The 60,948-nt window shown below is 37.6% G+C and overlaps 2 protein-coding genes across 2 annotated transcripts; one reads left to right on the top strand and one right to left on the bottom strand.

The window, feature by feature from the left end:
• Nucleotides 1–5,178: 5,178 nt before the first annotated feature.
• On the bottom strand, nt 5,179–13,672 carry LOC141403026 (uncharacterized). Its single transcript, XM_073985158.1, has 5 exons — nt 13,541–13,672; nt 13,012–13,297; nt 5,536–5,641; nt 5,351–5,465; nt 5,179–5,295 (listed from the first exon to the last, which is right to left on the bottom strand). The coding sequence occupies exons 1-5, from the start codon at nt 13,670–13,672 to the stop codon at nt 5,179–5,181; spliced, it is 756 nt and encodes a 251-aa protein (XP_073841259.1).
• Nucleotides 13,673–18,325: 4,653 nt separating this feature from the next.
• On the top strand, nt 18,326–38,891 carry LOC141403024 (uncharacterized). The gene is made up of 6 exons (XM_073985157.1): nt 18,326–18,369; nt 33,303–33,807; nt 34,657–36,032; nt 37,999–38,283; nt 38,357–38,637; nt 38,701–38,891. The coding sequence occupies exons 1-6, from the start codon at nt 18,326–18,328 to the stop codon at nt 38,889–38,891; spliced, it is 2,682 nt and encodes an 893-aa protein (XP_073841258.1).
• Nucleotides 38,892–60,948: the final 22,057 nt, after the last annotated feature.

Here is a 60,948-nt window from a genome sequence, read left to right as displayed (position 1 = left end):
CGTCCTTAAAAATCTGAATTTTGACCGCGATTTATTTGAAATCCCTCCGGCGATTTTTTGTTTTTTTTTCATCTTTGAACATTGTAGTTTCAGAATCCGCAAAAACTTCCCAGGTGTAAGCACCATTCATTTAAAGTTAGTTAAGGCGCACCGTGACGCTTGAAAATTCTTTGTGGAGAAGTTTTGTGACCACTGGCCTGTTTCATTAAGACGATTCGAATACAAATTCGTTCGTTTTTAATATTTGATTCGTTGTGTTTTCAATTAAACAATCATTTTTTTCTATAACAAAAGGATTTTGGTAGTAATTCGAACGAAATTGAATTAAAATCGTCTTAGCGAAACAGGCCATTACATTACAAGTAGATCGATTAAAAATTTAGTTAAATTTTTCAAAATACTTTAAATCGGGCGATACTGTACTGAAAGCTATACCAAAGCATCAAACTATGTTGTTGTTGAATTTTTAGCGTAAAAGTGTTGTGACCGTTAGGAACCGCAAATAGCAATTTATAGTTTGTTCGATTGAAAATTGTAACTAAAATCCTCAAAATTCCTCAAATCGGAATGTACCTTACTAGGCGTTTACACACAGACAGTATTGGCAAGACAATAGCAAAGTTACAAACCATTTTCACCAATACATTCATACTTTTCTCTATACGTATTTAAAAATTTACAAATGTACTAGCGGACCCGGCGAACTTCGTCTCGCTATTAAGGAATAAAATTTCATACAAAAACTCAATTTTCGATTTTTCCAATTTTCCGACTTTTCCAGAGAGATTTTCCAACATTTTCTTCCGTAAAGACCTTCTCCTCGAAAATACGAATAACTGACAAAAAATTTTACAGAAATCGGCCTAGCCCTTCTCATTTTATGAATTACTATACATTTTTTACACCATTTTTATATATATAGAAGATTTGTGAAAAAGTTTGTATTTTCCCAGTTGTTCAAGAAATAGCAATTGTCTACTTTGACATAGTTATGTAACTAGTTACTCATTGATCCTAGTTACTTTACACCAAAACATATCACACAAAATAGCCTATAGCCTGCTTTTGTCACTGGAAATGGGCTTCCCTGCCTACCCTGTCAATTCACTAGTTACTGGTAATGCGGAGTGTAATTTATTGACTATTTTATAGACTACAGATGGATAGTGTAATCAACAATGTTTCTCTCTTGTAATCTCCTTTCAAAATTATTATATCTCTTTTTGAAAACAAAATAGATAAAATGTCAATTTAATTTTTTTTCTGAATTTATAAACAACGTATTTCGAATGGTTGATGTGCAAAAAGTTGTTGTTAAATGAAGATACAACAAACGTGTTCTCCAGAATATTTAGTAAGTATCGATATTTTTGGGACAATAGATTTTTTTATTATCTCATTATTTTGTACATTTTATTTCAGGTACTTCTGAATTATCTGAAGGGCACTTAAAATGAACATTCCCAGGACCAAATATACAGTTCTAGTTCATGGATTCACCCACAAGTTTCAATAACAAGAATCAAAAGATTAACATTAAACTGTCCTTTGTGATATATGTATGTATATACACGTCATGTAATTAAATAAAGCGTGGTTAGCGCATATACAGATAAACTCTTATAATTATATTTTTTAAACCGATATAATATCCGTTACACGTTAAGCATTTACCCATTTAACTGATCAAAACATACTAGTGATTTTGGCTATCATTTCTAACTATCGATTTAACTGGTTACTGGTAATGCAATGAAGCGACAATTGATTTTCCAAGACTATCGAATTGCCTGGTTACTGGTAATGCAGTGAGGGGGCAATAGACCCCTTCCTATGACATCCCCATGTTAAATTCCCCAGTCTATAACATTGCGAGTAGATTGGGCGGTAACTAGGGGTGTTTACCAGTAGCCAGCAAAATTGCTAGTTATTCCCTACTTACCCGAACAACTGGGTTTGCTATTGTCTTGCTAATACTGGCATTTGTAAACGCAGGGTTAGACCCATGTTAACAATTTTTGATGGAGAAGTTCTGGGAACCTCAAATGTCGAATTGCAGATACGAGTACTTGGGTCAAAAATTGTACCTAAAATATATAGAACAGCAAATCGGTAGGTATCGTTATATGGGGCTCTATCAAATTGACAATTTATATAGGGGGAGAGGGGGGGTGAGTTATATAAAAACATGGACCTATATTGGCAGTTTTTTGTGGAGATGTTTTGTGATCACTATAAATCTCAAATGTCGAATTACAGGCAGTTCGGTGAAAATTTTTAGCCAAAATCCTAAAAATACCAAAAATCGGGAGGTATCGCTATATGGGGGCTATACCAAAACATGGACCTATGTTGACAGTTTTTGGTGGAGAGGTTTCGTGATTACTGGGAGCCTCAACTCTCAAAATACCGAAAATCGGGAGGTACCGTTATAATGGGGTCTATACCAAAACATGGACCTATGTTGACGGTTTTTAGTGTAGAGATTTCGTGACCACTGGGAACCCCAAACATAAAATTGCAGGTAGTTCAGTCCCCAAAATTCCGAAAATCGGGAGGTACCGTTATATGGGGGCTATACCAAAAAGTGTTCCGATATAGCCCATCTTCGAACTTAACCTGCCTATGGAACAAGTAAAAAAGTATCAGTCGGCTTTACCCACAGAGATATACCCTCAGCCTATGTGAATTGGAACTTTCATCTACGGACAGATCGAATGTATTTAGGGTCTTTTCAGAATTTTGTGGCACTTTTTGGACATTTGAACTTGCCGACAAAAATGTGGTTTACGATTAAAGTTCAAAAGTTTTGCGGAAGAGGGAATGGACCGACATAGTGCATTACGGAAGTGGATCTTATTTTGAGAGTCATATCTTTTCGATAGATAACGCGCCCACTAGTAATTTCAGTCGGTTATCGTACACCTTTTGGACCAGTATGCCAGGAAGCAAAGGATCTCCAAACAGACCCTAAACTGCGCTTGGACACAAATGTTGAACTTTTGTGGGGGAGGTATCCTAAGGAGAGGACCGATATGGGCCATTTTAGAAGTTAAACCAAGTTTGGACAAAATACGACGAAGGCCAAATTTTGGATTAAATCGGTTTCACAGTTCGAGAGTTATTGTGCTCTTCAGCTACTACATATGGTGCCATAGGGGTTTTTTTACAACTTTCGGGATGATTTCCCAAGAAGTATGGACTTGCCACTGAAAAAACTTTTACCGTCGTAACTGAGACAGCGATTGCAAGTTGCTTCAACAGAAATCAAAGTTAGTCAAGAGCAGGTCTTAAAGTGAACTTATCCGAAATTGTGTGTGGGAGGTACCCGAAGGAATGGACAAATATAGTACATATTCAAACCTGATCTATATCTGGTAGACATATCACGATGCGTAAAGTATGGACCAAATCGGTTACTCCTTCAAGAGTTATCGTTCACTCCGGAAGGAGTGAACCGATATGGCTTATCTTCGAACTTAAACTAAGTTTGGACAAAATATTATGAAGGCCAAATTTTGGATCGAATCGGCAGAACCGTTCGAGAGTTATCTTGCGCAGGTTATTTTCTCAGGAAGTATGGTTTTGCCCCTGATGAAACTTGTACCGCCGCGTGGGGGCCGTGAATACAAGTTGCTACAACAAAAATCAAAACGATTCGAGAGCAGGTCTTAAAGTGAACTTTTCTGAAATTTTGTGTGGGAGGCGTGGACCGATTGAGTCTATATTGGAACCTTATCTAAGTTTGGTAGAAATTTCACGATGTGCAAATCGGTTACTCCCTTCAAGAGAAGGGGAGGAACATAAACGAAGTTTGGACAAAATATTGCGATAGTCAAATTTTGGACCAAATCGGTTCATCCGCTCGAGAGTTATCGTGCGCACCAGCCAGTCAGACAGACGGACGGACATTGCTAAATCGACTCCAAATTGTCTGAAACACATTTCGTCCAAACATACTTGGGGTCTAAATCCATTATTTCGATGAGGCACATTTTGCCCGTATGAAAGTGTATATACCCTCGTTAGCATAAATGCTGAGGGTACAAAAAAGACACGCGGGTGCAAAAATATAGCTCTTTAGCTCAATTATTGCGAACGCTAGAGTGATTACTACAAACGGACATTGCTATATCGTGTTAGAATTTTAACCTGATCAACAATATATATACTTTATACGGTCGCAAATGATTAGTTCGATCGGTTACAAACAGAAAAACAAACTTAATATACCCTCTATACTATGGTAGGGGATATAAAAATAGAAAAAAATGTCCAACATTTTTTCTTAAAAAAATTTCCAAAATGTTTTTCTTAAAAAAAAATTACAATATTTTCTTCTTAAAAAAATTTTCATTTAAAAAAAATTTACTGAGGGTGTGCTTTAGTTTTGGCCGATACTGTAGATGACTGAAATAACTGAATTAATTTAAAGCAAAATATAATACAAATTTTCCTAAAACCAACAGCATGGTTAACTTCGCCTTAATATCTATTAACATCCCTTTGTTGTTAATTCATTTTCTTTGGTATTCTTATTCGAGGTTAAATTTCATCTCTTAACAATGTTTTGTTGCTTTCTTCAGTATTACTGCGGTTGTCAAAAACATTTGTTCTGAAATGTCAGTATCAGACGGAAATTATTAAGACCAACAAAAAAATATACAAATCTGAATAAAAATTTACGAGAAGTATTTTCAGTATGACAAAAACAATTCTAAGAAACAACATTAACGTCTGTTGTTAATACGTTTGACCTTATTTGTTTTCTTCAAATGATTGAGAATCGAGACAATAACACATTCTTTGTTATATGAATACTATGTATAATGCATTCAAGGATAAAGGCTGATTCGATTTTTAAACTTTTCTATGAGTAAAGAAATGTAAAAGTAGCAAATTTTTTCAGACAATGTGGAAAAGGAAAATTAGTAGAAAAAATCAATATTCTAGTAAAAAAGTTTAAATAATGCTATCAGTCAATTTGATGTCAGCAACGTGTTGTTAGGTTTTCCCTTGGCCAAATTTGTGAAGAAGGAAAAAAGGAGATAAATATAATTTTTGTCTTAACTGTCTTATTTTGTACAAATATGTTCAATATTGAATTGCATATTAAATGGGGGAAAATCAGTTTTTTTTTAAATCATATATTTTTTAAATATTTTTAAATAATATACATTAATAACTGACTAAATAAAATACAACAAATATAAATATGAAGCTGAAATCTTTTTTTGTGTCACCTGACATTGCTTCGTCGACTTGTGGTAATGATTTTGAAACTTTACATTTGTACTAAAAAACAACAATGACAGAACAAATAAAAAAATTAACATAAAAATACACTTACGGTAACAATTTCTTGCATGATTTTCATGGAAAATGTTCTTAACAGCAGAGCTGGCTTTAGACCACACAACATCGCTGCCTTGATGTACTGACAATTAACAATGTCATTATAATATCTTAAATATTTTTAGAAAAGGTAAAAAACTGGAAGAGACTTTAAAAATTTTTATTTTACTTAAAACCTACTGGCAAACGACCGCTTCGTTCTTCTTTTCAAACCAATCTGGAGGACCTTCACATTGAATTAAATCTTCATGTAAATCTTGAATACAATCCTCATAATCCGTTAGATCTAAAATATGATAAGAAAATCTTTTCTAATGAATTTGTATTGTTGTATTAAAAAAAAAAAATTAAATCCTGCATTTTTTAGTCTTATGCCAGACTATGAAAATTTTCATTAGAAAATTCTTTGTTATTCTCTTTTAAATTTTCATTAACGTCCACACACATGTGTATATGAAATCATATGAAAATTTTGATATTTTCATTGCTTTGCATTGGTTTGAGAATTACGAATTTAAACACAAAGAATAATTTCAGATTACAGAATCTTGTGCACAGAGTTGTACCCCCTTCACACCTCTTACATATGAATTCATTTTCATGTTCATGAAAATGTTCATGCCATATTTAAAATATATTGATTTTGTATCACGAGTTTGCTTTAAAATTAGTAGGTACCGTAATGTGGGGCTATACCAAATCATTGACATATACCAAACATTTTTGGCAACCAAACTTCCTCATAAAGGACTCAAAATATTAAATTACGTTAAAATTAGTTTGCAAGAAATTCTTGAAAACGTTTTAGAGATATCTTGCACAATATCCGGCAGGGTTTTGGAGCTTTTGGGCCATTATCTTAGGAAGTATTGACTTACTCCGGAACAAAATGTACCATTGTAAATGAGGCAGCTCCAACAACCTACTGAAAAAGAGTCAAAACGATGCGAGAAGAGCTCTTAAACTTCACTTTATCCGAATTTTGTGTGGGAGGTACCCGAAGGAGTGGACCGATATAGTCTATATTTCAATCCCATACATGACTGGATGAAATAATACGATGTGCAAAGCCTGCATCAATCAGAAACTCCCTGCGAGAATTACATATGTATATTGCGGATTTGCCATTTTGGTTGGCGCTTCGTGCAAAATCGTACGCACGGCCAAAAATTTGTTCCGGCACGACACGCACAAACACGGCGATTTTCGAGAAGGCACGAACACGCACTACTCACGGCACGACACGCGCCCACCTCTAGTTGCTAGACAATTTTCGCCATTTGGAGCTCCTATTTATACATCAAAGATTGAAACTTTGCATGTGTGAATTTCAAGTTGAAGGTTTTTATTTCCAAAGACGACTCATTTGTCCCCCTTCTATTCTAGAAATCAATTTTTCAATATTACATCATATTACAGTTGATAGCTTTTTTTCCATCATACTGTAGTATGTTTTCACATCGAAAGATTTTAAGTGGATTGTGGTTCAGAACGCTAAGATGTCACCAACATTGTCTGCTAGTTGGCGACGACCCAGGTTCGAATCCAGGAATCGAGCTATATGACCTAGGGAGATTACATTGAAATATGTACATGAAAACGCAATAAATATATCCCTCCAAGCATTTGGGAGTGAGTTTCTCACTTCCTCTACCAAAAGTAATCGCATTCTGAACTTCTTTTCTATAAATGTACCTATGTGTCTGTTGTTGCTTATTTCTATGTGTTTCAATAAACAACCACCATTATTTATAAATGTGTGTATATGTTACAGATATCCAGTAAGCGCTTATTGAGAGCAAGTGAGCATATATTTCAATGTGTTTTACATTGAAATTTACGCTCCCTTTGCTCTCAGTAAGCTCCCACTGGTGCATGTGTTTGTTTTTTTGTGGCTTTTGGGTATGTATTTCTTTGCACCCAAACATATAATTTGTTTGCATCCAAACATATAATTTGTTTGCCAACAGTGTTGGCAACTTTTATTGACACTTTTCATTTATAATTTTGCGTTTTCATTTTACCTATTTTTTTGGTAACTCAAAAAATTAGTTACAGAGTTCCACTACTGATAGAGGTATTTCTTGACCTCGTAGTCGTGGTAAATTGGGGATTGCATATTTGCTCTTTGTAGTGAATAGCACCATCTCAGTTTTCCCTGGGTTCACTCCCAGGCCACAGCTTGTGGCCCAAGTATCTAGTGACCTCAGGGCTCCGTTCATGATGTCACTTATCACGGACGAAAACAAAACAGAGACGAGTATTACCACACCGTGCGCATAAGCAACCACATTAATCCCCATATGATGAAGTTTGATAAGGATCTCATTAATGACAAGGAGCCAAAGCAGTGGCGAGATAACTCCTCACTGTGGAGTTCCTATATTTAAGTGTTTTAAGAGATATTTTATTTTTCCTCAGGTACTAAATTTTAGTGAAATTCCAAATTTGGTAGACTAGAACTTTTAGGGAACAGCTTGGAACAATGCTCAGTTTTCACAGAATGATGCCCTTTTGTAAGCGCCAAACCCGTCCGTATAACACCTTTTTAAATTTTTTGAAATTACATGGGTAAAAATGTGTGTTTTTTCCCATACCGTTTCCCATATAATTAGGTAAGGTTAGGTTGAAAAGAGGGCTGATGCAGGATCACTACATGTCCGTGTGGACATACACTTAAGCCATAAAGTAGGCCTGTTGTGCGATCAGGATGAGGTTGTATATTTAGTGTGTGAATTAGTTAAAATTCCTGATTATTCTATTGACGTAAGTCTAAGATTTCTGTCATATTGACATAGTCTCTTAATGTTTTGAGCTTGATTGTCCTGATATGGCCGAGTCCTTGCATTGTGTCGCTCCCTAGTAGCTGTTTTCTCAGTTTTGTGAAGGCCTGGCAATGACAGAGGTAGTGTTCCAACGTTTCGTCGTCCTCTCTGCATGTCCTGCATTCACTGCTTCCTGCACAACCTATTTTGTGCAGGTGCGCTTGTAGACCCAGCTGTCCTCAATCCACCGGCAGCGGGTTCTTACGTACCGGATTGACCCGAAACCAAAAGTGTTTCGGCCAGCGGCTGCCAACCCAGCATTATATGCTGCTACAACAACAACAACCCAGTTGTCCTGTAAGGATATCCGTCAGTCTGCTAATGTCTTTTTTACTTAGTAAAATCAGTCCCTTTGTTTTGTCCTGGCAGTCCCTTTGTTTTGTCGTCTGGGTTCCCCCATACGATTTTTGTGTTTTTTCCCTTGTCTTCTCTATTCCAGAGGGATATATGTGCATCTTTTGCCCATGCCTTTAGCTCTATGCGCGTCGCCTTTAAGGGCTTGGCATTATCTAGGCTGACTGTAGGTTGCTCCCTGGCCTGTTTTGCTAAGGAGTTTGTTATGTCATTACCCCTAATCCCAATATGCCCTGGTACCCATATAATGTTTACCGTACCATGTTGGGACTGTATGTTAATAGACTGTATGCATTCCAAAACAGTTCTATATTTCATTTGGCCGTTATAGCCGTGATGGCTGCTTTGCTGTCCGTAAGGATTTTCGCAGTAGTAGGCTTTGTGTGAGTGTCAAACCAGTTCAGACACTCTGTAATCGCTCGGACTTCCGCCTGAAGAATCGTATTATGATCCGGCAGTCGGAGGGAGATTTTCGTTTTCGGTTCCATTATGTATAGACCTAGTCCGTGCTGTGCTAGAGTTCCATCGATCCACATGTCTATGTCTAGTATTGAAACTTCTCACAAAGCTACTTCACTAGTTTCAGGTATGCGGTCTGATACTATATGGTTTATAGATTCACCCGATGTGACCTTCAGTATGTTTTGGTGGTCTCTACTGATCCACTCGCTCATCGACTTTAGCCTTGTAGCTGCGAAGGCTGCCTCATACCTTACCTGAATTTCTATTGGGTGTATAAACATAATTGTTTCTAGAGCCCTAGTCGGTGTGGTCCTCATTGCCCCGCTAATGCTTAGGCAACATGTTCTTTGGACTTTTTGCAATATCTTCACATTGTATTTTTTGTCCATAGCTGTCCACCATACAACAGACGCGTATGTTAAGATTGGTCTAATTACACCTCTGTATAGCCAGTGTGTCATCCTAGGATTCAAACCCCATTTTGAGCCTATTGCCCTTCTACATGTTGACCAACATCTTTGGACCTTGTCGGCCCTTTCTTGAATATGATCTTTCCAATTTAGTTTCTTATCCAGAATTACTCTTAGGTATTTAACTGTGCGGGAAATATTTATTGTCTTATTTAAGAAAACTGGTTCCTCGAAGTTACCCACTTTCGTTTTCCTAGTAAATAGACATATTTCCGTTTTTCCGGGCTAACGTTCAGACGTCTCGGTCTGGCCCAGTTGTATGCAATTTTGAGTCGTCTGCGTAGCAGACTGGGTCAAATCCTTCTTCGGTTAAGGTCCTTAAGAGACTGTTTATGGTAGTAACCCACAAAAGAGGTGATAGTGTCCCTCCCTGTGGCGTTCCTTGTCCGACTTTGTCTCTTATTTTGATGTCATATAGCCCGCAGCTTATCCATCTGTTCTTTAGCATATGGTTGATCCAGTTCCTTAAGGCCCTGTCAACCTGAAACTCGTCTAAAGAGTGGATCAGCGTTTCGGCGCTGACGTTGGTGCAGCGTTTCGATATCAATGCATACAGCAAATGTATACATCTTCATTTCAAAGGTTCTCTCTATATGGTGTACTACCTCGTGCAAAGAGGTTTCCGCTGATCTGCCTTTAACGTATGCGTTTTGTTTGAATTTGAGCATATCGTTAGGGATTCTACTCTTTATCATGGTGTCGACGGTCCGTTCCATTGTCTTGAGTAAGAATGAAGTTAAACTTAACGGGCGATAAGAATTTGGAATTGCGTAGCTTACCTTGCCAGGTTTAGGGATAAAAACTACCCTTGCCTATTGCCAGGCTAGCGGAGTGTAAGCAAATTTTAGACAAGCGTTCAAGATCCCGACCAGTTTGGACGCAATAAGGTCCACTTCCTGCTGTAATAGTGCCGGGAAGATCTGGTCTGGTCCCGCTGCTTTGTATGGTGAAAAGCTCGAGAGGGCTTGTTTTACCATCAAGCTGTCAATTTTTGGTGCATCTCCTTATGAGTAACCCGACTCATTCGATGCCTCGGTGCTGGCCGTGGTATTCGACGGAAAGTGCGTTTTCATCAGAAGGCCTAGAGTTTCTTCTGTTGTTTCCGTCCTTTTCCCATTTCCATCGACCATTTGCCCGGTCTGATCTCGGTCCCATATAATTAAAAAAAATTTGCTCCAAAAACACTCATATTATGATGCAAAATATGAAAAAACTCAAATTTTTAAATTTGACCTTGAATTCCTCTGCAACTACTACACCGAAATCGAGTGTCTAAAAAAAAAGAATTATTAAAATGTCTCTCTCCGTTCAAAAGTTACAGAGTTTTGACCATGAAAAAACGATTCTGAACCACTGTGCGCCGCTTGTTTTATTGCTGCGGTACTAACGTTGCTGAAGACTCCTTCTATATCCAGAAAAGCAGCCGAGGTATATTGTTTATGTTCTAAGGGTCCAAGTTTTATATAGCCCCCTATAGCGGTACCTCCCGATTTTCAGTATTTTAAAGCTGTTAGCCTCATTATCACAACGAAATTTCTAAAAATTTGTATCCAGTCTCCATTGTTGGTATGGATTTTACTGCATAGAATTTTCAGTTCTAAATTTTTATATAGCCCCCCATATAACTGTACCGCCCCTTTTTGGCGGTATTTTGAAGATTTTAGCCGCATTATTCAACCCAAATGCTAGGGGGATAAACTATTTCCAGAGATAATTGTCGGTATGTATATCATAGAACGGTATCGGCCAATTTTCAGTAGTTTAAAGGTTTTGCAGCTGAAATTCAGAAGGGGTATAAAACATTTGGTCTTTAGACAATGGCCGGTACAGTTTCTTGTTTTGATTTTCAATATTTTAAATTTATTATACTCCAGCTTAAGCAATCAAATTTTAAAGTATTTTATATTATCGAAACAAAATGGCTTGGCTAGGGGTACCTTCCCACCGGTAATTTTCGGTATAAGACCACGATTTAACATAGCCCCAATATAAGAAATCTCGATTTGCAGAATTTGTGCTATTTTAAAGATCCTTACAACAATTTTAAGCTTATTTTTCATACAAAAAATGATAGTAATTCGAATTTAAAGTTCCAAGAGGTTAAAAATTTATGTAAGAATAATTGGCGTCACATGTCCCCATTTTCGTATTACCGGCTACACTACTTTAGCTACATTTTCCGTCCAAAATAACGTTAGTATATCCCCATATAACGGTTCCTCCGCAGGTTGAAAGATAAACGATACGGTTCCTCCGGGCTCTCAGATTGAAAGATAAACGATACCGCCCGATGTAAAGACTTTTAAAGTACTTTTGTTCTGAAGTGACTGTAACTTGGTATTTCGGATATTGAATTGGTAGAACTCATCGATGTCTCATTTGAATGTACCCTTTTTTTTAAAGAAAGTGCTATTCTGCAGTTAGCATATTCTCCTTGGAAATAGTCTTGACGTGACTGAAGAGCTCGGTACTTTCGTCAACGATAGGAAACTGACTTTTAGTTCAATGCAACTCATGGTGGAGGGTATACAAAACTTTGGCCGGACCGAACTTAACGCATTTATAGTTCTTACTTGTTGATAATAAAGGTAAGATGGACGTTGAATTTATGATTTCTAGTAAGGTATCGAATCCACGTTAATCATTGGAATCTTCTCCAATTCAGTCATTTAATTTGAAAGTTTGCCAGTTAGTGCAACTTATTAGAGTTGAGGTTATTGACCGAAGATTTTTTCTTTGTGAAAAAGGAAAGCCGCCAGAGATATCGGCTGTGTAGTGGCTTCTCTATCATCGAATTTTCTTCCTTCAAATGCAACATGTTTTTACTGAGACGAATATCTGTTCGTTGAATCTGCATGACAAACGCTTTTTAGGAGTCATTTAACAACAGTTGTTTGTTATCCGCAAACGAGCATCGTTGTTACACGAAAAATACATACATACATATTTATATACATATATAAAGTAGAAAAATGTTTGCATGTTCGTTTGAAATTTATGGAATCAAAAACCTCTGAACCGATCTTGCTGAAATTTTCAGGGTATATTACTACATCGCCTGAAAGTAACATAGGCTATAAAAAAATGTAAACTTTGTATGCAAATATCTAGAGAACGGTTACAGGTACAGTCTCCAAATTTGGAATGTGTGACGGAATTTAGCCCACAAGTAAATGTGCCAAAATATATAAAAATCGGTTCAGATTTGGATATAGCTACAATATACATATATTTTTGTCCGATTTCAAGTATTTGGTTGATGTACCAAACACGCTATATATCTCTGATTTCAATGAAATTTGGAGTGTGTGACGGAATTTGGCCTATAACTAAATGTACCAAAATATATCGAAATCGGTTCAGATTTGAATATAGCTCCCATATATATTTTCGTCCGATTTCATGTATTTGATGCACCAAACACGTTATATATGCCCGATTTCAATAAAATTTGGAATGTGTGACGGAAGTAGTAAATGTGCTGCGGAGCACACCGGGTTCAGCTAGTGTATTTATAAATAAAACTTGTTTCAGTTTATACTTACGATCCCCTTTAATAGAAAATCCCCGCTGGCAAATGGAATCGTTGAAGTGGCGTAAAGCATTATATAGCTTCACATAAAGATTATTTGTGGGCAATGGCCTAGATTCTATTAAAATTGCATTAATTTTTGCCAATATATCCGATACTTTATTACAGGTGTTGAACAATGGCTTCTCCGTTAAAAGTAATACAATACGCTCAGGGCTTATAATATAAAGGCGGGCGAATTGTTGCAATAACTTATTTTCATCGCATTGTTTAATAAATTGTGTGTCTTTGATGGATTTCTGTTGGGGAAAGTCAATAAGTTACAATCATGATACAATGAATAGGTAGCAGCAACTGCCGTTTTTGGTAACATAAGATGTCAAAATTTGACATAAATTCAATTCAATTGACATGTTACCATCAGCTGGGCTTCAGCTGGGCTGATAATGCTACCTATTCATTGTATCATGGTTACAATATAATGTTTTGTCATGAAGAGGAATAGGGAGAGAGGGAAATGCGTCTCATCGCCTTGGTCTCACCTTTACAATGCAATCGTCAGATTTCATTAATTTTGTTTTAATCCAATTGCGTAAATAATTAAAATTACAACCGACAAGAAGCAGCATTAGAACGATTATCAGCAGGCAAAGAAGTGTTGTTATCAAACGCATTTTGACATGTGAAATATTTAATTGTTTATTTATTTTTTTTTTAATTTATTAGGACAATTCACAATTATTGAATTATTTTTTGTAGATGTACAATCAAGGCCTACATAAGGTCGGCCAATAATCCCAGTTGATTATTATGTTTGATGTCAAAAACATTAAACATAGTAATTAGGTAAGCTTATTGGCCAACCTTGTATAGGCCTTGCGAACAATGGTATCATGGCACAATTACCAAGGTAGTGGTATCACACCAGCTGTTCGAAAATGAGATGTCAAATCCCTCTTATAAAAAATTATGTTTGTTGTAATTTCCCAACATAAAGAAAATGTTGACATAACATATTCAAAATTTTACGATACCACTACCTTGGTAATTGTGCCATGAATGGTATGTACCAGGGCAAATTTATTTAAGGTATTTGCATGAATTACAACAACTAACAAATCTACAAAAACAACATTGTTGTTTTTGAAAATCAATTGTCAAAGAAAATATTGAATAATAGGGTCGTTCCAAAAATTTTCTCAGGAAAAACATAAATACATTTTGAAAATCCTCTTAAATAGAACAAATTTGAATCAAAATGTAAATATTAAGCATTCAGAACTGTAGTAGGTCATTTTTTACACGTTTAGGATGAAAAGCAATATTTTATGGTAGCAAATTTCGAAGTTTGAAATTTCATGAGTAGACCCTATTACATTTTGAAAACTAAATTTACAAAAAAGTAAGAATACAGCTGATTGTCACTTCTACCTTATATAAATATGCCTTGGTATGTACGAAATATACATACCCACCATACCAGTTGCTGATATTTTTCGAATGTTTGCCAGAAGTTTCGAAAACGATATAATTTTCGAACATGTGGTCAATGTTTTTTTTTTTCACAAGAAAAATTGTTTCGAGAAACATTTTTTTCTCTGAAAATGTTTTTATTTCAAAAAATAATTTGATGTTGTTTGTATAAAATTTCCATTTACATTTTTCAAATAATTTCGATATAAATGCTACGTATAACATAAACAACAAGTCATGGTTCAATTACAATGTACAAGACAAAAAATAATTACCAGATAATTCGGCCAGATTATGAAAGAGGACCGAAAAAAAGAAGACACGTGTATGGGCGCTTTTAAAGTTTACGTCGGGAAGTAACCTAAATAGGCGTGGCAAGTTCCGCCCATTTCTACAGGTTTTGAAATGTTCAACATCCGATTCCTTGGAATTCTTGCATTTTAGGTATAAAGTGTCTTTGACAATATTACTGACAACAATGCTTGGTATCTTTTTACGAAAAATAGTAACCCGCATGCGAGTCACTAAACGGGTCTTATTGGTCCCTTTTTTCAAGACGTTTAAAAACTCCTTTAAAATTTTACCAAATCAGATCAAAATATTCTACAATTATTTGTAGTTTTAATTTTACTATAGGTCCCCGAATACACCCAAACTCTAAATCTTACCTAAACGCCAGGAATCTGCCAAAAGTAAAATCACGTTTTAGGGTTAAAGTTGTACTTTATCTGAGTTTATTAGGTTTTGTCCCACAAGACTTTATTCTAGATAGAAGACGTCAAAGACAAAAATATTTTCCGTCAAATTTCAATATAAGTCGCCGAATAAATGAAACATGTATTTGCAATATATATCAAGAAAATATATACATCAAGTTTGCCAACAAAACACCCAAATATTTTTTGAATAAATTTTGTTTTGTTCTTTTTTCGAGTTGATGTATGAAAGTGACATGAAGTTTAGTTTTAGACGAAAGGTGATAAAAGTAGAAATGTTCTACACAAAATTTCACTGTAAGTCCCAGAACAAACTAGATATGTAAGTAAAATACTTTGTTAAGAAAATGACGTTACAAAATTAGATATTATAGGTAGAATTTATTTGTTAAACTTTTAGACTCTTAATTAAAATGTATTCCATACTGACTCAAAATCTCCTAAAATACTTCACTTTTTGGGGAATGTGCCAAACGAAGAAATGTTCCAAATCAAATTTCATTATTAGTCTCCGAACAAAAGAAATTTGTAGCTACTTGACATCTCCATAAGCTTTCGCTTTTTATATATGATTTAGGACCATATTCTACCTTTTTATTCACATTTTCGTTATCTGCGGTCCCAAAATATATTTTATTGATGTTTTTTGATAATAAATTCTTTCAGAAGATTATGTGTGCTCGATTCAAACTGTTTTTGAAATATCTATGGTGAATATATATAGGGAAAATATTCATAACCCATATCGGACTTTGAAAAATTACGTATTTTAGTACTATAAACTAAAATAAGGTCATCATAGGTTCCTGATATTGTATGTGAAACAGCGGGGATAGTCTTCGGCTATTGTCCAGTGAATATATATCTGACATACGAGTCCTACCATCCATGATTTTGGCATGGTCCTAAATACTATAATGATGGCAGCTACTCCTGCTCTGATAAAATTGTCTGAATTAATTAAGAGTCTAAAAGTTTAACAAATAATTTCTACCTATAATATCTAATTTTGTAACGTCATTTTCTTAACAAAGTATTTTACTTGGACATCTAGTTTGTTCTAGAACTTCAAGTGAAATTTTGTGTAGAATATGTCGTCTTTTAACACCTTTCATCTAAAACTAAATTTCATGTTACTTTCATGCATCAAGTCGAAAAAAGAACAAAACAAATTTATTAAAAAAATATTTGGGTGTTTTGTTGGCAAACTTGATGTAAATGTTTTCTTGATATATATTGTAAATACATATTTCATTTATTCGGCGACTTATATTGAAATTTGATGGAGAATATTTTTGTCTTTGACGACTTCTATCTAGAAAGAATTTTTGTAGTACAAAACTTAATAAACTCAGATAATGTACAACATTAACCCTAAAACGTGATTTTACTTTTGGCAGATTCCTGGCGATTACGTAGAATTTAGAGTTTTGGAATATTCGGGGACCTATAGTAAAATTTTATGACGAATAATTTTGCAGAATATTTCGATCTGATACAATCACATTTTAAAGGAGTTTTTGAACGTTTTTAAAAAAAAGCGACCTAAAGACCCGTTTAGTGACTCGCATGAGGATTAATTTTTTCATAAAAAGATAACCCGCATTGTTGTCAGTAATATTGCCAAAGACACTTTGTTCCTAAAATGCAAGGATTCCAAGGTATCTGATGTCGAATATTTCAAAACCTGTAGAAATGGGCGGAACTTGCCACGCCTATTTAGGTTACTTCCCGACGTAAACTTTCAAAACGCCGATACACGTGTCTTCTTTTTTTCAGTCCTCCTTCATAATCTGTGCTGGGTTTCTTGTCATTTAAAAAAAGTTCAATTTTGTTGTACTGTGTTATTATTTAATGATTGTACACCATAAGTCCATGTTTTGGTGTAGACCCCATATAACGGTACATCCCGATTTTCGTTATTTTGAGAATTTTATCTAAAATTTTAACGAACTACCGGTAATTTGGGATTCCCTGTGGTCACAAAACTTCTTCAATAAAATTTGTCAACATAAGGTCATGTTTTGGTACAGCCCCCATATAACTATACCGCCCGATTTTCGGTACTTTGAGCATTATAGCAACAATTTTTGACCGAACTATCTGCAATTTGACATTTGAGGTTCTAAGTGGTCAAAAACATTTCCAGCAAAAATTGTCAGTGTAGGTCCAGGATTTGGTATAGACATCTGATAAGAGGATAAAGCAAACAGGTAACGAAGAACTAGTAGGTTGCTATGCTAAGTCACACCATATTTCGTAGGTTAGTACTAACACTGACAAAAGTAATTACCGAAATTATAAGCATCGCACAGACTACAGACTTTTTTAGTTTATTTGAATACTAACCATCCTTGCCATCCTTGATTAACAGAATTTGGGAGGACTAAAGCAAGCATGGTCACATTTGGCACGGCGGTGCCGATGATTTTCGGAAATTTACACGCACACGACCCGAATGCACAAAAAGAGAACAAATATTTTGATTTGTTATTATTTTATAGCTTGAGTGAATACAAACTTACAAACACACTGTTATAAGTTGCCAATATTTTAAATACATTCACATTTTCTCCGTTCTCTTTTTGGTCATGCCTGGACTAAAGGCCTCGACACATAAGAAGCATGGCATTCTTGCTTAAGACATTTCTGATAAAAGACTAAAGACCAAGTTCGACCTAATAAAAAGATTTCAGAATCACATTTGAATTAGGTCGAACTTGGTCTTTAGTCATTTACCAGATATGACTTAAGCAAGAGTGTCATGCTTCTTATGTGCCGAGGCCTTAAAGGCCTGGGTACATAAGCTGCCTCGCATGCTTGCCTTATTTGCCCCTGATAAAAGAATAAGTCCACATTTACATTAGGCAATTTTCCTTGCGGCAATTGTCAGTTTGATGAAGAGAGGGGTGAGGAATATGGTAACCCTTTACCTCTCAACACCCTCTCTCAGACAATTGTCGCAAGGAAAATTGCCTAATGTAAATGTGGACTAAAGAATGTCGAGCCAATTACAAACTATTTTGCCATTTTATTATTTATTCTTTTATTTTTATTATGTCAAAAATAAATCAGGAAAGCAAGGCAAGCAGGCGAGGCAGCTTATGTACCCAGGCCTTAAGTTCGGAAATGAAAAAAATGACAACAAAAGATGCAGCAAAAATCGATAACTTGATGGTCAAGTAAGTCATACTGAGTCTCTCAACACATAAATCAGTGGCGAAAAGCTTTAACACTACAGTTACAAATTGGCATCAGAATCTAAAACTCTTTCGAGGATTTGCTCTTCTGGTATATTATCATTAACTCCATTTGGAATTTTTCGCCACCCAGACAATATCGGTTGGGAACGTGGACTTAGCAGGTATCGTTACGTGGTGACTTTATTATACAATAAAGGTTTGTTTTCAGTACTCAAAAGCGATTTTACTCTTCTGACCTAATACTATCACCTCCATTCGCAAGTTTACACCACCCAGACAATATCGGAAACGTTGACTTGGGTGGTACCTTTATATGTGGGGATTTTATCATAAAATAACAAAATGGAGTTTCGCCCTTGTGGCCAAAAATCATCACCTCCATTTGGAAGTTTATACCACCCAGATACCCATAATATATACCTTTACTGAAAATTTTCGGTAGGAAGAAGTTCTTCTACTCCCAAAGAAACCAAAATACACAATGTCAGCCAAATCGTTTGGCCGAGACCCTTAAAATAGGAAAATCACGAGGTATTTTTATGTGGGCGCAATTGCAAAACATGGCAATACGTTAAAAATGTTCTGCAAAAAGGTGTTCGGAAAGACGAAGATGTAAATTATAGCATAATTAATTGGAAAATGTGCCTCGGACCCTCGAAATAGTTAAAATCTGGGGATACATATGAGAACTATACCAAAACTTAGACTCATAGTGGTTATGTTTTGCATAGAGGGTTTCTATTTACTATGTCCCAATTTACATTAGGCGAGTTTACTTGCGGCAAGTCTCAGTTTGTAGGAGAGATACGTTAGGGGAATGGAAATGGAAAAAATTGCCCGTACCTGCAATTTTCAGGCAATTCCTTTTATATTTTTCGTTTTTGACATTATTTCCAATGTCTTGAAAACAAAACTTGCCGAAACTCGCCTAATGTAAATCGGGACTAAGTACTCAGAATATCAACATTTGGGAAATTAGTTAGACCATATTTACATTAGGCGATTTTCCTTGCGGCAATTGTCAGTTTGTAGGTCGGAGAGGGTGTTGAGAGGCAAAGGCTTACCAAATACCACATCCCTCTCTCCATCAAACTGACAATTGTCGCAAGGAAAATCGCCTAATGTAAATATGGACTTAGAAAATATGGGAAAACGTAAAAAATACTCAAAATCGGGGTACACCCTTATATGGAGGCTATACCAACAAGTGGACCGAAATTATCCATTTTTTGGTATCAATGACTCTATTGTAAAACAAAGGTCTTTATGAAATTTCAAAGCGTTTCTGATACCTGGGAATGTACAGAGCAAAAAAGTCCACTAGACAATATGTGTACGCTGAAACTCGAGTCTCCCGATTTTGTCTTGAAGTTTTTTATCCACAAGGTTAAAACTGACTGAAAGAGCGTCCCAATGCTTTTGCAATGTACTAAAAAGAGTTCTTAATTATTGTCTTGGCTACAATTTTTGTCTTAGTCTTGGATCGAAAATGTCAATTGTTAGGTTAGGATAAAAAACTTCGAGATCGGGAGGCTCGATTTTCAACGTAGACAAACAGTCTGGTGGACTTTTTCTGCTCAATACAATCCCAGCAATCAGGTGACCAAAAAGGTGATAAAATCGCCCCGCCCTATTATACATATATAAAAGGGGCTCTACAAAGTTTGACCTGAATACCCAAAACCCCCACACCCAAGACCATGAACCGATCATTGTTGTTGCACAGTGTAATTAACGGAATAAATTGGCAATTTAGCGACCAAAATAATGTTGTCGCTAAGTCCTACCAATAGCAACACTGTTGTAAATTTTTATTTGCATTTTCATTCATAGTTTTAGTTTTACCGATTTTTTTGGAAACCAAAAAATAATTTTCAGAATTCCACTACATGGCACATGAGTATAAAAACTAAAGGGATTTTGACAAGGGCACAGAATTTCTAAACTGATGAGATTAAGATAACGATAGAGGTCTAACCTCTTCTCGTCTATGTCCACATTAACCTATGCTTAACAGTTAGAAGACTGCTTGACATATTTTCAAATGTGTTTTCCAAACGTGTATTCGAGGATAAAATTACTTAATGCCATTTTTACTTGTTATTACATAATAGGTCACACTTGCTTCTGGCAATTTCCATCATAATCAAACACACGCATTTTCAGACTGCACGAAATGAAAGGCCATTCACCACTCTACAATACGTTTATACATGAAAAAGTACTACAATTTTGTGAATGTAGAGTCCTTGGCACAAGAACATCAAATGGAAGGCCAAAGAAAAAAAAGTATTGCGAATTCAGTGAAAATAATACAACAACATTTGTGTTGGATTCTGGAATGCTTATTCTTTTTATTCACAGAATATGTGATTTTTTACAGTTCAAGTGGGTAATGTAGTTAACAAGTGGTGTTTTCGTTCTTCCAGTTTAAGATGTACAGAGTCATTCATTACCACTTACACATTGATGTATATGTGTACGTATGTATGTATATGAATGCAAAAAAAGAACACACATGCTTTTCAATATGTATTTTCATATGAAAGAAAAGGGACTGAATGATGACCTAATACTGTATTTGATTCTGGATGGGTTCCACAAAAAAAAAAAAAATAAAAATAAAAAAATAAATATATTTGCCTAATTGTACGGGTCTATGCGGGGGAGGTTGTTATAACATGTGGACATAACATTGGGAAAAATGGTAGCTTCTTAAGACTGAGATATTATAAGCGAAGTTCCATTTTCCACCAATTTATATGATTACCCTCAATTCGTGGTTCCATTTTCAGCGATTATTTGCCCTTCTATGATCCCCATTTCAGTATTGTATTTCAATTCTTTGGATATTTCCACAACATTCACTTGTACTACCCCATTATAAAAATATGAAATCAACAATTGTAATAAGTTCATTGTACTAACAGCATCAATCATAATTTTCACATTCGGTTCCATTATTCGTTGAATGTACATTCGATATTTCTTTTTGTTTTATATTTTTTTCGTCCTTTCAAATTAATTTCCATATCATTGTGTCAGCCATGCAAGCCATGCACCCACCACCACCACCACCAGAATTAAGAATGGAACAAAGAGAACTGTTATTAAAATGCATTTTCCATGTAGGCAAAATGCACAACGCGAAGACGAAATTAACACATTATGGTGAGCGTATGTAGAAAGTCAGTAAGAACGAATTTGTATTTTGCTACAGATTACTAGGTGGCCGAACATTTGTGTATGACACTGTGTGTAATTTTTGAGTCATGATTTATTAACTATATTCTGACACCGCATCGTGATAGAAGACCAAAAATACGTGTCCCGGCGTTTTTCCCTATCACTTCAACTTTCGCGGTTATGGGCCCCCAAAGACCTGAGGCCTTGATGTCAAAAGGCATCATTTTGTCAGGTACATATCTTCTGAACCGCTAATTATTTGGGTTTACTCGTAGATGGAAAGTTGTAGCTCTCGCCTTAAAGAAGAATAATTGTGAACACATAAAATCCATTCAACCTCACCTTCAAGGTCAAAGTCAAATTTCACTTTAAATTTTTTCTCGGATTTTGGTCTACAAATATCAACCCGATCAAAATTGAAGCAAACAACAAACTAGAAAAATGTACCTTAGATCTTGGTAAACAACTTTCTAGAACATACGAACTCTGTAGAAATGGTTCTTAATGGTCAAAATAGCAAATCTAATGCGATTTTTATTCTCTTTTCTCAGTTCGTGCTCCATAGATACTAAATCGGGGGAAACGTTAAAAATAATTTAATTTTTTGTGAATTTCACTTGAAGAACCGTTTCTAGAATATTTTTATGTTCTAGAAAGTTGTTTATTGAAATCTTAGGTGCATTTTTGTAGTTGAGTGTATCCTTAATTTTTGGGCGGTTCGGTATCTGTGGACCGGAATCGGAGAAAAATGTATAAAAATCGAATATTTTCAAAAGTTTTTGGCTATTTTCACATTTAAGAACCGGTCCTTGACATTTCTTATGTTCCAGAAAGTTGCTTGCTGACATCTGTGCTACATTATTGTGGTCCATTGTTTTCTTGAATTTTGAACGGTTTAGTATCTATGGAGCATTTGGTTTGCTATTTTGAACATTAAGAACCGTTTCTACAGAGTTCGTACACGCAGAAAAATATATGTTAGAAATATGTTAGGATCCAAAAAGATATTTGTTTGGGACTGATTGCAAGCAAATATATGTTTGGATCCAAACACAATTTGTTTGTGTCCAAACATATATATGTTTGCAACATTTTATAACATATCTCAATTTAATACATATTTTTTATGTTAGAACATATTTTTTATGGGTGGAGATGGTTTTTGTCAAAGAGAGTAACAACAGGACTCTCGCAGCTGCGGAATGCTGGTTTATAATAAAAAGCTGTGTGCATGGTGTAATAGGAGACACAGAAGTTTTGTGATGTGTATGCGTAAAACACGTGTGTTTCCTGCTTTGTTGTTGTTAACCAACGTAGCAAGCGAAGAGGAAAAGAAAAGAAATGGTATTAAGTATGTTGGTATTTTTTTTTATCAGTGTTCTAGAGAACATCGTTGAGTAAAGACGGTAAAGTGAGTGAATGAATCAGTGTTTTGTATTTTCTTAAAGAAATTGGGCTTTTTAGTAAATTAAATGTCCAATACATTTTCTAATTGAATCAAAAAGGTAAATTGAAATATTTTATTGGACAAGGAAGAAATCGCATTTAATATTGGTAATTACATCAATACATTTTTCATACACAGAAAAAAAGCCAACCCAGAAATTTTGATTAAAAGCTTTATCACCATATTTCTGTCGAATGACGATAAAATATTACGAATATAATGGGAAATGTTTATCCAACATGAAAATGTTACTAGAAAGCGATCAATAAACGATTTCAAACAAATAATTTATTGAAATTTGTTTATGGTTATTAATAAATTTCTGTAGTTAAAATGGTCTTCAACGTTTGCCGCATGTACTCGCTCTCAAGAGCGAGAGAAACAATTTTTTTATTCGTTCATAGATCGAATTCCATACATAAGTAATTTTATAAAATTGCTGCAGTGGGAACTCGATGTAAGAACGGCTAATTTCATGAAATTATTTCATTGAAATCATTCTAGTATGGACCGGGACTTAGTTGCCCTCTATAGAACATTTGCCTTGAAAAAATTGTAACCTGATTAATATCACTGTGTGTCATTTTTTGAGTCATGGTTTATTAACCATATTCTGACACCGCAGCGGGATAGAAGACCACAAATAAGAAGACACGTGTCCCGGCGTTTTCCTATCACTTCAACTTTTGCGGTTATGGGCCCCCAAAGACCTGAGGCCTTGATGTCAAAAGGGCTCATTTTGTCAGGCCCATACATATCTTCTAAACTGCTAAGAATTTGGGTTTCTTCTAGGTCAAAATCCCTAAGGTCAAATTTGTCATTTAATTTTTTCTCCTAAAAACCTAAAAATGTAAACTGAGCTTCTTTATCTCAAAAAATGGTACAGCCTGAGAACAAATAATAAACGTCAATCCTGTAGAGAATTTTCACAGCTACAACATTTTTTTTAGCTCCATTTTGATTGGACTTGCGGTTCCAAAGCAAAATCGTCAAAACCTAAAAAACACCTCAAAATGTGAATTTTGCCCGCGATTTTTTTTGGATTTTTCTCATCTATGAACATTGGTGTTTCAGAATTCACAAAAAACTTCCCCTGTGTAAGCGATTTTCATTAAAAGTTAGTTAAGGCGTACCCTTCATGACATTGTTTTATAAGGGGGCTATACCGTCAGTGCATTGCCCCAATTTGAACTTCAATATCTCAAAAATGGTAAAGCCTTAGAAAATACTGTAAAGGTCAATCTTGTAGAGAATTTTCCTAGCTACAACATTTTCTTCAGTCTCATTTTGATAGGACATGGGATTTCTAAGCAAATCGTAAAAACCTAAACAACCCCCACAAATGTCGACTTGAATCGCGATTTATTTAAAAAGCGCTCCGGCGATTTTTTTGTTTTTTGATTTTTCTCATCTATGAACATTGTAGTTTCGGAATCGCAAAAACTTCCGAGGTGTAAGCACCTTCCATTTAAATTTGATTCAAAAGCACCGTGATCGGTATGGAAATTAATTTGCGAGACAATTGTGGTTATGTCTCCGACCTTACCTACTTACATATTTTGGACCCAAAGACTTGACCACGCCCACATTTTACAATATGATACATCTAAAAAACTACAGAACCGATTTTTCTGAAATTGTCAGGGAATATACAGGTGTGGCCCCAGAAAACAGGATACATATTTTATTGAATTCCAGATTACGAATCCGACAAAGTCCATAAGAGAAATGAAAGTTTACTAAAGTATAGTACACATTGACAAGCAAAACTGACAGTCATCGAGGTCTATTTCGTGAATATCAAAGCCTAACTGAAAAATTTCTTTTGTAATCTCTAAATAATACCATATATATTGTATTTCAAAAGTTTTTAGCTAAATAAAAGTTGTTATTTGCCGGAAAATTGTCCTAAAAGTACGCTGACTGTCAGTTTTGAATGATAATGTGTACTCCCCTTTACAGACAAAATCTGTTGATAAAAAGAAGTGAAGTAGAAAATACCTACTTTTGAATTGTCAAGCATAAAGTCCATAAAAAGTTGTCAATAAAACTAATTACGACGGGCCAGCAACGCGGACCGTGTTTTGCTAATTTATAATAAAATTACAGGTCTCATTTATTATCCTATCCTAGCTAAAATCGAGGATGGTTATCCAAAGCACGAACGCTATTACATTTGGTGAAAATCGATTCATATTCGGATATAGCTCTCATATATATTTTCCGCCGATTCCATTTTAATGAAAGTTGTATGTTTCGGTCTAGAAATAAATTTGCCAAATTATATTGAAATCGGTCGACATACAGTATCGGCCAAAACTTTTTTTCTTTTTCCACCATACAAATTTGTAATTCTGTTTGTAACACATGGAAGTATTTATCGGAGACCCTAATAAGTACATATATTGTTGATCAGGATAAAATTCGAAGTCGATATTACCATGTCCGTCCGCACGTCTGTTGAAATGAAGACACAGCTCGCAATTTTTTAGATGGAGCTTTGTAATTTGGTATAGAAGTTCCTATTACTCCTAGATTATTTGGTATTGCAAATGGGCTATATCGGTCTACGGTTTAATATAACCACCATGGAACGCTACCACCCCAATTTTGGTATTTTGAAGATTTTAGTCTCATTATTACTGCGAAATGGCTAAAATTTGTTACTTAGTCTCACAGATCGAACGGATCTACCGATTCGGCCCAAAATTGATCTTCTTCATATTTTGTCCAAATTTAGTTTAAGTTCGAATATAAGCCATAATTCTTCAGGTACCTTCCCAAAAAATGTTCGGAAAAATTGGGAAAGTCATCTCCCGTGAACTTTTGTATTGGAAAATAATCTCCGGTGAACTTTTGTATAGGAAAAGTCATCTCCGGTACACTTTTGCATTGAAAAGTCATCTCCGGTGAACTTTTGTATAGGAAAAGCCATCTCCGGTGAACTTTTGTATAGGAAAAGTCATCTCCGGTGAACTTTTGTATAGGAAAAGTCATCTCCGGTGAGCTTTTGCATAGGAAAAGTCATTTCCGGTGAATTTTGTATAGGAAAAGTCATCTCCGGTGAACTTTTGTGTGGGAAAGCCATCTCCGGTGAACCTTTGTATAGGAAAAGTAATCTGCGGTGAACTTTCGTATAGGAAAAGTCATCTCCGGTGAACTTTTGTATTGGAAAAGTCATCTCCGGTGAACTATGGTATAGGAAAAGTCATCTCCGGTGAACCTTTGTATTGGAAAACTCATCTCCGGTGAACTTTTGCATAGGAAAAGTCATCTCCGGTGAACTTTTGTATGGAAAAGTCATCTCCGGTGAACTTTTGTATTAGAAAAGTCATCTCCGGTGAACTTTTGTATAGGAAAAGTCATCTCCGATGAACTTTTATATAGGAAAAGTCACCTCCGGTGAATTTTTGTATTGGAAATGTCATCTCCGGTGAACTTTTGTATTGGAAAAGTCATCTCCGGTGAACTTTTGTATTGGAAAAGTCATCTCCGGTGAACCTTTGTATTGGAAAACTCATCTCCGGTGAACTTTTGCCTAGGAAAAGTCATCTCCGGTGAACTTTTGCATGGAAAAGTCATCTCCGGTGAACTTTTATATTAGAAAAGTCATCTCCGGTGAACTTTTGTATAGGAAAAGTCATCTCCGATGAACTTTTATATAGGAAAAGTCATCTCCGGTGAATTTTTGTATTGGAAATGTCATCTCCGGTGAACTTTTGTATAGGAAAAGTCATCTCCGGTGAACTTTTGTATAGGAAAAGTCATCTCCGGTGAACTTTTGTATAGGAAAAGTCATCTCCGGTGAACTTTCGTATTGGAAAAGTCATCTCCAGTGAACTTTTGTATTGGAAAAGTCATTTCCGGTGAACTTTGGTATAGGAAAAGTCATCTCCGGTGAATTTTTGCATAGCTCCACTGAACTTTTGTATAGGAAAAGTCATCTCCGGTGAACTTTTGTATTGGAAAAGTCATCTCCGGTGAACTTTTGTATTGGAAAAGTCATCTCCGGTGAACTTTTGTATTGGAAAAGTCATCTCCGGTAAACTTTTGTATAGGAAAAGTCATCTCGGGTGAACTTTTGTATAGGAAAAGTCATCTCCGGTGAACTTTTGTACAGGAAAAGTCATCTCCGGTGAACTTTTGTATAGGAAAACTCATCTCCGGTGAACCTCTGTATAGAAAAAATCATCTCCGGTGAACTTTTGTATAGGAAAAGTCATCTCCGGTGAACTTTTGTATAGGAAAAGTCATCTCCGCTGAACTTTTGTATAGGAAAAGTCATCTCCGCTGAACTTTTGTATAGGAAAAGTCATCTCCGGTGAACTTTTGTATAGGAAGAGTCATCTCCGGTGAACTTTTGTATAGGAAGAGTCATCTCCGGTGAACTTTTGTATAGGAAGAGTCATCTCCGGTGAACTTTTGTACAGGAAAAGTCATCTCCGATGAACTTTTGTATAGGAAAAGTCATCTTCGGTGAACTTTTGTACAGGAAAAGTCATCTCCGGTGAAATTTGTATAGGAAAAGTCATCTCCGGAGAACTTTTGTATAGGAAAAGTCATCTCCGGTGAACTTTTGTATAGGAAAAGTCATCTCCGGTGAACTTTTGTACAGGAAAAGTCATCTCCGGTGAACTTTTGTACAGGAAAAGTCATCTCCGGTGAACTTTTGTATAGGAAAAGTCATCTCCGGTGAACTTTTGTATAGGAAAAGTTATCTCCGGTGAACTTTTGTATAGGAAAAGTCATCTCCGCTGAACTTTTGTATAGGAAAAGTCATCTCCGCTGAACTTTTATATAGGAAAAGTCATCTCCGCTGAACTTTTGTATAGGAAAAGTCATCTCCGGTGAACTTTTGTATAGGAAGAGTCATCTCCGGTGAACTTATGTATAGGAAGAGTCATCTCTGGTGAACTTTTGTACAGAAAAAGTCATCTCCGGTGAACTTTTGTATAGGAAAAGTCATCTCCGGTGAACTTTTGTACAGGAAAAGTCATCTCCGGTGAAATTTTTATAGGAAAAGTCATCTCCGGAGAACTTTTGTATAGGAAAAGTCATCTCCGGTGAACTTTTGTATAGGAAAAGTTATCTCCGGAGAACTTTTGTATTGGAAAAGTCATCTCCGGTGGTCTTTTGTATTGGAAAAGTCATCTCCTGTGAACATTTGCATTGGAAAAGTCATTTCCGGTGAACTTTTGTATAGGAAAAGTCATCTCCGGTGAACTTTTGTATTGGAAAAGTCATCTCCGGTAAACTTTTGTATAGGAAAAGTCATCTCGGGTGAACTTTTGTATAGGAAAAGTCATCTCCGGTGAACTTTTGTACAGGAAAAGTCATCTCCGGTGAACTTTTGTATAGGAAAACTCATTTCCGGTGAACCTCTGTATAGAAAAAATCATCTCCGGTGAACTTTTGTATAGGAAAAGTCATCTCCGGTGAACTTATGTATTGGAAAAGTCATCTCCGGTGAACTTTTGTATAGGAAAATACATCTCCGGTGAACTTTTGTATAGGAAAAGTCATCTCCGCTGAACTTTTGTATAGGAAAAGTCATCTCCGCTGAACTTTTGTATAGGAAAAGTCATCTCCGCTGAACTTTTGTATAGGAAAAGTCATTTCCGGTGAACTTTTGTATAGGAAGAGTCATCTCCGGTGAACTTTTGTATAGGAAGAGTCATCTCCGGTGAACTTTTGTATAGGAAGAGTCATCTCCGGTGAACTTTTGTACAGGAAAAGTCATCTCCGGTAAACTGTTGTATAGGAAAAGTCATCTCCGGTGAACTTTTGTACAGGAAAAGTCATCTCCGGTGAAATTTGTATAGGAAAAGTCATCTCCGGAGAACTTTTGTATAGGAAAAGTCATCTCCGGTGAAGTTTTGTATAGGAAAAGTCATCTCCGTTGAACTTTTGTACAGGAAAAGTCATCTCCGGTGAACTTTTGTACAGGAAAAGTCATCTCCGGTGACCTTTTGTATAGGAAAAGTCATCTCCGGTGAACTTTTGTATAGGAAAAGTCATCTCCGGTGAACTTTTGTATAGGAAAAGTCATCTCCGCTGAACTTTTGTATAGGAAAAGTCATCTCCGCTGAACTTTTGTATAGGAAAAGTCATCTCCGCTGAACTTTTGTATAGGAAAAGTCATCTCCGGTGAACTTTTGTATAGGAAGAGTCATCTCCGGTGAACTTTTGTATAGGAAGAGTCATCTCCGGTGAACTTTTGTACAGAAAAAGTCATCTCCGGTGAACTTTTGTATAGGAAAAGTCATCTCCGGTGAACTTTTGTACAGGAAAAGTCATCTCCGGTGAAATTTTTATAGGAAAAGTCATCTCCCGAGAACTTTTGTATAGGAAAAGTCATCTCCGGTGAACTTTTGTATAGGAAAAGTCATCTCCGGAGAACTTTTGTATTGGAAAAGTCATCTCCGGTGGTCTTTTGTATTGGAAAAGTCATCTCCGGTGGTCTTTTGTATTGGAAAAGTCATCTCCGGTGGTCTTTTGTATTGGAAAAGTCATCTCCGGTGAACTTTTGTATTGGAAAAGTCATTTCCGGTGAACTTTGGTATAGGAAAAGTCATCTCCGGAGATCTTTTGTATTGGAAAAGTCATCTCCGGTGGTCTTTTGTATTGGAAAAGTCATCTCCGGTGGTCTTTTGTATTGGAAAAGTCATCTCCGGTGAACATTTGTATTGGAAAAGTCATTTCCGGTGAACTTTTGTATAGGAAAAGTCATCTCCGGTGGTCTTTTGTATTGGAAAAGTCATCTCCGGTGGTCTTTTGTATTGGAAAAGTCATCTCCGGTGAACTTTTGTATTGGAAAAGTCATTTCCGGTGAACTTTGGTATAGGAAAAGTCATATCCGGTGAACTTTTGTATTGGAAAAGTCATCTCCGGTGAACTTCTGCCTAGGGAAAGTCATCTCTAGTGAACTTTTGTATTGGAAAGGTCATCTCCGGTGAACATTTGTATAGGAAAAGTCTTCTCCGGTGAACTTTTGTATAGGAAAAGTCATCTCCGGTGAACTTTTGTATAGGAAGAGTCATCTCCGGTGAACTTTTGTACAGGAAAAGTCATCTCCGGTGAACTTTTGTATAGGAAAAGTCATCTCCGGTAAACTTTTGTACAGGAATAGTCATCTCCGGTGAACTTTTGTATAGGAAAAGTCATTTCCGGAGAACTTTTGTATAGGAAAAATCATATCCGGTGAACTTTTATATAGGAAAAGTCATCTTCGGTGAACTTTTATATAGGAAAAGTCATCTTCGGTGAACTTTTGTATTGGAAAAGTCATCTCCGGAGAACTTTTGTATAGGAATAATCATCTCTGCTGAACTTTTGTATAGGAAAAGTCATCTCCGCTGAACTTTTGTATAGGAAAAGTCATATCCGGTGAACTTTTATATAGGAAAAGTCATCTTCGGTGAACTTTTGTATTGGAAAAGTCATCTGCAGTGAACTGTTGCATAGGAAAAGTCATCTCCGGTGAACTTTTGTGCAGGAAAAGTCATCTCCGGTGAACCTTTGTATAGGAAAAGTTATCTTCGGTGAACTTTCGTATAGGAAAAGTCATCTCCGGTGAACTTTTGCACAGGAAAATTCATCTCCGGTGAACTTTTGCATAGGAAAAGCCATCTCCGGTGAACTTTTGTATAGGAAAAGTCATCTCCGGTGAACTTTTGTACAGGAATAGTCATCTCCGGTGAACTTTTGTATAGGAAAAGTCATTTCCGTAGAACTTTCGTATAGGAAAAATCATATCCGATGAACTTTTATATAGGAAAAGTCATCTTCGGTGAACTTTTATATAGGAAAAGTCATCTTCGGTGAACTTTTGTATTGGAAAAGTCATTTCCGGTGAACTTTGGTATAGGAAAAGTCATCTCCGATGAACTTTTGTATAGGAAAATTCATCTCCGGTGAACTTTTGCATAGGAAAAGTCATCTCCGCTGAACTTTTGTATAGGAAAAGTCATCTCCGGAGAACTTTTGTATAGGAATAATCATCTCTGCTGAACTTTTGTATAGGAAAAGTCATCTCCGCTGAACTTTTGTATAGGAAAAGTCATATCCGGTGAACTTTTATATAGGAAAAGTCATCTTCCGTGAACTTTTGTATTGGAAAAGTCATCTCCGGTGAACTTTTGTGCAGGAAAAGTCATCTCCGGTGAACCTTTGTATAGGAAAAGTCATCCTCCGGTGACGTTTACTGTAGTTGGTCTCGTGTTGGCATTAAGCCAGTTCAGACACTCCGTAATCTCTCGGATCTTCGCTTGATGGACCGTATTGTTATCCGCCAAACGAAGAGATATTTCGGTCTCTGGTTCTTCAATAAAAAGAGCCAGTCCCGTTCTCCCAACTAGCATGGAGCCGTATGTATAACAACAGTTTCCAGTCGCCATTTGTGCTGGATTTCCGCTGATCCACGAGTCTCTGTCTGGAATTAATGCTTCGCATGAGGCAGTTACAATTGTTTCAGGTATACGGTCCGATACAAATTTATCCATTGACTGTCCCGTTGATACCCGTAGAATGTTTTGATGTTTTGACGCTTTAAGTCAGCTGCGACAGTCGCTTCATACCTTAACTTGATTTCTATTGGGTGCTTATTAGTTTCTAATGCCTTCGTTGGTGTTGTCCTCATTGCGCCGCTTACATTTAAACAGCACATTTGTTGGTCTTTCTATAGTATTTTAATATTACACTTTTTATCCATAGCTGTACATCAGACTGCTGAAGCGTATGTTAGAATAGGTCTAACTACGCGTTTGTATAGCCAGTGTGTCTTCCTAGGATTCAGACCCCACTTGGAGCCTATAGCCCTTCTACAGGTTGACCAACATCTATAAGCTTTGTAAGCTCTCTCTTGATTATGGTTTTTCTATTTAAGTTACCCATCCAGCCAGAATTATTCCCAGATATTTAACTTTGTTAGAGATATTTATTGTCTTGTTTAGGAAAACTGGTTCTTCAAAGTGTCCCAGTTTTGTTTTCCTAGTGAAGAGATATATTTCCGTTTTTTTTTTCGGGTTTACTTTAAGACCTCTTGGTATAGCCCAATTGTACGCTAGTTTTAGGGCTGATTCAGCTCTTATGCCGTTTCAACGCGATCCATCAAGAACCGTGGATGTAGCATCGCATTCAATTTTTAGAAAAAATCTATTATATCTCTGGATTTACGAGAGTTTTTTAAATATCTGTTTTCACGCAGTTTAAAAACGCATAATTTTTGCAAATTTTCGAAATTTGAGGGGTATCGTCGTGGCTTGTTAGATTCAGAACGTAAAAAAACTAAATTTACGCAGGTTTCCAGGGAAATCGAATGACATTTGTAAATTTTAAACAAAAAAAAAATAGGTTTTTGAGAAAAAATTACCCACAAAAATTTCGTGTTTGTGCGCAGATTACTGTGATCCTGTGAGGGCTACACCCTCATGTTATACATTAAAAAATGCGAAATCGCGAGTACTACCATCAAATAATAAGCTTTTAGTGAAAACCAGCTGCGCATCCCGATTAGAGCAAAATTTCAAAAAACCCCATTTTTATACCCTAAGCCTTTAGGCTAAAGAGGGTATACATACTTTAATACGACCAAATTTTGAGTCGATCTTACAATGTCCGTCCGTCTGTCTGGCTGACTGGTGCGCAAGATAAGTCTCCAATTTGGTTCAAATTTTGGGTATCGAAATATTTTGTCCAGATTTGGTTTAAGTTCGAAGATGGGCCATATCGTCCACTCCTTCAGGTACCTCCCTCACAAAAGTTCAAAAATGTTCGGAAAAATTGTCCGCACGATAACTTTTGAAGGGAGTATCCGAATTAGTCCATACTGTGTCCATACTTTTACTTACTTAGATGAGGTTCCAATATGGACCCTACTGGTCCACTCCTTCGGGTACCTCCCACACAAAATTTTGCTTAAGTGCAGTTTAAGGCCTTCTCTCGAATCGCTTTGATTTTTGTTGCGGCCACTTGGGGACTTTCTTAGATGTGTACTTCAGTACGGAAAACCTCTGACCGTCATTCACTTGGGAGTGACCAGAGGCGACTCATTTGTTGAATTTTCCAAGCAGCTCACTACTTCCGATTTTTTAATCAAGTATTCCCTGGAAATATCGCACAGGCAGCCGTCAGTCGATAGCTAAAGTGAGAAGGCGACCCGGCCTATAGGGTTCGTTGGCAGCCCCAACACTAGGATCGGATGCTGTGGCCCAATCAGCCGCACATCTTAAAAAAAAAACTTGATTACAGAAACGTTAACAAATTCAAATTCAAACAACAGCCCTATGATGACGACCCTTGCTTTCAAGAAACGGATTATGATTGGTACATGGAACGTGAGAACACTCTCTGAACCATCTAGATTGGAACAAGCATGTCGTGAAATGGATACTTACAAGCTATCTGTTCTTGGCTTAAGTGAAGTAAGATGGCCTAAAAGTGGGCCCCCCTATGAGACATCCTCTGGCTTCAAACTCCTATTCTCTGGAAATGATAGTAACCGTATCAATGGAGTTGGAATACTTTTAACGCCTAAAACTAGCAATTGTCTCATCGACTACAAACCCATTTCAGACCGTATTATAGTAGCTAGGCTGAACTCACGATTTCGGAAGATTGCTATAATACAATGTTATGCCCCTACGGAACCAGATGATGAATCTGTGAAAGATGATTTCTATTCCCAGCTTGACGCTACCATAAGCTCACTCCCAGGCGGCGACATTAAAATTCTCATGGGTGATTTTAATCCCAAAGTTGGTAATGCTAATGCCGGCATAGAAGCAGTAATGGGAACAAATGGTTTATGCAGTCAAAAAAACGATAATGGAGACAGGCTCATAGACTTTTGTGCACGGCATAATTTCTACATTGGTGGTACCAAGTTCATCCACAAATATATATGGCAATCTCCAGACGGAAGGACAAGAAATCAGATTGACCATATTATAATAAGTAAGCTGTTGTGGGTTCTTTAATGGATGTGAGGACAAGGCGCGGTGCGGACATCGATAGCGACCATCAGCTCTTGGTAGGAGTCTTTCGCCTTCGGCCAGCTGCAATTCAAAAGACAAAAAAGGGTCGCAAATATAACATTAACCGTTTGCAAAATCAGAGTACTGTCGAAGCATACAACACCGCACTGAGTACAGAACTAAACAACGGAGGACGACGTGATGGCTCATGGCAGACGATAGTCGATGCATGTAACAGAAGTGCACAGACAGTACTTTGCCGCGCTGTTAATAGAAGAAAGCCGTGGATAACTGATACAACATGCGCCGAAATTCAAAAACGGAAAAATCAAAAAAATCGTATTGAAGCAGCGCAGACTAACGAGGAAAGGACCGTAGCAAAGTTTGAATATAGAATAACAGCAAACAATGTTAAAAAACTTGCGCGCTTAGACCGTGAAGTTTACTTTAACAAAATCGCAGATGAAGCTGAACAAGCATCAAATGTTGGGAGCATGCGCCAAGTATATGCAACAATAAAAAAAACTAAGTGGAAACAACATAAGAAGTACTGCATCGATCAGAGACAAAAACGGAGCCGAACTCACAACACCAGACGAACAACTTAATCGATGGTGTGAATTCTTCTCCGAAAATTCCACAACATCCCAAAACTACCAGCCACTCCCAACACCCTCAAGACGAAACCAAAGACGGGACATCGCAACCCACCCACCAACTCGGGATGAAATCAAATCAGCTCTTGAGTCTCTGAGAAATGGTAAATCCAGTGGCCCTGATAACATACCAGCTGAACTGCTAAAATATGGCGCTCCATCACTAGTAGATGCCCTTTTTCCTATTATACGCACTGCATGGACAACATCGAAAATTCAAGACGCATGGAAAGAAGGAGTCATAATTACAATTCCCAAACAAGGTGATTTGAAGGAATGTAAGAATTGGCGAGGCATCACTTTACTCAACTCTATTGCAAAACTCATGGCATCGCAACTGCTAAACCGGATACGCCCAGCTGTGGAATCAATACTGCGATGCGAACAGGCAGGGTTTCGCACCGGCAGATCTTGCGCCGACCATATCAATACACTTCGAATTATCATCGAGGAATCAAAGGAGTACAACGCACATCTCTACTTACTTTTCGTCGACTTTGAAAGAGCATTCGACACCATACGTGATGCACTGTGGGAAATCCTTTCCCTAAATGGTATTCCGGACAAAATAATACTCCTCATTCGTGAACTCTACAGGAATTCGACATGCCGTGTGCGTTTTAATACAGCAGAAAGTTCACCCTTTATGACTACAGCCGGAGTTAAACAGGGATGCATTTTGTCACCAACCTTATTCCTGTTAATGCTGGACTTTGTTATGAACAAAACAAACAACGAGGCCCCATGTGGCATACAGTGGAACCTCAACAATCGCCTAAACGATATTGACTATGCCGATGATATTTGTCTCATGGCCCACCGTTTTGAAGACATCCAAAAAATACTAAATAGGCTTATTATCAATGCATCTAGTATAGGCCTCAAAATTAACATCAAAAAGACAAAACTTATGCGAATCGGGATCAGTGTTACAACACCACTAACCGTTAATGGCATTAACATCGAAGACGTCAATACATTTTGCTACCTCGGAAGCGTCATATCTGCACATGGTGGCTCTGAAGACGACATTGTGGCCCGTATAAACAAAGCCAGAGCAGCTTTCCAAGCCCTACATAAAACATGGCGATCTAATAACATTAGTCGCAAAACAAAATTACGCATTTTCGACAGCAGCGTGAAATCAGTGTTGCTATATGGCTCATCAACGTGGGGTACCACCCAGTCGAATATGAAAAAGCTCCAAACGTTCATAAATGGCTGCCTTAAACGTATCCTCCACATATTCTGGCCTAATGTAATATCAACTAATGAGCTGCTCACTATTACAAATAATATCCCAGTCGAGGAGGAAATCAAGAAACGAAAATGGACTTGGATTGGACACATTTTAAGGCGTCCCGATAATGACATCACGAAGTCAGCTTTGCAGTGGAATCCTCAGGGACACCGAAGACCATGTCGACCCCGAATGACGTGGATCAGATGCGTTAAGAGAGAATACGAAGCCCTCAACAAGACATGGAATCAACTCAAAAGTATCGCTAACGATAGAAGAAGATGGAGAGAATTTGTTACCGCCCTATGTTCTACATGAACTTTATTTGTTATGATATGTTCATATTATTTTGTATCACATTTCTTTAACAAATAAAAGAGGACATATATATTTATACTTGTATTCACTACCCCCATTACGACGATATAAGTTTTTACAGGAGCAAGTCCATACATCCTCAGAAATCAACACGAAAACTGCAAACAACCCATATAATACCAGGTGTCGTAGTTGCAGCGCACTATAACTCTCGAACGGATCAACATGTTTTGTTCAAATTTTGGGTCTTTCAATATTTTGTCCAAACTTAGTTTAAGTTCGAAGATAGACAATATCGGTCCACTCCTTCCGGTACCTCCCTCACAAAGGTTCAACATTTTTCACCATGATTGTGAGCATGATAGCTCTAGGAGGGAGTAACCGAATTGAGCCAAACTTTGCTATTGGTAATATTACTTTCAGGCATAGATCGGATTCTAATATGGACTATATCGGTCTATTCATTTGGGTACCTCCCACACAAAATTTGGAAAAAGTATAGTTGAACAACTCCTCTCTGATCTTATTAATTTGTGATTCAACAGATTGCACTTGCGGCCCCTGTTACGACGTTGTATTTTTTCGTGCGCAAGTCCATACTTCCTGAGATAATGACCCAAATAGGTCCAGAAAATCCTACCGGCACCACCTAAACTGGCTAATGTGTAAAATAACCCTTTAAGAGAGGAATCGATTTAGCTCAAACTTTGTAAATCGTATTATTTCCTACAGATTTGTATTAGGTCCGAATATGTACTACATCGGATCACTCCTACGGGTGCATCCTACCCAAAGTTTGGAAAAAATTCAGTTTAAGGACTCGTCTTGGACCATTCTGAATTTTGTTGCAACATGTAGTTTTTTGCGGCCATTTCCATCCTGGAAAATTTTCCCAACAGCTAAAAAACCTACAGAAGTATTGTGTTAACTTTTTTCTTCGGGTACGTGGCTGAGGGTATATCTCTGTCGGCTCAGCTGACTGATACTTTCTTACTTGTTCAGTCTTCAAAATGTCAGCATCCGTTTGTTTCTCATCCATACATACATTTTCACTCTATTTTAAAAAAGTTTTAAACAATGTTAAATTTATATCTTTAAATTTATATCGTTCAGTCTTAATTGAAAATAATGAGCACATCCAAGCGTGGGTACTTTCATTGAAATCTTGCAAACAACTGATTTTCACACTCATTTCATTTCAGAGACAAACTCTGTTGATTGAGCATGGCCTGTTATCGATCACTGTCCCAAAAACTTCCAGCTATAAAACCATTCTAGTTTATGGCCATTACCAAATTAATGGCAACTTTTTTGTTTTGTTTGATGTTAAATGTATGAAATGAACACTGATAGTTATCTTAAACCGTATTATACATATCTATTTATATACGAATGTAAATGTCGTTTTATGATTTACATACATATTTGTTTTTGTTTGTTTTAAAATTCCCTCCAACAAGATGCGTGTGCGTGAAGCTAGTAATTATGAATTCTTCCTCTGTAAAAACGTAATATCAGTGTTGAATTGAAATTAAACAAAATTAGACCACAAACGACAAAGCCTAATAAATTTTGCTATTTATATAGTGGTTAAGAAATGTTGTTGAACGTGAAAAGACGAAAAGCCTCACTTTAGATTAAGTTTGTAGCCTCCTACGGTTTACTGTGGATCACAGTTAAGTTCGTAAACTTTTGCAAAATGGATAATCCCGAATTATATTTCAATTCAAATGAACTACAAAGAAAGGACGCCATTGAATTTTACAAAAGATTTTTAACAAAACTCAGTTGGCGTAATGATGGTACGGATACATTGATTGATATTGGTTCTGGTCCGGGGGATGTTGTTAGCGATTGTATTTATCCTCGAATGCCTTGCGAATATCAACGCCTTGTCTTCTCGGACATAAAGAGCAGCATGGTGGAATTTGCACGCCAACACTATCAACATTTGCCCAATAGTGAGTTTAGGCTTTTGAATATTGAATCACATGATGGATTACCGCATGACTTGAAGGGCAAATTTGATCATGTCACTTCAAATTATTGTTTACATCTTGCCGCCGATCAAAGGTGAATGAGTTATGGCTGATGTCTAAAGATTTACCATTTCATTGTGTTATGTCCATCTTCTCCCTTTTTGCAGGCAAGCTTACGCCAACATCTACAATTTATTACGTCCGGAGGGTGGTGATATTTTATTAAATACTGCTCCATATGCATCATTTTTTGATGCTCTTACCGGCATAAGCTATAATGAAAAATGGCTCCCCTATATAAAGGATTCAGAGTTATTTACATCAGCTCTACAGAATGTAGAAGATCCAAAGAGATACATGTTAGATTTATTGCATTCCCTTGGTTTTCGCCAATGTCAAGTGGAAATCCGAGATCGCGTTTATATCTTTAGATTGGAGGCATTTAAAGGTGAGTAAATGGTAAATGGAATCTAAGTAACAAAAATGTATAACTGTTTCTTCAATTCCTCAGATCTCACAGAAGCTATAACACCCTACATACCTCGAATACCCAATCATTTGCTCGACGATTATTTGAACGATTTTGTTGAAGTCATGAGCAATTTGGACCCGCAATGCCCCCTGTATAATAAGAATAATAATACAGTTCGACTGCCTTACAGACAAATGAAGATTTATGCCAGAAAACCTTCTATTATGTGATCAGTTTTATACTGAGGACTTTCTTCGCATATATCAGTTAATGAGATCAGCAATAAATTAGAATTTTTAAATGAAATTTAGTCAGTAATTAATTGTTAAGGAAATTAAAATCGAATAAAAATAGTGCATTAAGCAGTGAAAAAGGAGTTGTGTTCGCCTTAGCCAACATAAACACCCACCATGGAAACTGCGAAATTTACCACATGAACTTTTTCTGTTAGTGTTTCACTACTCAAACGTAGTCAGGAGAAACCAGAAGTTCAAATCTAAAGTTACAGATACATATCGCTCATTTACTCTAAAAGTGTTACATCTCAAAAAAATCTAGAAAAATCTAAAAAGAAAGGTTGCCTATCTAGACCTTTTATAAAAGAAAGGTTGATCCTATAGATCCTTTCTAAAAGAAAGGGTGTTTCTCCATTCCCTTTCTCAAAGAAATTGTGTTTCTCTATACCCTTTTTGAAAGAAAGGGTGCTTCTCCAGACCCCTCCTGAAGGAAAGGGTGTTTCTATAAACACTTTGTGAAAGGAAAGATGCTCCTATAGACCCATTCTGAAAGAAAGGATGCTTCTATAGACCCTTTCTGAAAGTGGGGGTGTTTCTATAGACCCTTTTTGAAAGAAGTGCTGCCTATCTAGACCATTTATAAAAGAAAGGGTGTTTCTATAGACCCTTTCTAAAAGAAAGGGTGTTTCTTTATTCCTTTTGTGAAGAAAATGGTGCTTCTCTAGACCCCTTCTGAAAGAAAGGTTGCTTCTATAGACATTTTTTGAAAGAAAAGATATTTCTTTAGACCCTTTCTGAAAGAAACGTTGATTCTATAGAACCTTTCTGAAAGAAAGTGTGCTTCTATAGACCTTTTCTGAAAGAAAGAGTGCTTCTGTAGACCATTTGTGAAAGAAAGGGTGCTTCTAGAGACCCTTTTTGAAAGAGAGGATGCTTCTAAATGAAAGGGTGCTTCTATAAACTTTTTCTGAAAGAAAGTGTGCTTCTATAGACCATTTGAAAGAAAGGGTGCTTCTAGAGATCCCTTCTTAAAGAGAGGGTGCTTCGAGTTACCTCTTCTGAAATAAAGGATGCTTCAATAGACACTTTCTGAAAGAAGGGATGTTTCTTTAGACATTTTTTGAAAGAAAGGCTTCTTATCTAGACCATTTATAAAAGAAATGGTGTTTCTATAGATCCTTTCTAAAAGAAAGGGTGCTTCTATAGACATCTTCCGAAAGGAAGGATACTTCTTTAGTCCCTTTCTGAAAGAAACTATTTTCTATAGAACCTTTCTGAAAGAAGGGGTGATTCTATAGACCCTTTCGGAAAGAAAGGGTGCTTCTACAGACTCTTTCGGAAAGAAAGGGTGCTTCTATGGACTCTTTTGGAAAGAAAGGGTGCTTCTATATACTCTTTCGGAAAGAAAGGGTGCTTCTATATACTCTTTCGGAAAGAAAGGGTGCTTCTATATACTCTTTCGGAAAGAAAGGGTGCTTCTATATACTCTTTCGGAAAGAAAGGGTGCTTCTATAGACTCTTTCGGAAAGAAAGGGACTCTTTCGGAAAGAAAGGGTGTTTCTATAGACTCTTTCGGAAAGAAATGGTGCTTCTATAGACTCTTTCGGAAAGAAAGGGTGCTTCTATAGACTCTTTCGGAAAGAAAGGGTGCTTCTATAGTCACTTTCGGAAAGAAAGGGTGCTTCTATAGACTCTTTCGGAAAGAAAGGGTGCTCCTATAGACTCTTTCGGAAAGAAAGGGACTCTTTCGGAAAGAAAGGGTGCTTCTATAGACTCTTTCGGAAAGAAAGGGACTCTTTCGGAAAGAAAGGGTGTTTCTATAGACTCTTTCGGAAAGAAATGGTGCTTCTATAGACTCTTTCGGAAAGAAAGGGTGCTTCTATAGACTCTTTCGGAAAGAAAGGGTGCTTCTATAAACTTTTTCTGAAAGAAAGTGTGCTTCTATAGACCATTTGAAAGAAAGGGTGCTTCTAGAGATCCCTTCTTAAAGAGAGGGTGCTTCGAGATACCTCTTCTGAAATAAAGGATGCTTCAATAGACACTTTCTGAAAGAAGGGATGTTTCTTTAGACATTTTTTGAAAGAAAGGCTTCTTATCTAGACCATTTATAAAAGAAATGGTGTTTCTATAGATCCTTTCTAAAAGAAAGGGTGCTTCTATAGACATCTTCCGAAAGGAAGGATACTTCTTTAGTCCCTTTCTGAAAGAAACGATTTTCTATAGAACCTTTCTGAAAGAAGGGGTGATTCTATAGACCCTTTCGGAAAGAAAGGGTACTTCTACAGACTCTTTCGGAAAGAAAGGGTGCTTCTATAGACTCTGTCGGAAAGAAAGGGTGCTTCTATAGACTCTTTCGGAAAGAAAGGGACTCTTTCGGAAAGAAAGGGTGCTTCTATATACTCTTTCGGAAAGAAAGGGTGCTTCTATAGACTCTTTCGGAAAGAAAGGGTGCTTCTATAGACTCTTTCGGAAAAAAAGGGACTCTTTCGGAAAGAAAGGGTGCTTCTATAGACTCTTTCGGAAAGAAAGGGTGCTTCTATAGACTCTTTCGGAAAGAAAGGGTGCTTCTATAGACTCTTTCGGAAAGAAAGGGTGCTTCTATAGACTCTTTCGGAAAGAAAGGGTGCTTCTATAGACTCTTTCGGAAAGAAAGGGTGCTTCTATAGACTCTTTCGGAAAGAAAGGGTGCTTCTATAGACTCTTTCGGAAAGAAAGGGTGCTTCTATAGACTCTTTCGGAAAGAAAGGGTGCTTCTATAGACTCTTTCGGAAAGAAAGGGTGCTTCTATAGACTCTTTCGGAAAGAAAGGGTGCTTCTATAGACTCTTTCGGAAAGAAAGGGTGCTTCTATAGACTCTTTCGGAAAGAAAGGGTGCTTCTATAGACTCTTTCGGAAAGAAAGGGTGCTTCTATAGACTCTTTCGGAAAGAAAGGGTGCTTCTATAGACTCTTTCGGAAAGAAAGGGTGCTTCTATAGACTCTTTCGGAAAGAAAGGGTGCTTCTATAGACTCTTTCGGAAAGAAAGGGTGCTTCTATAGACTCTTTCGGAAAGAAAGGGTGCTTCTATAGACTCTTTCGGAAAGAAAGGGTGCTTCTATAGACTCTTTCGGAAAGAAAGGGTGCTTCTATAGACTCTTTCGGAAAGAAAGGGTGCTTCTATAGACTCTTTCGGAAAGAAAGGGTGCTTCTATAGACTCTTTCGGAAAGAAAGGGTGCTTCTATAGACTCTTTCGGAAAGAAAGGGTGCTTCTATAGACTCTTTCGGAAAGAAAGGGTGCTTCTATAGACTCTTTCGGAAAGAAAGGGTGCTTCTATAGACTCTTTCGGAAAGAAAGGGTGCTTCTATAGACTCTTTCGGAAAGAAAGGGTGCTTCTATAGACTCTTTCGGAAAGAAAGGGTGCTTCTATAGACTCTTTCGGAAAGAAAGGGTGCTTCTATAGACTCTTTCGGAAAGAAAGGGTGCTTCTATAGACTCTTTCGGAAAGAAAGGGTGCTTCTATAGACTCTTTCGGAAAGAAAGGGTGCTTCTATAGACTCTTTCGGAAAGAAAGGGTGCTTCTATAGACTCTTTCGGAAAGAAAGGGTGCTTCTATAGACTCTTTCGGAAAGAAAGGGTGCTTCTATAGACTCTTTCGGAAAGAAAGGGTGCTTCCATAGACTCTTTCGGAAAGAAAGGGTGCTTCTATAGACTCTTTCGGAAAGAAAGGGTGCTTCTATAGACTCTTTCGGAAAGAAAGGGTGCTTCTATAGACTCTTTCGGAAAGAAAGGGTGCTTCTATAGACTCTTTCGGAAAGAAAGGGTGCTTCTATAGACTCTTTCGGAAAGAAAGGGTGCTTCTATAGACTCTTTCGGAAAGAAAGGGTGCTTCTATAGACTCTTTCGGAAAGAAAGGGTGCTTCTATAGATTCTTTCGGAAAGAAAGGGTGCTTCTATAGACTCTTTCGGAAAGAAAGGGTGCTTCTATAGACTCTTTCGGAAAGAAAGGTTGCTTCTATAGACTCTTTCGGAAAGAAAGGGTCCTTCTATAGACTCTTTCGGAAAGAAAGGGTCCTTCCATAGACTCTTTTGGAAAGAAAGGGTGCTTCTATAGGATCTTTCGGAAAGAAACGGTGCTTTATAGACTCTTTCGGAAAGAAAGGGTCCTTCCATAGACTCTTTTGGAAAGAAAGGGTGCTTCTATAGACTCTTTCGGAAAGAAAGGGTGCTTCTATAGACTCTTTCGGAAAGAAAGGTTGCTTCTATAGACTCTTTCGGAAAGAAAGGGTGCTTCTATAGACTCTTTCGGAAAGAAAGGGTCCTTCTATAGACTCTTTCGGAAAGAAAGGGTGCTTCTATAGACTCTTTCGGAAAGAAAGGGTGCTTCTGTAGACTCTTTCGGAAAGAAGGGGTGCTTCTATAGACTCTTTCGGAAAGAAAGGGTGCTTCTATAGACTCTTTTGGAAAGAAAGGTTGCTTCTATAGACTCTTTCAGAAAGAAAGGGTGCTTCTATAGACTCTTTCGGAAAGAAAGGGTGCTTCTATAGACTCTTTCGGAAAGAAAGGGTCCTTCTATAGACTCTTTTGGAAAGAAAGGGTGCTTCTATAGACTCTTTCGGAAAGAAACGGTGCTTCTATAGACTCTTTCGGAAAGAAAGGGTGCTTCTATAGACTCTTTCGGAAAGAAAGGGTCCTTCTATAGACTCTTTCGGAAAGAAAGGGTGCTTCTATAGACTCTTTCGGAAAGAAAGGGTGCTTCTATAGACTCTTTCGGAAAGAAAGGGTGCTTCTATAGACTCTTTCGGAAAGAAAGGGTGCTTCTATAGACTCTTTCGGAAAGAAAGGGTGCTTCCATAGACTCTTTCGGAAAGGAAGGGTGCTTCTATAGACTCTTTCGGAAAGAAAGGGTGCTTCTATAGACTCTTTCGGAAAGAAAGGGTGCTTCTATAGACTCTTTCGGAAAGAAAGGGTGCTTCTATAGACTCTTTCGGAAAGAAAGGGTGCTTCTATAGACTCTTTCGGAAAGAAAGGGTGCTTCTATAGACTCTTTCGGAAAGAAAGGGTGCTTCTATAGACTCTTTCGGAAAGAAAGGGTGCTTCTATAGACTCTTTCGGAAAGAAAGGGTGCTTCTATAGACTCTTTCGGAAAGAAAGGGTGCTTCTATAGACTCTTTCGGAAAGAAAGGGTGCTTCTATAGACTCTTTCGGAACGAAAGGGTGCTTCTATAGACTCTTTCGGAAAGAAAGGGTGCTTCTATAGACTCTTTTCGAAAGAAAGGGTGCTTCTATAGACTCTTTCGGAAAGAAAGGGTGCTTCTGTAGACTCTTTCGGAAAGAAAGGGTGCTTCTATAGACTCTTTCGGAAAGAAAGGGTCCTTCCATAGACTCTTTTGGAAAGAAAGGGTCCTTCCATAGACTCTTTTGGAAAGAAAGGGTGCCTCTATAGGATCTTTCGGAAAGAAACGGTGCTTTATAGACTCTTTCGGAAAGAAACGGTGCTTCTATAGACTCTTTCGGAAAGAAAGGGTGCTTCTATAGACTCTTTCGGAAAGAAAGGGTCCTTCTATAGACTCTTTCGGAAAGAAAGGGTGCTTCTATATACTCTTTCGGAAAGAAAGGGTGCTTCTATAGACTCTTTCGGAAAGAAAGGGTGCTTCTATAGACTCTTTCGGAAAGAAAGGGTGCTTCTATAGACTCTTTCGGAAAGAAAGGGTGCTTCTATAGACTCTTTCGGAAAGAAAGGGTGCTTCTATAGACTCTTTCGGAAAGAAAGGGTGCTTCTATAGACTCTTTCGGAAAGAAAGGGTGCTTCTATAGACTCTTTCGGAAAGAAAGGGTGCTTCTATAGACTCTTTCGGAAAGAAAGGGTGCTTCTATAGACTCTTTCGGAAAGAAAGGGTGCTTCTATAGACTCTTTCGGAAAGAAAGGGTGCTTCTATAGACTCTTTCGGAAAGAAAGGGTGCTTCTATAGACTCTTTCGGAAAGAAAGGGTGCTTCTATAGACTCTTTCGGAAAGAAAGGGTGCTTCTATAGACTCTTTCGGAAAGAAAGGGTGCTTCTATAGACTCTTTCGGAAAGAAAGGGTGCTTCTATAGACTCTTTCGGAAAGAAAGGGTGCTTCTATAGACTCTTTCGGAAAGAAAGGGTGCTTCTATAGACTCTTTCGGAAAGAAAGGGTGCTTCTATAGACTCTTTCGGAAAGAAAGGGTGCTTCTATAGACTCTTTCGGAAAGAAAGGGTGCTTCTATAGACTCTTTCGGAAAGAAAGGGTGCTTCTATAGACTCTTTCGGAAAGAAAGGGTGCTTCTATAGACTCTTTCGGAAAGAAAGGGTGCTTCTATAGACTCTTTCGGAAAGAAAGGGTGCTTCTATAGACTCTTTCGGAAAGAAAGGGTGCTTCTATAGACTCTTTCGGAAAGAAAGGGTGCTTCTATAGACTCTTTCGGAAAGAAAGGGTGCTTCTATAGACTCTTTCGGAAAGAAAGGGTGCTTCTATAGACTCTTTCGGAAAGAAAGGGTGCTTCTATAGACTCTTTCGGAAAGAAAGGGTGCTTCTATAGACTCTTTCGGAAAGAAAGGGTGCTTCTATAGACTCTTTCGGAAAGAAAGGGTGCTTCTATAGACTCTTTCGGAAAGAAAGGGTGCTTCTATAGACTCTTTCGGAAAGAAAGGGTGCTTCTATAGACTCTTTCGGAAAGAAAGGGTGCTTCTATAGACTCTTTCGGAAAGAAAGGGTGCTTCTATAGACTCTTTCGGAAAGAAAGGGTGCTTCTATAGACTCTTTCGGAAAGAAAGGGTGCTTCTATAGACTCTTTCGGAAAGAAAGGGTGCTTCTATAGACTCTTTCGGAAAGAAAGGGTGCTTCTATAGACTCTTTCGGAAAGAAAGGGTGCTTCTATAGACTCTTTCGGAAAGAAAGGGTGCTTCTATAGACTCTTTCGGAAAGAAAGGGTGCTTCTATAGACTCTTTCGGAAAGAAAGGGTGCTTCTATAGACTCTTTCGGAAAGAAAGGGTGCTTCTATAGACTCTTTCGGAAAGAAAGGGTGCTTCTATAGACTCTTTCGGAAAGAAAGGGTGCTTCTATAGACTCTTTCGGAAAGAAAGGGTGCTTCTATAGACTCTTTCGGAAAGAAAGGGTGCTTCTATAGACTCTTTCGGAAAGAAAGGGTGCTTCTATAGACTCTTTCGGAAAGAAAGGGTGCTTCTATAGACTCTTTCGGAAAGAAAGGGTGCTTCTATAGACTCTTTCGGAAAGAAAGGGTGCTTCTATAGACTCTTTCGGAAAGAAAGGGTGCTTCTATAGACTCTTTCGGAAAGAAAGGGTGCTTCTATAGACTCTTTCGGAAAGAAAGGGTGCTTCTATAGACTCTTTCGGAAAGAAAGGGTGCTTCTATAGACTCTTTCGGAAAGAAAGGGTGCATCTATAGACTCTTTCGGAAAGAAAGGGTGCTTCTATAGACTCTTTCGGAAAGAAAGGGTGCTTCTATAGACTCTTACGGAAAGAAAGGGTGCTTCTATAGACTCTTTCGGAAAGAAAGGGTGCTTCTATAGACTCTTTCGGAAAGAAAGGGTGCTTCTATAGACTCTTTCGGAAAGAAAGGGTGCTTCTATAGACTCTTTCGGAAAGAAAGGGTGCTTCTATAGACTCTTTCGGAAAGAAAGGGTGCTTCTATAGACTCTTTCGGAAAGAAAGGGTGCTTCTATAGACTCTTTCGGAACGAAAGGGTGCTTCTATAGACTCTTTCGGAAAGAAAGGGTGCTTCTATAGACTCTTTTCGAAAGAAAGGGTGCTTCTATAGACTCTTTCGGAAAGAAAGGGTGCTTCTGTAGACTCTTTCGGAAAGAAAGGGTGCTTCTATAGACTCTTTCGGAAAAAAGGGTGCTTCTATAGACTCTTTCGGAAAAAAGGGTTGATTTTGACTCTTTCGGAAAGAAACGGTGCTTCTGTAGACTCTTTCGGAAAGAAACGGTGCTTCTATAGACTCTTTCGGAAAGAAACGGTGCTTCTATAGACTCTTTCGGAAAGAAAGGGTCCTTCTATAGACTCTTTCGGAAAGAAAGGGTGCTTCTATAGATTCTTTCGGAAAGAAAGGGTGCTTCTATAGACTCTTTCGGAAAGAAAGGGTGCTTCTATAGACTCTTTCGGAAAGAAAGGTTGCTTCTATAGACTCTTTCGGAAAGAAAGGGTCCTTCTATAGACTCTTTCGGAAAGAAAGGGTCCTTCCATAGACTCTTTTGGAAAGAAAGGGTGCTTCTATAGGATCTTTCGGAAAGAAACGGTGCTTTATAGACTCTTTCGGAAAGAAACGGTGCTTCTATAGACTCTTTCGGAAAGAAAGGGTCCTTCCATAGACTCTTTTGGAAAGAAAGGGTGCTTCTATAGGATCTTTCGGAAAGAAACGGTGCTTTATAGACTCTTTCGGAAAGAAACGGTGCTTCTATAGACTCTTTCGGAAAGAAAGGGTGCTTCTATAGACTCTTTCGGAAAGAAAGGGTCCTTCTATAGACTCTTTCGGAAAGAAAGGGTGCTTCTATAGACTCTTTCGGAAAGAAAGGGTGCTTCTGTAGACTCTTTCGGAAAGAAGGGGTGCTTCTATAGACTCTTTTGGAAAGAAATGGTGCTTCTATAGATTCTTTCGGAAAGAAAGGGTGCTTCTATAGACTCTTTCGGAAAGAAAGGGTGCTTCTATAGACTCTTTCGGAAAGAAAGGTTGCTTCTATAGACTCTTTCGGAAAGAAAGGGTCCTTCTATAGACTCTTTCGGAAAGAAAGGGTTCTTCCATAGACTCTTTTGGAAAGAAAGGGTGCTTCTATAGGATCTTTCGGAAAGAAACGGTGCTTTATAGACTCTTTCGGAAAGAAACGGTGCTTCTATAGACTCTTTCGGAAAGAAAGGGTGCTTCTATAGACTCTTTCGGAAAGAAAGGGTCCTTCTATAGACTCTTTCGGAAAGAAAGGGTGCTTCTATAGACTCTTTCGGAAAGAAAGGGTGCTTCTGTAGACTCTTTCGGAAAGAAGGGGTGCTTCTATAGACTCTTTCGGAAAGAAAGGGTGCTTCTATAGACTCTTTTGGAAAGAAAGGTTGCTTCTATAGACTCTTTCAGAAAGAAAGGGTGCTTCTATAGACTCTTTCGGAAAGAAAGGGTGCTTCTATAGACTCTTTCGGAAAGAAAGGGTCCTTCTATAGACTCTTTTGGAAAGAAAGGGTGCTTCTATAGACTCTTTCGGAAAGAAACGGTGCTTCTATAGACTCTTTCGGAAAGAAAGGGTGCTTCTATAGACTCTTTCGGAAAGAAAGGGTCCTTCTATAGACTCTTTCGGAAAGAAAGGGTGCTTCTATAGACTCTTTCGGAAAGAAAGGGTGCTTCTATAGACTCTTTCGGAAAGAAAGGGTGCTTCTATAGACTCTTTCGGAAAGAAAGGGTGCTTCTATAGACTCTTTCGGAAAGAAAGGGTGCTTCCATAGACTCTTTCGGAAAGAAAGGGTGCTTCTATAGACTCTTTCGGAAAGAAAGGGTGCTTCTATAGACTCTTTCGGAAAGAAAGGGTGCTTCTATAGACTCTTTCGGAAAGAAAGGGTGCTTCTATAGACTCTTTCGGAAAGAAAGGGTGCTTCTATAGACTCTTTCGGAAAGAAAGGGTGCTTCTATAGACTCTTTCGGAAAGAAAGGGTGCTTCTATAGACTCTTTCGGAAAGAAAGGGTGCTTCTATAGACTCTTTCGGAAAGAAAGGGTGCTTCTATAGACTCTTTCGGAAAGAAAGGGTGCTTCTATAGACTCTTTCGGAACGAAAGGGTGCTTCTATAGACTCTTTCGGAAAGAAAGGGTGCTTCTATAGACTCTTTCGGAAAGAAAGGGTGCTTCTATAGACTCTTTCGGAAAGAAAGGGTCCTTCTATAGACTCTTTCGGAAAGAAAGGGTCCTTCCATAGACTCTTTTGGAAAGAAAGGGTGCCTCTATAGGATCTTTCGGAAAGAAACGGGGCTTTATAGACTCTTTCGGAAAGAAAGGGTGCTTCTGTAGACTCTTTCGGAAAGAAAGGGTGCTTCTATAGACTCTTTCGGAAAGAAAGGGTGCTTCTATAGACTCTTTCGGAAAGAAAGGGTGCTTCTATAGACTCTTTCGGAAAGAAAGGGTGCTTCTATAGACTCTTTCGGAAAGAAAGGGTGCTTCTATAGACTCTTTCGGAAAGAAAGGGTGCTTCTATAGACTCTTTCGGAAAGAAAGGGTGCTTCTATAGACTCTTTCGGAAAGAAAGGGTGCTTCTATAGACTCTTTCGGAAAGAAAGGGTGCTTCTATAGACTCTTTCGGAAAGAAAGGGTGCTTCTATAGACTCTTTCGGAAAGAAAGGGTGCTTCTATAGACTCTTTCGGAAAGAAAGGGTGCTTCTATAGACTCTTTCGGAAAGAAAGGGTGCTTCTATAGACTCTTTCGGAACGAAAGGGTGCTTCTATAGACTCTTTCGGAAAGAAAGGGTGCTTCTATAGACTCTTTCGGAAAGAAAGGGTGCTTCTATAGACTCTTTCGGAAAGAAAGGGTGCTTCTGTAGACTCTTTCGGAAAGAAAGGGTGCTTCTATAGACTCTTTCGGAAAGAAAGGGTGCTTCTATAGACTCTTTCGGAAAGAAAGGGTGCTTCTATAGACTCTTTCGGAAAGAAAGGGTGCTTCTATAGACTCTTTCGGAAAGAAAGGGTGCTTCTATAGACTCTTTCGGAAAGAAAGGGTGCTTCTATAGACTCTTTCGGAAAGAAAGGGTGCTTCTATAGACTCTTTCGGAAAGAAAGGGTGCTTCTATAGACTCTTTCGGAAAGAAAGGGTGCTTCTATAGACTCTTTCGGAAAGAAAGGGTGCTTCTATAGACTCTTTCGGAACGAAAGGGTGCTTCTATAGACTCTTTCGGAAAGAAAGGGTGCTTCTATAGACTCTTTCGGAAAGAAAGGGTGCTTCTATAGACTCTTTCGGAAAGAAAGGGTGCTTCTATAGACTCTTTCGGAAAGAAAGGGTGCTTCTGTAGACTCTTTCGGAAAGAAAGGGTGCTTCTATAGACTCTTTCGGAAAGAAAGGGTCCTTCCATAGACTCTTTTGGAAAGAAAGGGTGCCTCTATAGGATCTTTCGGAAAGAAACGGTGCTTTATAGACTCTTTCGGAAAGAAACGGTGCTTCTATAGACTCTTTCGGAAAGAAAGGGTGCTTCTATAGACTCTTTCGGAAAGAAAGGGTGCTTCTATAGACTCTTTCGGAAAGAAAGGGTGCTTCTATATACTCTTTCGGAAAGAAAGGGTGCTTCTATATACTCTTTCGGAAAGAAAGGGTGCTTCTATAGACTCTTTCGGAAAGAAAGGGTGCTTCTATAGACTCTTTCGGAAAGAAAGGGTGCTTCTATAGACTCTTTCGGAAAGAAAGGGTGCTTCTATAGACTCTTTCGGAAAGAAAGGGTGCTTCTATAGACTCTTTCGGAAAGAAAGGGTGCTTCTATAGACTCTTTCGGAAAGAAAGGGTGCTTCTATAGACTCTTTCGGAAAGAAAGGGTGCTTCTATAGACTCTTTCGGAAAGAAAGGGTGCTTCTATAGACTCTTTCGGAAAGAAAGGGTGCTTCTATAGACTCTTTCGGAAAGAAAGGGTGCTTCTATAGACTCTTTCGGAAAGAAAGGGTGCTTCTATAGACTCTTTCGGAAAGAAAGGGTGCTTCTATAGACTCTTTCGGAAAGAAAGGGTGCTTCTATAGACTCTTTCGGAAAGAAAGGGTGCTTCTATAGACTCTTTCGGAAAGAAAGGGTGCTTCTATAGACTCTTTCGGAAAGAAAGGGTGCTTCTATAGACTCTTTCGGAAAGAAAGGGTGCTTCTATAGACTCTTTCGGAAAGAAAGGGTGCTTCTATAGACTCTTTCGGAAAGAAAGGGTGCTTCTATAGACTCTTTCGGAAAGAAAGGGCGCTTCTATAGACTCTTTCGGAAAGAAAGTGTGCTTCTATAGACTCTTTCGGAAAGAAAGTGTGCTTCTATAGACTCTTTCGGAAAGAAAGGGTGCTTCTATAGACTCTTTCGGAAAGAAAGGGTGCTTCTATAGACTCTTTCGGAAAGAAAGGGTGCTTCTATAGACTCTTTCGGAAAGAAAGGGTGCTTCTATAGACTCTTTCGGAAAGAAAGGGTGCTTCTATAGACTCTTTCGGAAAGAAAGGGTGCTTCTATAGACTCTTTCGGAAAGAAAGGGTGCTTCTATAGACTCTTTCGGAAAGAAAGGGTGCTTCTATAGACTCTTTCGGAAAGAAAGGGTGCTTCTATAGACTCTTTCGGAAAGAAAGGGTGCTTCTATAGACTCTTTCGGAAAGAAAGGGTGCTTCTATAGACTCTTTCGGAAAGAAAGGGTGCTTCTATAGACTCTTTCGGAAAGAAAGGGTGCTTCTATAGACTCTTTCGGAAAGAAAGGGTGCTTCTATAGACTCTTTCGGAAAGAAAGGGTGCTTCTATAGACTCTTTCGGAAAGAAAGGGTGCTTCTATAGACTCTTTCGGAAAGAAAGGGTGCTTCTATAGACTCTTTCGGAAAGAAAGGGTGCTTCTATAGACTCTTTCGGAAAGAAAGGGTGCTTCTATAGACTCTTTCGGAAAGAAAGGGTGCTTCTATAGACTCTTTCGGAAAGAAAGGGTGCTCCTATAGACTCTTTCGGAAAGAAAGGGTGCTTCTATAGACTCTTTCGGAAAGAAAGGGTGCTTCTATAGACTCTTTCGGAAAGAAAGGGTGCTTCTATAGACTCTTTCGGAAAGAAAGGGTGCTTCTATAGACTCTTTCGGAAAGAAAGGGTGCTTCTGTAGACTCTTTCGGAAAGAAAGGGTGCTTCTATAGACTCTTTCGGAAAGAAAGGGTGCTTCTATAGACTCTTTCGGAAAGAAAGGGTGCTTCTATAGACTCTTTCGGAACGAAAGGGTGCTTCTATAGACTCTTTCGGAACGAAAGGGTGCTTCTATAGACTCTTTCGGAAAGAAAGGGTGCTTCTATAGACTCTTTTCGAAAGAAAGGGTGCTTCTATAGACTCTTTCGGAAAGAAAGGGTGCTTCTATAGACTCTTTCGGAAAGAAACGGTGCTTCTATAGACTCTTTCGGAAAGAAACGGTGCTTCTATAGACTCTTTCGGAAAGAAAGGGTCCTTCTATAGACTCTTTCGGAAAGAAGGGGCCCTTCTATAGACTCTTTCGGAAAGAAAGGGTGCTTCTATAGATTCTTTCGGAAAGAAAGGGTGCTTCTATAGACTCTTTCGGAAAGAAAGGGTGCTTCTATAGACTCTTTCGGAAAGAAAGTGTCCTTCCATAGACTCTTTTGGAAAGAAAGGGTGCCTCTATAGGATCTTTCGGAAAGAAACGGGGCTTTATAGACTCTTTCGGAAAGAAACGGTGCTTCTATAGACTCTTTCGGAAAGAAAGGGTCCTTCTATAGACTCTTTCGGAAAGAAGGGGTCCTTCTATAGACTCTTTCGGAAAGAAAGGGTGCTTCTATAGATTCTTTCGGAAAGAAAGGGTGCTTCTATAGACTCTTTCGGAAAGAAAGGGTGCTTCTATAGACTCTTTCGGAAAGAAAGGGTGCTTCTATAGACTCTTTCGGAAAGAAAGGGTGCTTCTATAGACTCTTTCGGAAAGAAAGGGTGCTTCTATAGACTCTTTCGGAAAGAAAGGGTGCTTCTATAGACTCTTTCGGAAAGAAAGGGTGCTTCTATAGACTCTTTCGGAACGAAAGGGTGCTTCTATAGACTCTTTCGGAAAGAAAGGGTGCTTCTATAGACTCTTTCGGAAAGAAAGGGTGCTTCTATAGACTCTTTCGGAAAGAAAGGGTTCTTCTGTAGACTCTTTCGGAAAGAAAGGGTGCTTCTATAGACTCTTTCGGAACGAAAGGGTGCTTCTATAGACTCTTTCGGAAAGAAAGGGTGCTTCTATAGACTCTTTTCGAAAGAAAGGGTGCTTCTATAGACTCTTTCGGAAAGAAAGGGTGCTTCTATAGACTCTTTCGGAAAGAAAGGGTGCTTCTATAGACTCTTTCGGAAAGAAAGGGTGCTTCTATAGACTCTTTCGGAAAGAAAGGGTGCTTCTATAGACTCTTTCGGAAAGAAAGGGTGCTTCTATAGACTCTTTCGGAAAGAAAGGGTGCTTCTATAGACTCTTTCGGAAAGAAAGGGTGCTTCTATAGACTCTTTCGGAAAGAAAGGGTGCTTCTATAGACTCTTTCGGAACGAAAGGGTGCTTCTATAGACTCTTTCGGAAAGAAAGGGTGCTTCTATAGACTCTTTCGGAAAGAAAGGGTGCTTCTATAGACTCTTTCGGAAAGAAAGGGTGCTTCTATAGACTCTTTCGGAAAGAAAGGGTGCTTCTATAGACTCTTTCGGAACGAAAGGGTGCTTCTATAGACTCTTTCGGAAAGAAAGGTTGCTTCTATAGACTCTTTCGGAAAGAAAGGTTGCTTCTATAGACTCTTTTCGAAAGAAAGGGTGCTTCTATAGACTCTTTCGGAAAGAAAGGGTGCTTCTGTAGACTCTTTCGGAAAAAAGGGTTGATTTTGACTCTTTTGGAAAGAAAGGGTTCTTCTGTAGACTCTTTCGGAAAGAAACGGTGCTTCTATAGACTCTTTCGGAAAGAAACGGTGCTTCTATAGACTCTTTCGGAAAGAAAGGGTGCTTCTATAGACTCTTTCGGAAAGAAAGGGTCCTTCTATAGACTCTTTCGGAAAGAAAGGGTGCTTCTATAGATTCTTTCGGAAAGAAAGGGTGCTTCTATAGACTCTTTCGGAAAGAAAGGGTGCTTCTATAGACTCTTTCGGAAAGAAAGGTTGCTTCTATAGACTCTTTCGGAAAGAAAGGGTCCTTCTATAGACTCTTTCGGAAAGAAAGGGTCCTTCCATAGACTCTTTTGGAAAGAAAGGGTGCCTCTATAGGATCTTTCGGAAAGAAACGGTGCTTTATAGACTCTTTCGGAAAGAAACGGTGCTTCTATAGACTCTTTCGGAAAGAAAGGGTGCTTCTATAGACTCTTTCGGAAAGAAAGGGTCCTTCTATAGACTCTTTCGGAAAGAAAGGGTGCTTCTATATACTCTTTCGGAAAGAAAGGGTGCTTCTGTAGACTCTTTCGGAAAGAAGGGGTGCTTCTATAGACTCTTTCGGAAAGAAAGGGTGCTTCTATAGACTCTTTCGGAAAGAAAGGTTGCTTCTATAGACTCTTTCGGAAAGAAAGGGTGCTTCTATAGACTCTTTCGGAAAGAAAGGGTGCTTCTATAGACTCTTTCGGAAAGAAAGGGTCCTTCTATAGACTCTTTTGGAAAGAAAGGGTGCTTCTATAGACTCTTTCGGAAAGAAACGGTGCTTCTATAGACTCTTTCGGAAAGAAAGGGTGCTTCTATAGACTCTTTCGGAAAGAAAGGGTGCTTCTATAGACTCTTTCGGAAAGAAAGGGTGCTTCTATAGACTCTTTCGGAAAGAAAGGGTGCTTCTATAGACTCTTTCGGAAAGAAAGGTTGCTTCCATAGACTCTTTCGGAAAGAAAGGGTGCTTCTATAGGCTCTTTCGGAAAGAAAGGGTGCTTCTATAGGCTCTTTCGGAAAGAAAGGATGCTTCTATAGACTCTTTCCGAAAGAAAGGGTGCTTCTATAGACTCTTTCCGAAAGAAAGGGTGCTTCTATAGACTCTTTCCGAAAGAAAGGGTGCTTCTATAGACTCTTTCCGAAAGAAAGGGTGCTTCTATAGACTCTTTCCGAAAGAAAGAAAGGGTGCTTTCAGATACCCTTTTTGAAAGAGAGGGTGCTTTCAGATGTCCTTTTTGAATGAGAGGTTGCTTCCAGATAACCTTTTTGAAAGAGAGGGTGCTGCTAGAGACCCTTTCTGAAAGAGGGGGTGCTTTAGAGACCCTTTCTGAAAGAGAGGGTGCTTCTAGTGAGCCTTTCTGAAAGAAAAGGTGCTTCCATAGACCCTTTCTAAATGAAAGGGTGGTTCTATATACCATTTGAAAGAAAGTGTGCTTCTAGAGATCCTTTCTGAAAGAGAGGGTGCTTCTAGATACCTCTTCTGAAAGAAAGGATGCTTCTAGAGACCCTTTTTGAAAGGAATGGTGCTTCTATAGAACATTTGAAAGAAAGGTTGCTTCTATAGACACTTTCTAAAAGAAAGAGTGCTCATTTTAATGAAAGGGTGTTTCCATAGACCCACTCTGAAAGAAAGGCTGCTTCCATAGACCCTCTCTGAAAGAAAGGCTGCTTCCATAGACCCTCTCCGTAAGAAAGAGCGCTTCCATAGACCCTTTCTGAAAAAAGGGTGTGTCTGTAGGATCCCAGCAAAATTTGAAGGAAGGGGTTCCATGCGATGACGTTATTTCATGGCATCTTTTGCATTGGTTCAAACGAAGTCGTGAAAGATCCGATTTTTTCATTAGCATTTGAACCAATGCAAAGGAAGTCGTGAAAGATCCAATATTTTCATCTGCATTTGAACCCATGCATAGGAAGTCGTGAAAGATCCGATCTTTTCATCAGCATTTGAACCCATTCCATCGATCCATTTTTCTAAATATATAAGAATAATTATTTACAATAGGCTTGATGTTGTCGGAGACTCGAAATCACAATCAACGTTGTTAAAACTCTCGTCGTAATGATAACGTAATTGCAAAGGGTTGGTGAAGATGACATGCCATAGCATTGGTGGAAATGACATGCCAAAGCATTCTTGAAAATGATATGTCAAAGCATTGGTGTAAATGACATGCTTTGGATCCAAAAATGAATATCATCTTTTGGGGTCCACGTTCATATAAAATTCATCGATGAAGATGCTAAAAAGATGACATGCCAGATCACTTTCACCCATGATTGAATGGCATCTTTGGCATTGAACATTATGCTGGGATGCTTCGCTAGACGCTTTCTGAAGATAGGGTGCTTTTCTAGACCCCTTTTGAAGAAAGAAAGACCCTTTCTGAAAGAATGAATGCTTCTATAGACCTTTTCTGAAAAAAGGATAAACCTTTTAGATCCTTTCTGAAAGAACGGTTTCTTCTATAGACCCCTTCTACCCTTTCTCCTATAGAACCAACAAAGCGAGCTGTAATATCCTTTAACAAAATTTAGAAAAAATCTGTGAAAGTGGGTTTGGCAGTAAATTACCATATGACCAAGTTGCGTGCAATACATCCAGTGGGTTAAGACCAACTGTGGAAGTAAGTTACAGCCACTCAATAGATAAATCCTTTAAAAGACTTCAAACCATGTTGGTTGATTAATGTGACTAAAACCTTCAAAGTACCGGTCTAAGTACCTAAGCGTGAATGTTTTGTACCCATAACGGAGACAATTCGCCATTTCGATGCCAAAATGAGGCTAAAGCCCATAAAATACCGAAAATCGGGAGATACCGTACTATGGGGGCTATATCAAAACGTAGACCTGTACTGGCAAATTTCTGAGAGAAAATGTTGTAGCCCCAACGAAGACTAAATACCAAATATAAGCCATTTGGGTGTAATAATGTAGCTAAAACCTTCAAAAACATTGATAATCCGAAATACCAAATTACATCCACTTTAATAAAAAATCATTTAAAAGACTTCAATTCTGAAAAACAGCTATCAAAACCTGAACAAAATTTCAGACATTTTGTTTGAATAATGTGACTAAACCTTCAAAGTACCGGTCTAAGTACCTAAGCGTGAATGTTTTGTACCCCCAACGAAGAGTAATCCAAATTTTACACATTTCGGTGCGATAATGAGGCTAAAGCCCGTAAAATACCGAAAATCGGGAGGTGCCGTTCTATGGAGGCTATATCAAAACGTCGACCTCTACGGACAAACCACTGGCTAGAATTCCTTATACACCAAGCAATTGCAATCGCAGTCGTCGTTAACATCTTCTCAGCCCTTCTTACCACGGTTATACCACAATAGAACTTGTGTTCTGCTAATCGCCAAATGCCACTGTTAACATTTCTATTTCATTTTTACACAAAAGTTAATACAGTATTTTTGATTCATACACTGCTAATATTTTTATCTGGAACACAAACAAAAACAAAGTGGCAATCCAAAATGGGAGATATTATCAGCAGCTAACTTGATTAGAACCCCCTACCAAATTTCTTTCAACCTCATTTTTTTCCGATTTATACAAGATATGAAATGTTTTATATATATTTGGTCTGTTCCAGTACTGCAAAATTGAAATCTGACTTCTCAACTTAAAATTATTACTACACACAAATAAAATAAATCTTTGTAACTATGATATTTTGCAAACAGCTAGCCAGATGTCAGTGCTAAATTTATGTGTAAGATCGAGCATGATTTGAAATGTTTTAGCGATTAATTGACTCAAAAATCTTTTTTGTTGATTTATGACGAACTCCTAGGAAATAAGCGGTAACCCGTTGATTTTTTGAGATATCGTCATGAAAATTTGACACAACTTGCAGTAGAAGTCGTAGAAAAAAATTGCTAACTCAGAAAACGAAATATTAAAATAAGGGCTATTTTTGGATCAGACCTCGTACACGTACTTGCACGTTAGAAGCGTTTACAAATTACACTCTTCTAAATAAAAACGTCACATGTCCAAAAAAACAAAATATGTATCAAAAAACCATTGGCAACGTTTATATTTAAAGATATGTTATTGTCTTGTCCAACTAAAAAATTTCAATTTAACTCGGCTTCATCAAAAAGCCGAGCCATATGTAAGAAATGTCCCAACTCATACACATCAGGGTTATATTTGTTACTAGTTTCCAAACATCTAATATTCCATCGAATGATCATATGGAGCATGAATAGGGAGTAGGCAAGCGGACTGATATGGACATCACATGTTGGAATAAGAAGGTGTCACATAAAATCATACAAAACGTCAAATTTGCTCACAATAATGCATTGCGGTGAATTGCTTGTTTACATTTTGTATGTGATTTTATTCACAATAATGCATTTTGACAACTGGTATGAAGATCAGCTGTTTTTGCCGCTGTACCTATATTATTGTCCCGTGGGATATCGTTAGTATGACTTACATACATATGTATGTGTTCCATACATCATTTTTTACATTTCGATATAATGTAGGTATAAGTAAACTCGATTACGGTTAACCGAGACTAGGGACTTTCAAATTTCAAAGAACAAAATTTTTCACAGAAATATGTTGAATATTTGTACTTTTTGCTCGATAATGCGTGTCGTATTAAAGACGAGAGTATTGGCTTTACAAAATAATTATCAATTACTGCATTCAAGGATAACAAGGATATCAAAAATATCCTTGAAAAAATAAATAGTAAAAAAGCATTTGATAATATACATCAATTTGTTTAAAAAATATATATGTTAGAATCCTTTGTGTAATGCGAAACTTTCCTAAATTTTAATATTCTAGCATTGTTAGTTATTTGTTTATATTTTAAAGTCCTTTAAAAGGTCAACATTATGAGAAAACGAACAATTTACACCATATTTCCATTGGTTTCATCCGTATTTAGTCCGATTCAAGTGTAACGAAATTTTTTGAAAATTGTCGATCGGTTTAATTTTCCTTATATAAAATCCCTCATTTTTACATCCCATTACAAGAAGCATTCATTGAAAAATGTTAAAATTGTTGTTTGCAGAAAATTTGAGATTTTAAAAAAATGTTGGTCACAACCTCCCATACAAATGCTATCCACTATTCAATGGCGGAAATATCACATGATTTCAATAAAACATATGTGGTAGATATTTTGTTTATTTCATTGCACTGGAGTGGTATTGTTCACTCAAAAAATATGTATGTATATCCCTAATGTACTTGCATATGCATATATATTTTTGTGTGAATAAATATATGTAGTGGTGGTGGTCATGCAATTTTACCATCAATTACTGTGTACACCGCCGTCTTTGCCTCAGTCTATTTTTCTGTATGACAATGTGTGTTGTCCATCGTTGCTAAGTAACCCTTATGGTGAATGCAACAAGCACTTACAGTGACTTTCGAAAAAAAAACTGCCCACTATCGAGGCAACCAAGAATGCTTTTTTGCTTGCTTTTAAAAAAAAAGTTAATATATTATTAATATAGTTCTTATAAATATAAATATGTAAATATAAATGAAATACAATCTATCCTGTAATTAATCACATTCGATGGGCTAGAAATTGGAAGATACCGTTATATAGTGGTTATAATAAAACATGGACCTATGTTGGCAGTTTTTGATGGGAGCCTTTAATGTCAAATTGCTCCTAATTCGGTTAAAAATTGTAGATAGAATACTCAAAATACCGAAAATCGGTACATAACGTGGGAACTTCAAATGTCATTAACAGCTAGTTCGGAGGTATGTGGGCTATACGAAAATATGAACTTAAATGAACAATTTTTGTTGGCTTTTAAATTTCAAATTACAGAAAGTTCGTCAAAAAAATAAAGCTAAGGTACGGAAAATCGGGAGGTTTGTTTTGGGGCTATACCAAAACATGGACCTACGTTCGGTAAACCTTTTAAGTAAAATCCTCAAAGTACCGAAAATCGGGAAGTATCGTTATATTGGGGCTATGTTGAAAATTGCTGATGCAGATGTGTGGGGACAACCTTCAAATATCAAATTACAGTTAGTTCGGTTAAAAATTTTAGCTAAAATTGCCAATTACTGAAAATTAGGAGGTACTGTTATATGGGAGCTATATCCGAAAATGGACCTATGTTGACAATTTTTTATGGAGAGGTGTTGTGACCACTAAAAACTTCAAATGTCAAATTACTGCTAGTTCGGTTAATATTGTAGTTAAAATCATCAAATTACTGAAAATCGGGAGGTACTTTTATATGGGAGCTTTATCAATACATCGACCTTTCTTGACAATTTTTGGCGGAGAGGTGTGGTGACCACTAAGAATTTCAAATGTCAAATGTTCAAATTACAGATAACTTGTAGGTAAAATTCTCAAAATATCGAAAATCCGTTATATGGGTATACCGAAATCCGTTATACCGAGGTACCGTTATACGGGGCTATACCAAAACATGGACCTACGTTCATAATTATTTCGAATATAAGTTTTTTGGTCACTAAGAACCCTAAATATCGAATTATAGCTAATTCGGTCTAGAAATGCGAATTTAAACGTCAAAATACGGCGGTAACGTTATATGGGAGCTATTCCAAAACATGGACCTATGTCCACTAGTTATATATATTTAAGAACTCTAAATGTCAATTTATAGCTAAATCGGTCTGTAAATGTAACTAAAAACGTCAAAATGCCATAAATCGGGGGTACCGTTATATGGGGGCTCTACCAAAACGTGGACCTATGTCCACAACTTTTGTTATATAAGTTTATTCAAACTTAAGAACCCTAAATGCTAAATTATAGCTTAATCGACCTGAAAATGTAGCTAAAATCGTCAAAATACCGTAAATCGGGGGGCACCGTTATATGGGGGCTATACCAAAACGTGGACCTATGTCCACAAGTTTTGTTATACAAGCTTATGTTCATAATTTTTTCGAATATAAGTTTTTTGGTCACTAAGAGCCCTAAATATTAAATTATAGCTAAATCGGTCTGAAAATGTAGCTAAAAACGTCAAAATACCTGAAATCGGGCGGCAACGTTATATGGGGGCTATTCCAAAACATTGATCTATGTCCACTAGTTTTGTTATATATATATTGACACTTAAGAACCCTAAATGTCAATTTATACCTAAATCGGTCTGAAAATGTAGCTAAAAACGCAAAATACCGTAAATGGGGGTACCGTTATATGGGGGCTATACCAAAACGTGGACCTATGTCCACAACTTTTGTTGTATAAGTTTATTAACACTTAATAATCCTAAATGTCACATTATAGATAAATCGGTCTGAAAATGTAGCTAAAACGTCAAAATACCGTAAATCGGGGGTACCGTTATATGGGGGCTAAACCAAAACGTGGACCTATGTCCACAACTTTTGTTATATAAGTTTACTGACGCTTAAGAACCCTAAATGTCAAATTAGAGCTAAATCGGTCTGAAAATGTAGCTAAAAACGTCAAAATACCGTAAATCGGGGGGTACCGTTATATGG

The sequence above is a fragment of the Musca autumnalis genome, unplaced genomic scaffold, assembly GCF_047663935.1.
Source record: "Musca autumnalis isolate F117 unplaced genomic scaffold, ASM4766393v1 scaffold_4, whole genome shotgun sequence".
NCBI lineage: Eukaryota > Metazoa > Arthropoda > Insecta > Diptera > Muscidae > Musca > Musca autumnalis.
The sequence above is the reverse complement of the archived record's forward strand: the minus strand, read 5'-3'. Positions and strand labels throughout refer to the sequence as shown.

Coding starts and splice junctions, on each gene's coding strand:
- LOC141403026 (XM_073985158.1), bottom strand. CDS start 13,672: ATGCGTTTGATAACAACACTTCTTTGCCTGCTGATAATCGTTCTAATG. Junction 13,298..13,540: donor CTGACGATTGCATTGTAAAG/GTGAGACCAAGG, acceptor TTTCCCCAACAG/AAATCCATCAAAGACACACA. Junction 5,296..5,350: donor TCATGCAAGAAATTGTTACC/GTAAGTGTATTT, acceptor GTTGTTTTTTAG/TACAAATGTAAAGTTTCAAA.
- LOC141403024 (XM_073985157.1), top strand. CDS start 18,326: ATGACAACAAAAGATGCAGCAAAAATCGATAACTTGATGGTCAA. Junction 36,033..37,998: donor CCCGATAATGACATCACGAA/GTCAGCTTTGCA, acceptor AACAAAACTCAG/TTGGCGTAATGATGGTACGG. Junction 38,284..38,356: donor CATCTTGCCGCCGATCAAAG/GTGAATGAGTTA, acceptor CCCTTTTTGCAG/GCAAGCTTACGCCAACATCT.